The 69,294-nt window shown below is 36.6% G+C and overlaps 8 protein-coding genes and 1 pseudogene across 15 annotated transcripts; 4 read left to right on the top strand and 5 right to left on the bottom strand.

Moving 5' to 3' along the window:
• Positions 1–16,623: 16,623 nt before the first annotated feature.
• LOC140865207 (pentatricopeptide repeat-containing protein At1g80270, mitochondrial-like) lies at positions 16,624–18,976 on the top strand. Its single transcript, XM_073269770.1, is given in 3 exon segments — positions 16,624–16,917; positions 16,919–16,985; positions 17,545–18,976. Coding segments are annotated over 3 exon segments (1,476 nt in total). The 5' UTR covers positions 16,624–16,756; the 3' UTR covers positions 18,793–18,976.
• A 518-nt stretch (positions 18,977–19,494) lies between these two features.
• Positions 19,495–21,278, top strand: LOC140862777 (F-box protein At2g17036-like). The gene is made up of 2 exons (XM_073265810.1): positions 19,495–20,540; positions 20,584–21,278. The coding sequence occupies exons 1-2, from the start codon at positions 19,948–19,950 to the stop codon at positions 21,038–21,040; spliced, it is 1,050 nt and encodes a 349-aa protein (XP_073121911.1). The 5' UTR covers positions 19,495–19,947; the 3' UTR covers positions 21,041–21,278.
• Positions 21,279–21,670: 392 nt separating this feature from the next.
• Positions 21,671–30,314, bottom strand: LOC140862960 (DNA gyrase subunit B, chloroplastic/mitochondrial-like). Its single transcript, XM_073265998.1, has 21 exons — positions 30,113–30,314; positions 29,363–29,507; positions 29,198–29,278; positions 28,978–29,091; positions 28,838–28,894; positions 28,220–28,321; positions 26,797–26,947; positions 26,613–26,689; positions 26,134–26,244; positions 25,336–25,406; positions 25,002–25,143; positions 24,822–24,920; positions 24,563–24,690; positions 24,310–24,425; positions 23,995–24,062; positions 23,618–23,731; positions 23,381–23,497; positions 22,763–22,816; positions 22,535–22,640; positions 22,331–22,461; positions 21,671–22,097 (listed from the first exon to the last, which is right to left on the bottom strand). The coding sequence occupies exons 1-21, from the start codon at positions 30,265–30,267 to the stop codon at positions 22,029–22,031; spliced, it is 2,208 nt and encodes a 735-aa protein (XP_073122099.1). The 5' UTR covers positions 30,268–30,314; the 3' UTR covers positions 21,671–22,028.
• A 1,538-nt stretch (positions 30,315–31,852) lies between these two features.
• LOC140863670 (transcription factor-like protein DPB) lies at positions 31,853–38,308 on the top strand (annotated as a pseudogene).
• Positions 38,309–39,669: 1,361 nt separating this feature from the next.
• LOC140865605 (nudix hydrolase 16, mitochondrial-like) lies at positions 39,670–44,248 on the bottom strand. The gene is made up of 4 exons (XM_073270287.1): positions 43,850–44,248; positions 41,981–42,095; positions 40,968–41,051; positions 39,670–40,232 (listed from the first exon to the last, which is right to left on the bottom strand). Exons 1-4 carry the CDS (start codon positions 43,918–43,920, stop codon positions 39,960–39,962), a joined length of 543 nt encoding a protein of 180 aa, XP_073126388.1. The 5' UTR covers positions 43,921–44,248; the 3' UTR covers positions 39,670–39,959.
• A 518-nt stretch (positions 44,249–44,766) lies between these two features.
• On the bottom strand, positions 44,767–48,114 carry LOC140866230 (pentatricopeptide repeat-containing protein At3g14730-like). 2 transcript variants are annotated; one of them, XM_073271168.1, is made up of 3 exons: positions 45,999–48,114; positions 45,798–45,909; positions 44,767–44,953 (listed from the first exon to the last, which is right to left on the bottom strand). In XM_073271168.1, the coding sequence occupies exon 1, from the start codon at positions 48,011–48,013 to the stop codon at positions 46,130–46,132; it is 1,884 nt and encodes a 627-aa protein (XP_073127269.1). In that variant the 5' UTR covers positions 48,014–48,114; the 3' UTR covers positions 44,767–44,953; positions 45,798–45,909; positions 45,999–46,129. The 2 variants fall into 2 exon arrangements, with proteins under 2 accessions (XP_073127269.1, XP_073127268.1); XM_073271167.1 differs by having other exon boundaries at positions 46,024–48,114.
• A 644-nt stretch (positions 48,115–48,758) lies between these two features.
• On the bottom strand, positions 48,759–54,145 carry LOC140894788 (amino acid transporter AVT1A-like). Of its 3 annotated transcripts, XM_073303414.1 has the most exons (13): positions 53,863–54,145; positions 53,525–53,777; positions 51,621–51,901; positions 50,848–51,062; positions 50,643–50,666; positions 50,377–50,557; positions 50,077–50,296; positions 49,848–49,983; positions 49,737–49,756; positions 49,496–49,641; positions 49,335–49,378; positions 49,144–49,206; positions 48,759–48,999 (listed from the first exon to the last, which is right to left on the bottom strand). In XM_073303414.1, the coding sequence occupies exons 2-13, from the start codon at positions 53,737–53,739 to the stop codon at positions 48,907–48,909; spliced, it is 1,638 nt and encodes a 545-aa protein (XP_073159515.1). In that variant the 5' UTR covers positions 53,740–53,777; positions 53,863–54,145; the 3' UTR covers positions 48,759–48,906. The 3 variants fall into 3 exon arrangements, with proteins under 3 accessions (XP_073159515.1, XP_073159514.1, XP_073159516.1); XM_073303413.1 differs by having other exon boundaries at positions 53,525–54,145; XM_073303415.1 differs by lacking the exons at positions 53,525–53,777; positions 53,863–54,145 and adding an exon at positions 52,032–52,272.
• A 1,785-nt stretch (positions 54,146–55,930) lies between these two features.
• On the top strand, positions 55,931–59,266 carry LOC140894787 (phosphatidylinositol 4-phosphate 5-kinase 5-like). Its single transcript, XM_073303412.1, has 8 exons — positions 55,931–57,209; positions 57,344–57,511; positions 57,592–57,757; positions 57,844–57,960; positions 58,030–58,223; positions 58,444–58,571; positions 58,706–58,784; positions 58,874–59,266. The coding sequence occupies exons 1-8, from the start codon at positions 56,038–56,040 to the stop codon at positions 59,160–59,162; spliced, it is 2,313 nt and encodes a 770-aa protein (XP_073159513.1). The 5' UTR covers positions 55,931–56,037; the 3' UTR covers positions 59,163–59,266.
• Positions 59,267–59,843: 577 nt separating this feature from the next.
• Positions 59,844–66,606, bottom strand: LOC140863621 (nonsense-mediated mRNA decay factor SMG7-like). Of its 5 annotated transcripts, none has more exons than XM_073267164.1 (8): positions 66,426–66,606; positions 65,476–65,682; positions 64,657–65,268; positions 64,438–64,560; positions 63,742–63,974; positions 61,738–63,650; positions 61,473–61,603; positions 59,844–60,365 (listed from the first exon to the last, which is right to left on the bottom strand). In XM_073267164.1, the coding sequence occupies exons 2-6, from the start codon at positions 65,545–65,547 to the stop codon at positions 61,766–61,768; spliced, it is 2,925 nt and encodes a 974-aa protein (XP_073123265.1). In that variant the 5' UTR covers positions 65,548–65,682; positions 66,426–66,606; the 3' UTR covers positions 59,844–60,365; positions 61,473–61,603; positions 61,738–61,765. The 5 variants fall into 5 exon arrangements, with proteins under 5 accessions (XP_073123265.1, XP_073123266.1, XP_073123267.1 ...); XM_073267165.1 differs by having other exon boundaries at positions 61,453–61,603; positions 65,476–65,611; XM_073267166.1 differs by having other exon boundaries at positions 61,457–61,603; positions 65,476–65,611.
• Between the last annotated feature and the right edge of the window lie 2,688 nt (positions 66,607–69,294).

The raw sequence follows: 69,294 nt of genomic DNA, 5'->3' as shown, positions 1-69,294 counted from the left end.
TTGAAAATTTATTTGAATTACGTGACTTGGAGATTTAAATTTTTAAAGCATGATTTGATTGAGATATGAACTGTTTTCATGCATTGATCTGAGTTCCATCTATCGAATTGGTAAGACGATCAGAGGTTTCATGACACTGAACTGTAAGATGTGAATTGAATTATCCGTGTTCTAACCCCTGTCAATTTAGATGGGTACTCGAAGAAGGCTAGACATGAATACTCCACCGATTATTCCTACGACAGAAACTCCTCCGGTTATGACTCCTCCGGTGGTACAGATGGATGACACGATCACGCCTATGGAAGCCTTACTGAAGAGGTTCCAATCTTTTAGGCCGCCGTATTTGAATGGGAAGGAAAATCCAGTCGATTGCAAGAGTTGGTTGGAAGATATTGATCAGCTCTTTGAGTCTCTTGACTACTCGGATGACCGCAGAACGAGATTGGTAATTCATCAACTTCAAGGAGTGGCAAAGAGTTGGTGGATGACTATCAAAAGAGCCAAGGAGAATAAAGGTACGACAATTACTTGGGCACTTTTTAGAGCAGAGTTCTATAAGAGATTCTTTCCAGTTTCCTATAGAATGGATAAAGGTGCCGAGTTTTCAAATTTGAGGCAAGGTAATATGTGTATTGAGGACTATGTTGTGAAGTTTGACAATTTATTAAGGTTCACTCCGCATATTGCCGACAATGAGGAGGCAAAAGCAGACCAGTTCATTAACGGTTTGCACCCTGACATCTTTATTCTGGTGAATACTGGGATGCCAGATAACTTTTCTGATGCGATGGATCAGGCAAAGGGAGCAGAAGCGAGACTGATGAGGAATAGGGAGAATCAGTACCAGCCTAAACAGCAACAACAAAGGCAGTATCAGAATCAACCGCCGATGAATGAGGGTAGTAGCAGTGGTGGTAGCAAAAAGAACTATTTCCATCCCAAAGGGAAACAGTTCAAGAAGTCGGGAAGCAATTCTTCGAGCTCGAGTGGCTCGAGACAGTTCAGTTCTAGACAGGGTTAAGGTTCCTCGGGAGCTTCATGTAATAGGTGTGGAGGACGACACTCCAGCGACCAGTGTAGGGGAATCTTTGGGAACTGTTACATCTACCAGCAGACAGGGCATTATGCCAGACAGTGTCCACAGAAAGCTTCTGACCAGACTCAGAGTAGGAATACCTCTCGACAGTCATCTCAGCCTGGGAGACAGGCTACTGCAGTTCACTCGTTCCAACCTCAGTAGCAGAACCATCAGGGAGGTAACCAAAGTTCGAACCAACCTTCCCGACCGCAGGCTAAAGTGTTTGCTCTGAATGAGGATCAGGCTCAGGCAGCAACTGATGACGTGATTTCAGGTAACTGTAAGATTTTTGGATATTCTGCATACATTCTAATAGATACAGGTGCATCTCACTCGTTTATCTCAGAGAAATTTGTTTTGATGCATGCTTTACCTATTGAGCCTTTACCTTCTTTTGTTTCGATTACTTCACCTTTGGGTGGAGGAATTGTGTCGAAGAAATTGGTTAGAAACTGTGAGTTGAAGTTTGAAGAAAATTCGATCGAGTTTGACTGTATTGTACTTAGTGTGTCTGATTTTGATTGCATTGTTGGGATAGATGTTTTGACTGAGTACAGGGCTACAATGGACTGTTTTCAGAAAGTAGTTCGGTTCAGACCAGATATGGCAGATGGATGGAGATTCTTCGGTAAGGGTTCTCGTTCTAAGATTCCTTTGATATCTGTCTTATCTATGACTATATTATTACAGAGAGGAGCCGAAGGATTTCTTGTTTATGCGATCGATATTCTGAATTCTAGCCCTGAACTGAATGATATACCAGTGGTTAGGGAATTCCCTGATGTGTTTGCATATGAGATTCCGGGATTACCGCCTATTCGTGAAATTGAATTTGGCATCGAACTGACGTCAGGTACTCAGCTGATTTCTAAAGCTCCGTATAGAATGGCTCCGATCGAATTGAAAGAACTGAAGGAGCAATTGGAAGATTTTATTGCCAAGGGATACATTAGACCTAGTGTGTCACCTTGGGGTGCTCCTGTCCTGTTTGTTAGAAAGAAAGATGGCTCTATGCGTCTCTGCATTGACTACCGCCAACTGAATCAGGCGACAGTTAAGAACAGGTATCCTTTACCACGTATCGATGACCTTTTGGACCAGTTGCAGGGTTCTTGTATCTATTCTAAGATATATTTGAGGTCTGGGTATCATAAACTGAGAGTTTGGGAAGAAGATGTCCCTAAGACTGCGTTTCGAGCAAGGTATGGCCACTTTGAATTTCTTGTCATGCCGTTCAGTTTGACCAATGACCCAGCAATCTTTATGGGATTGATGAACCGAATCTTTCAGCGTTTTCTTGATGAGTTTGTGATTATTTTCATTGATGATATCTTAATTTATTCTAAGAGTTGTGCCGAGCATGCAGAGCATCTGAGAACAGTTTTACAAATTTTGAGGGCAGAACAGTTATTCGCCAAGCTTTTGAAGTGCGAGTTTTGGCTTGACAGAGTTGTCTTTCCGGGGCACATTATTTTAGGAGATGGGATTTCTATTGATCCCAGCAAGATAGAAGCAGTGATGAACTGGCGCAGGCCGACTTCTGTGCCAGAAATCCCAGTTTTATGGGGTTGGCGGGTTACTATCGCAGATTTATTCAGGGTTTCTCTTCTATTGCGAAGCCTATTACCCAGCTGACTCAGAAAAATGCTCCTTTTCTGTGGACAGATGATTGTAAAGCCAGTTTTGTTGAGTTGAAGAAGAGATTAACCAGTGCTCCGATTCTTTTTATTCCATCTGGTATCGGAGGTTTCACAGTTTATTGCGATGCTTCTCATCTTGGTCTCGGATGTATTCTTATGCAAAGGAAGCACGTGATAGCATATGCGTCAAGACAGTTGAAACCGCACGAGACTCGTTATCCAGTTCATGATCTTGAACTCGCTGCTATTGTTTTCGCCCTGAAGATATGGCGTCACTACTTGTACGGTGAGTCTTTTGAGATCTTTTCGGATCAGAAGAGTCTTAAGTACTTATTTTCACAGTCTGAGTTGAATATGAGGCAGAGGAGATGGCTAGATTTATTGAAGGACTTCAACTGCAAGATTAAGTATTACCCGGGGAAGTCGAATGCAGCTGCTGATGCTTTGAGTCGTAAGCTTTGATCTTTATCTCTTTCGACGGTTGGTGTTTCTCAATTGATCAACGACTGTTGCACTTCTGGGTTGGAGTTTGAGTCAGATAGAAATCTGATCAGAGTTTGTGCGATTTAGGCCGAGCCAGAGTTGTTTGTGTCGATCAGAGAAGCACAGAAATCAGATGAGAGTATTCAGAATTCGATAGAGAAGGTGAGATCTGGACACCAGTCTGAGTTTCAGGTCAGGGATGATGTTTTATTTGTGAATAGCCGTATTGTTGTGCCTGAGATTGATGAGTTAAGACAGCGTATTCTGAGAGAGGCGCATTGAAGTCGGTTCAGTGTTCATCCAGGAGGCCGAAAGATGTATAACGACTTGAAGAGTCAGTTCTGGTGGAAGAAGTAAAAGAAGGATGTAATGAGGTTTGTATCTCATTGTTTGAACTGTCAGCAGGTTAAAGCCGAGTGAAAGAGACCAGGTGGGCTTCTGCACAGTCTGTCTATTCTGGAATGGAAGTGGGATCATATTTCGATGGATTTTGTCACAAAACTACCCCGATCTGTTTGAGGATGCGATGCCATTTGGGTAGTGATTGACCGTTTGATGAAGTCTGCTTGTTTCATTCCGTATCGGATGACATACCGACACGATCAGATGGCAGAGTTGTATGTTATAGAGATTTTCAGATTGCACGGTGTGCCGAGATCGATTGTTTCAGACAGAGATCCTCGGTTTACTTCCCATTTCTGGCATAGTCTACAGGAAGCCCCTGGTACTAGATTGCACTTGAGTACAACATATCATCCTCAGACCGACGGTCAATCAGAGCGGACAATTCAGACTCTAGAGGATATGCTGTGAGCAGTGGTGCTTGAATTTGGCACTACTTGGCAAGATTCATTGCCTCTCGTTGAATTTTCGTACAACAACAGCTTCCAAACGAGTATAGGAATGACACCATTCGAAGCTTGGTATGGAAAGAAGTGCAGATCTCCTCTGTACTGGGATGAGATGTCTGAGTCCCCAGACTTGGGACCAGATATGATTCGTGATATGGCTGAGCAAGTGAAGATTATTCGATTGAGAATGAAGACTGCCCAGGACCGACAAGCTAAGTATGCAAATATCCGACGCAAACCTCTATCTTTTGATCAGGGTGACCGAGTATTCTTGAACATTTCTCCGTTTAGAGGTACTGTTAGATTTGGGAAGAGAGGGAAGTTGACACCGAGATTCATCGGTCCGTATGAGATTTTACAGAAGATAGGCGATCTAGCCTACCGTTTAGCACTTCCTCCTTCTTTTATCTGGTATTTACGACGTCTTTCACGTCTCGATGCTGAGGAAATACCATCCCGATCCTTCCCATGTGATTCAGCCAGACGAAGCCGAACTTGATGAAACTCTGAGTTACTTTGAGAGACCGATTCAGATCCTTGACAGAAAGGAGAAGCAGCTCAGAACCAAATCGATTCCTTTGGTAAAATTCAGTGGAGTCGTCACGGAGTCGAAGAAGTGACTTGAGAGACAGAATCTGACATGAGACAGAGATTTCCTGATTTATTCATCTGATGTGAGTTCTTAATTCTATTCTTGAATTATTAATTTTCTTCTTATGAGTTGATATCGATGATTTCGAGGACGAAATCTTTTATTAGAGGGGGAGAATTGTAACGCCCCGTTTTTATCTTAGTTGATGTTATTTGAGATAAACAGTGATTTCAGAATTCAAGAGCCGACTTTTTAGAGAATAGGGTCTAATTTGCTGTTTTCAAAATTTTCAGGGACTAAAATGCAAATATGGGATTTGTTATATTATTAGACTTTGACTAAGTCTTTCCCATCACTCCTTCATCCCATCCAACCGTGTTCCATCCATTGAAGGCGAGAAAGCTTTCCCCCAAGCTTTGTGATTTCGATTCTAGCTCAATCCGTCTGATAGAATTGATTTCTGACTTGATATCTATGATCACAGCGACGAGTGATCCGTTTGGAAGTAAGTTTATCTTAATTCTGAGAAGTTTGAATTTATCGATGTTGTCAGAATTTGTTTATATTCGGAGAGGATGATTATGAGTTAGTAGTGATCGTATATCTAAGACGGTTCGAAGATCTAACGACGATCGGAATTGTTATGATTTTTCTTGTCATTTTTGAAAATCTTGATTTTGAGATGTGTTGATATTGTGTTGGGTTTGATGTTTGAGGATTGGAATGAGTTTGTTGAGTTGTTGTTTTGCTGTCTGCATTTTTGGTTTGGTCAGTTTACAGCCGTTATGCCGTCAGTTTGAGTTTTGGTTATCGTTTCGATGTTTTGAGTTATACCGAGCTTAAGTATGAGTTTTGATATCGATTTTGATCACTATGACTTCTTCTGATAGATTGAATTGAAGTTCTTGGAGATTGTGAGCCTTGCAGTCTTGATCAGTTTGGAAGAGTTGAGCCGGTATAGTATCGATGTCCTTTTTTATCGATTGATTTAACTTGACTTGGATATTGATTGAGGAATTGATGTTTTTAGATTGAAGTTTTGGAACGTCAAAGAAGAGGTATAAGATGACTTTGGAATGGGGACGATTAACTCGAATCCGGATTGATTCGAGTGTCCTAGAAGAAATCACATACTGCATGTTTTAACTGCTTATTTGATTATATGATTGAATTTATATTGAGTGCATGAGATTACATATTCATATTGAGCCTTGATTTATTCAGATTGAACTAGACGATCTAGGGATTGTAGTCGAGTAGCTTGGTAGGCGATTTACTACCTTGTCGAGTAGCTCACTATAATGCTCTTGAGTCTAGAGGATTAAAGCATGCCACGTCCTCCTCGAGAGGGAAGTCGGTGTGATTGTAGGATGTTTTAACCTCGGGATCCCAAACCAAAGAAAGAAAGAAGAATTCGAATTGATTATCTAAGTCTGATAATCCAGAAGTTTTAAAGACATGCATATCATTTTAATTCAGTACTTGAATGGATTAATTGATAATATGAGGAATGAATTCATAGTATGATTTGATATGTTTATTTGATTGCATGTTAGTCTCTTTTACTGGGAATATTATTCTCACCGGATTATCCGGCTGTTGTCTTTGTTTGTATGTGTACTTAGCAACAGGTGGGGCAGGACCAAGTCAGAGGCAGCATGGCTAGATGATTGAGAGAATAGATGAGGCCCTTGGGTTTAGGAGTTGAACTGAAGTCAAACTCTTATGTATTTTGGTATTGTAAAACTAGAATTAAAGCATGTTCTATTAGTTTCAGATGAATGTATAAACTCTAGAACTACGTTGTTTGGATTATGCATGTGGACCTAGTGTATGCATGTGATGGTTATGTTTTTAAGTTGAGTTGGAAATTGAAGAGGAAAACCAGAAATTTCTGGTGCAGAGTGTCTCGCTCGATCGGCAGACTCTTACCGATTGAGCGAGCACCCTTTCAGCGAGGCAGAGTCTGGGACATTTTGTGCCCGCTCGATCGGTAAGATTTTACAGATCGAGCGGGGGTCCTGAATTTTGGGCAGAGAGTTGGATTGTTTTGGCCCGCTCAATCGGTAAGATTTTACAGATCGAGCGAGCACCCCCTTTTTTTTAAAAAAAAAAAAAAACTTTGTTATGCCTTAATCCTTTTAATTAGATTGTGTTGATCTATTGCCTTATTTTAAGAATAGAAGATTAGAATCTAGGCCTCACACCATTCCCTTCTGGTTGAGATCTCATTTTCCTCGAAAGTGGACACCAAGGGTATTTCTTCAGTTTTAGGATCCTTGATAAATTTATGACTATTTATATCAGGTCTCCTCAGCTTGATGAAATGAAAGGTTCGTGTGATTCCTTTCACTGTTGGTTCTGGAGCTGTACTGTAAAAGTATAACTCAAACACATCTCCTCTGGACAAATGATCATTATTTGCCCATGTTTCTTGGACTGCTTCCTGATCCATTTTGGTAACTGTGATATCTTCGGAAAGCTTGGTGACCGTTGTATAAACTGAGGCCGAAGCCCCAAATTCATCCCAGAGTTTTACATCTTTAGGATTGACATTGTTTTTTAGCCAAACCCTTGGGTATATTCCTGCAACATCAACCCTGCAAGTGTTCGGGTTGATTTCACTCCTTGTATTCAATGCTAACTGGTTGAACTCGTTTTGAAGCAACCCAAGGTATTCCCTGAGATGCCTCTGCATTTTCACGATGGAATCCACGTCACTGCCTTCCATCTCTTGTTAAGAAATCTGCAAGAATATTTTCATGAGATTTAATAATAACAATATCAAAAATATAATTTTGACATAATGTTTGCCATCTTAATAACCTAGCTTTCTCAGGTTTAGATTCAATCTAATTTTTTAGGAAAGCTTTTACCTGGGTGTTATCAACCTTCAGCGTGAATTTTTTAGCAAGTAAAAATAATGACCATTTTTCGAAAGCCCTTTTAACTGCATAAAATTCCTTCTCGTTGATATGACATCTAATGGCCTCAGATTCTGAAAAAAAATACCGCTACAGTATCTGCATGGTATTTCTCCATCCGGGTGATCTTGGTAAGGACTGGTGCCCGCCATTCCGTCACTGAATCCGTAAATAACACCAGATCATCTTCATCTACGGGTATAGCCATTTTTTGGGAGATTCTTACATATCTCCTTTAATTGGTTTACCCCTTTAGTATGGTCATCGGTCCATATAAACCTGGCATCCTTTTTTAACAAAGGACTGAACACCTTTCTGTATATTGCTAGGTTGTTTATGAACATCCCTGCAAAATTAACTACTCCAAGAAAACTCTGGAGTTGTTTTACATCTTTGAGTTTATCTGGAAAATTCTTAACCTTTTCCACAATATGGGGTTGTAGAGTTATTTCAGTTTCATCAATCTCAATACCAATGAATTCAATTTTCCTTATTGTTATGACTGCTTTCTTTTCAGATAAAACCAGTCCTTCTTGTTTACAAATTTTAGAGAAAATCTCTAAGTGTTTAACGTGTTAGTCTATGTTATTTGATGCTATAAGAATATCATCAATATAAACAAACATAAAGTTGAAATAATCTTTAAAAAGGTTATCCATTTTTTTTTTGAAATATCTGGGGTGCATTAGCCAATCCCATAGGCAAAACTTCCCAAATATAGTGTCCTTGTGGAGTAGAGAAGGCTGTGAATTTTTTACTACCTTCTTCCATTAGAATATGGTAAAATCCAGACTTACAATCAAATTTTGAGAACACTCTAGCATTTCATACACAGCTAATTAGGTTTTCTCTACTCGGTATGAAGTACCCATCAAACTTCATGATTTTATTAATACCTTGGTAGTTAATAACTGTAAGGCCCGTAAATATTAAGTTCTTAACGACGGGATTTAAGATTTAAATTCCGGATATGAGAAAATATTTATTTGAAGAAGTTAAGAAATGTGGAATTGCAATTTCGGTGTCAGAAATATTTAATTTGAGGATTTTCGGATTTTAAGAAGTTTATTATCCGGAATTCTTAAATTAAAAGATTAAAAATATTTTCAATTGATATTTATGGAAGTTAAGATGTGAATTCCAAGATGATAAATATCAAGGATTTAATTTGAGGATGAAATCCGAGCAAGGACCCATTTGCAAATATTGAGTAGTTCAAGGACTAAAATGCGATAAAGTCCAAAATGATTTAATTTTAATTCGAGAATATTTAATTTAAGAATATTTAGAGTTGAGAATTAAATTCTAATATTCTTAAATTATTTAGGATTGAAATTGAATTAAAAGATTGGTCGAGGATCAAATTGCAATTATTGAAAAATTCAGGGACTAAACTGCAAATAGGCCAATATATATATAATATTCACTCTTTTCAGAAGAATTCACGGGGGATTCATAAGGGAAACAGAAGAAACCGTGAGAAAAGAAAAAAAGAAGGGTTAAGCCATTTTTACCTTTTCAAACTCCGATATCTTTTGATCCGTCCGGTAGAATTTCCGATTGAATATATATTTGCGATCACAGCTCCAAATGCTACGTTTTGACGTAAGTTTTATGAAGTTCTACCATGTTTGAATTTTATGATGTTGTTAGAATTAAGATTTGATTGTATAAACATGTTCTAGCATATACGATGATAGCATATCTAAGACGGATCGAGAAAAGATCGTCGTTTGGACATGTTTTGGAATATTGAAAGAATTATCGAAATTCTGAATTTTGAGGGCTGCAATTCACGTGATTAGGCTGCTGAATTATGGATGTTCTGATACTTATAAGATTGTCTAATTGATGTTTAAGCTTTTAGAATTTCCGGTTTTAATCCGTTACGCCGCCGGTTCAAGATTTTGAATTGTTATTCATTCTATATGTCTAGAGCTCATATTCAAGTGTTTAGTGGATGAATTGAATATTTGGTTATATTTATAATGAAGGTATAATGATATTTGAATCGAAATATTTAATCGAATTCGAATAGTTGTGACGTCGGTTTGAATTCCGATTGTGTTAGTCATGTTTTGAAATGTATCAGCTTTAAAGAAACATCGATTCAGATTGGAAATTGATGTTTAGATATGTTATACATTATTTCAGATTTGACTTGAAGGATTATCGAAGTTGAATTGATGAGTTCGAGTTCGAATGACTTAAAGTGTTTGAAGTTTGAATCAAGAATACCTTTCAAGTAGCACTGATTGAAATAAGCAGGAATTTGATGTCAGATTTGGACAGCTTGTAGTTGATCAAGAATTGACAGAGTGTCAGCTATTTGAATCAAGAAATGCAGGTATGAATAGACATTAATAAGATGGGCAGAATAACTCGAGATTGTTTTGCTTATCGAGTTGCCTAAAATCACATACTTGCCTGTTTTTATATATGTTATGGTTTACGTTTACATAAATGGGATAGATTATTCAGGATAGCTATTTTCTTGAATTTCCCAGAACATTTATGTAAATGTTTACCTGTGTAAGCTGATTTGTATTATTTGCTGTATTGAACATTGTTTTACATGTTTTATGAGATGCTTGCAGATTTATTGCTATCTTTATGTGATTAGCTGCTTTGTTTTGCTTAGTTGGTTATTGAGCAAGTGTTCAAAGTGTTTTATAGCTTTTAATGCATACAGCTTATGTTGCATTCATCTTGAACTCCAGCCTTAATAGCACAGAGGGCAGTCATCGCCTAGAGTGCAGATGATGTTTGGAGAGCTGTAAGTGAGTGGCATGGAATGTAGATTTATTTCTAGAGTCAACTTGACTCATGGCACAGAATATGGATTTATGTTCAGAGCCAGAAGACTCACTTTTAGTTGCACCAAAGTCAGAGGAGTAAAATACTTGATGCTGCCTCGAATGGGAGTGTCGGTAGTTTGAGAGCTATTTTATTCCTCGGGATCCCAAAGAACCAAGCTTTATTGGTATCAGCTTTGCTAGCCTATTCCTTGGCACATGCATTGCATTTATGCATTAACCTAGAGACTTCTATGGTTTAGATTATGCGTTTATAAATGTAGCATGTTATGTTAATTCAAGATGTGAATTAGTTATATGTTTAGATGATGTATATGCATGCTATTTATACTGAGATTTATTCTCACCGGAGCTATCCGGCTGTTGCTTTTGTTTGTATGTGTGCATTGCATCAGGTTTGGGGCATGAGCGAGGTCAAATGTGGCTTGGAATAGCTCAAGATTGAGAAAGATTAGCATGTGGTGACTTCGGGCTAAGAATAGATTACTGTCAAATGCATGTTAGAAAGTGTTGATTTAGTTTGAGCTTAGAAAACTTAGAATTGAGTTTATTGTATTGCATCTTAGAAACATGTATGGCGATTATTGTTATGTCTAGATATGCATGTGTTTATGCTTCGGACATATTGAGATTATGTATGCAATTTTTCAGATTTGAAATAGCCCTAGCAACTTTGATCTTTGTTGTAGCCTTTGATAAGTTTTGTAAATTTTCTGCACCGACCCTTCTTGGTAGAATAAGCATAACTTTTTACTGAAAACTCTGATTAGGGTGAGGTTGGTGGACATTAAAAAGCTAAGACAAAGATCTACAACTTTTATGTTTATCATTTTACCAGATTCTGTCGAAACCTATGCGCGGGCGCGCCTGAAGTGGGGCACGGGCGCGCGTGGGGTTCTGGAAAAAAAAAATTTGGTTTGAATATTCTTCATTATATGATTAATTGTTGATTAATCGTTTATTGTCTTAAGATGAGATTAGCAACCCGAGGTCCCCACAATAAACTAACCTGGGTTTCTTCCTTTTTATTTCACCGTGATTTCTGACCAGAAAACCTGGGCTGCTATATGGTGAAACTCCTTCTTTGATTAGACCAAGGTCCAAATGTTCCTTGATAATCATTCTCATATTCCTTTGATCTATTATGTTAATCGGGATAGGCTTATATCTGACGAATTCATACTCTTTGCCTTCTTTTAGAGTAAGACTGGCTTTGAGTTGATTTTTATCCCACCATGCCAAAGAATGCTCGTTTGTAACTTTCTTTGAGCCTTTTTTTGACATCTTCAAGGGATACCTTATTTTCTAAACTCTATATCTCTGTGATTTAGAGTTACCTTGAGAAGCTCCATATCCTCTATTTGGAGTTCTTGTTATGTTGTTATTTTTAACATGGTTTCTCCAAACCTTCTTGGATCTTTCATTTTTGGGTGAAAAGTTGTCATTTATTCACCAACGCTGGCTGCGAAATATTATCGGCAATTGTCGATAAAAAGCAATCTTGAGTCTTTGAATGATAATTTTATGTTCACATAGATTGTAGTGAACATAAGTCTTCTTGAATCATTGTCTTGTGTGTACTTCTTAAACATTTGTAAGAAGTTATTTCCTAACAGGATATCAGCTCCTGTATCATGGAAATAGATTGGTGGTGTCTTTACCTTGTACCAAGGTGTTTGACCTGCTCCTCCCATCAGGATCTCTGATTGTTTTATTCCGTTGTAAAGAATTAAAATTCTTCGAGATAAATCTCGTCCAGCTATTTTAGGCAATTCTTCTTCACATTCTTCAGGAAAGACTCCTTTTTTTGCTGTACAAATTCCTGCTTCCGAGTCAATATAAGCTGCAAAGTATTCAACCTTATATTGTTCATACAGCATCCCTATCGTAATGTATATGGAGAATGGACTTGTTGTCATTTAAAGGGATTACTAAATGGCCCTGCCATTTTAACAGAGTGTGTTGTAACTCATTAATCCGATTAAGACTATTCACCTTTAGTTTTTCTAAGGCCTCACAGAAGGTAGAGTATGGTTACTCCTTTCTACTTCTTTAATGCGATCTAGTAAATCATGTTCATGACTTACTAATTTCAACAGTTGCTTCTTTAGGGTTTAGGGTTTAGGGTTTTTTTTTTTTTTTAAAAAAAAAACACCGCTGGGAGCGGGGGTTAGGGTTTAGGGGTTAGGGTTTAGGGTTTAGGGTTTAGGGGTTAGGGTTTTAGGGTTTAGGGTTTTTTTTTTTAAAAAAAGAAAAGGTGGCAGCGCCACTTATATTTATAAATACAGCAGAACAAACAACCAACTAGAGAGGGGGACTAGGCCAAGACCTCTCCAAAGGAAACAAAAGAACATCAGAGCATAAAACATAAAAGACTACAAGAGTCCAAAATACAAAATATAACATCAGTGGGCAAATATAAACCTGCAGAAATCACCCACCTAATAAAACCAACATAAAAACAGCTACTCAAGGAGGACGCCCTGAGGGAGCACGCTGTTTTTTTTTTTGTTTTTTTTTTAAAAAGGAAACACCGCCGGAAGCGGGGGGGTTAGGCAGACCCCTACCTGTATATAAAAACAAAAAAAGCGAGACAAATAAAACCTAACGGGGGAGGGGGACTAGGCCAAGACCTCCCCAAAAGGCTATACAGAGGAAATAATAACACCAGAGCAGCTAGGGTATCGGCAAAAAATACAACCAACATAACCCTAGGAAATAAGTAAGTACAAACAAGAAACCTAGACAACTAACTAAGTCATCACAGCAGCCATCCTGAGCAGCAAAAAGCCAGCAGAATAACCACAGCCCGAACTCAGCAAAATCCAAATCCGACACTGAGGCGCGAAAGAGTGGCTGGCGGTCATCCAGGACCTGGACTAAAAGATCTGATCTACGCTAGAAATATGTCCAGAAGTCACGATCAGCTGGGGAGTTCGGGTTTAGGGTTCAGGGTTCAGGGTTCAAGGTTCAGGGTTCAGGGTTTAGGATTTAGGGTTTAGGGTTTGCCATGAACTCTATTCCTTTTTCAAGGCGTTCCATGGTTTATGGTCCTCTAAAAACTCTAGGCCAAACGAGAGTGGTAACCTTCCTCTTGTATTTTTTTTTCTAGAACCAGAAGTGTGTTCTAGATTTATGATTTTGAGTTTGAAGATCCTTTAGTGTTCCAAGAATTTTTTCTTTGTTTTTTAAGGATTTCTTCAATTTGCCGAGGTATTTCATACAACTGTTTGCTGTAATATTGTACCGTCTTTTGAATTTCTCTAAGATCTCCGGAGAATTTAGAGGAATCTGGGGTAATCTCTAAAAATTGAGAGTTTGAAATCATTTTCTCGTTATCTCTTCAAAATTGAGAACATTTATCACAACCTATTGTAAGTAATCTATTGTGAATAGATTTACTTGTTTATAGGATTTCATATGAATAAAATCCTCTTGATTCAAACCTTCGTTTGAAGTCATCTTTTGTTAAAAAATCTTCTCCTCAACAAAGAAAAGTTTGAATTAACGAATAATATTACGTCTGAATAATTAACCTAAGACTCTGATACCATTTTTTACGGATAATTCTTTGTACCATAATTAAGCTACAAAATCTTCAGATTTAGCATAAAGTCTTTAGATTTTAAGCACAAATAAACATAAATCAAGTACAAGAATTAAACATTTTAATTATTCAAGTTTGGTGGTCCTAGGGAGCTATTGCAAAAAAATCTTATGGGTAGGGAGCTAGGTTAAAGTCAAGTTTAGGTTTGAAGATTTATCACCGATTTGCTCTTTAAATAATGCCATATTTGTGAATAGTATTACTGTTTTATTTTAAAAAAATAACACAAAAATACTTTTTAGACCGTCTTCAATTTTTATAAAAAAATATTTTTTTAATTTACAAATTGGTGGGAGTTTTTTTTTATTTTACTATCTTCTATTTAAAAAGATTTATGTCATTACATCATAAGAACGTTTCGCGATAATTTTCTGCATTTTAAATTTACTATCCTTTTAAAAAATAATAGCATAAATTTAAATTTTTATATATTTAATAACCATGCATGCTTTTCCNTATATTAGGTGAGAGCTCTTATAATTCTTGTCAATAGATCTCTCTTTTTTTTTTTTTGAAACGATCAATAGATCTCTCTTAATAGTTTTAGAATTGCATATTATTCTCTCCGTCCCATATATAATGTCTTCTTTGGATTTTCACACAGATTAAGAAAAATGTATTGGGAAAGCAAATTTTATATAAATTTATTATTTTATCCCTATTTAATGTATTAAAAAATGATTGCACAATTTTCAAAGTGTAGTTAATAGGGTATATTAGTAAAAAAGTGTAAAAAAATATACTAAATATGGTATATGAATATATATTTGGGACAAATAAAAAAGAAAACATGAACAATATAATTGGGATGGAGGGAGTAATTTAATGGGCTTGATTTATTTTTATTAGGTCATCTTATAATTTTACAAACAATAGGGACCACTGTGGCATTATCAACATATCAAAGGAGCAATTTGAAATTACAGTAATTTGGTCAAGCGGCCCCCGAAGGGTTTAGCTAGGGCTTATCGATAGGGGTTCTTGCCTGCACTTTCATTTCAACCTAGCTAGCTCACTCTCACTCTTTCATATTTCTAGAATTGACATTGAGAGATTGATCAAGCAATTCGATAATCGGCCATGTGGACACTCGCAGAGCTTCTATTTATCTCAAGTAATCGTTCTTTATCTGCTTCACTGTGGCTTTGGATCGCAGTTTTTTTTTTTTTTAATTTTGGGTTTACGGTAATGTGTTTTGATTGTTCATGGGCACTCGAAATCTTGAGTGAAGGAAAAATTCATGCATACCTACTTATTTTTTTTTATTTTTATGTTTATGATATGCTTGCATCTATGCTATTTATGTGGTGTGTGTTATGTGTGGGAATTGGGTTTTTGCGTTTGAGCTGAAAACATTTCAGCAACTTTCAGTCGGTGATTGAAAGAAAACGGTGAGAAAATAGTTTTTTTTTAAAAAAAAAATTATTCTGGGATAAATGTTTAGTGTTCCTTTTATGTACATACTGGTGATGATAATGGATCTGTGCTGGAGATTGGTTATAATCAGCCCCACATTTCGTGATATGTGTGCAAGCTTTAAGCTTTTCTGTGTCATTGTTTGTGTGGATGCGGTGCGTTTTGAGTAATTATATTGGAAAGCTTACTTTTGGTAATTGTGGGGAAAAATAAAGCTGTCTTAGCTTTCTTTACTCAGGAGATTATCTAGATTTTGTGGCATGCCATAATGCAAGCATTTCATCAATTTTCTGTGGAAGTGCGTACTTAAAAAGCAACTAGGTGTCAAATTGACGTGATCAAGTGTTTCTATACTATTAAGCTCATGCAGTTGAACCTAAAAAAAATGTTTTTCCACCAGTATTTTATTCCTCATATTCCGTGAATTCTGATCTGGTGGTCTTTGGATGATGGTCTTGACTCTTGACTAATCCAGTGTTTGTGTTATGGTTAATCTGCAGAGACATTAGAATAGAATAATGTATTTATAAAGAGAGTTGACTTTTTTTTTAATGAGGAATTCTTTGGAATGATCTCAATTAGATGTTACTTGTTGGTTATCTTTTATTCTTTTTGTTATTCCTCCTATCAGAATTTTAATTTACTTTACCCTTTTGTGTATTCCAAATGGTTTTTGTCTTTGCCAATGGGTATTAGGGATTGTTCTTTGGATAACTGTAATCAATAATATAGATGAAGAACCATCTATTATCTGAACCGCTTCTCTGTTTTATTCTTAAAGCGAAAGTTTTTGGCTCCCAAAGAGGGTTTTTAATGTTTAGTGAACTTCTGGAAACTGTGGTGGTGAACATTTAAGATCAATGGAATATATTTTGTCTACGTGTTTGTTACACTTAAGGAAACCGTAGTGATGTTAGTAGTTTTTTCATGGTGAAATGGCTCGTATTGTTTCTGACGTCTTTTTATTAATATATATGTTTTTGCTATAGAAATCGGGGATTACGTTATGGAGTTTCTCAGATTTGCTGTGTGACATCAGAAATCTCAAACCCGACATTTGGAAAATTGTTATGCTGGTTTTACGGAACCTCGAGAAAAGTTATTAGATGGATTTCTGTCTACTGCAAGATTCTACAACACTTCTACTTCTAAGTCGTTTACAGAAATTCGGACATTTTCTTCTCAAGCTGGTCCAAACAGTAGTAGAGGATGATGATGACTTGGAAGATGGTTTTTCTGATCTCGAAACTCCTCATGGTCTGGTTCAAGAAACTGTATCTGGAAATGAGAACGGTGATGGGTCAATCTCTGAGTCGGAGCTGTCGGAAGAGGTAGATGCAGATGACATGCAAAAGGAGTTGGAGGTTTTAGGTGATGAGACTGGTGTTGGAGAAAGAAAATCTACCAAAAGGAGAGCTACTTCAGCAATGACTAGAGTTATCCTAGCTGCTTCCTCATCGATAAGTTATATTTTGGATAAATGGATTGAAGAAGGAAATAAAGTGACCCAAGCAGATGTCCTCGATATGCATGCTTGAACTTCGGAAACGGCGACTGTTCGTCAGGGCCCTGCAGGTTGTTTTTATAATATTTCATTGCAACTTTGTCATGCTCATTATATTTATTCTTCATTTATCCTTCTATGCAGTCTTGTTATCTAACAATAGCAGCAATTATTGGTGGCACCATTCTAATAGTGTTGTATAGCAGATTATTTTTTATTAAAGGGAAGAAGGAATCCATCATTTGTAGTAGGGATATAAGGTGACTATAGGCTACAGCTGGCGCTTCTCGAGCTTAGGATTTTTCGAGCTCAACCTCAATTTATTATCACATAAGAAAACTATGTAAAGATCATGAAAGTATACATGAGCTCAACTTCTGTGTGGTCTGAGTTTGTGAATATGTTTATTAAAGATTTTGTGAACCCAAGCTAAGCTTGTGTACCTACCCGAGCTCAAGTTTGAGGTCCTTTGTTTTCTGCTCAACAACCTTAAACATGAGATCGATTGATTTACAACCCTTAATCATTGTCTGTTAGTATACAAGGGCATGAAAGATGCATATATGCATATGAACTCATTGGAGTACAGAAAATTCAGTATGGCACTCATTTTATTTTCCTACGCTGCAGCTGTCAGAATGGTTGGAGACGTCTAAGCATATTGATTTTATTGAGAGCAATTATGCTTCTCGTGTTGATCTAATTGCCAAAGTACGCGGTTTTCAAAAGGCAGAGGCATACATTGAGCAGATTCCAGACTCTTATCGAGGTGAATTGGTCTATCGTACTCTGCTGGCGAACTCTGTTTTTCTGCTGAATACAAAGAAAACTGAGGATTTATTCAATAAAATGAAGAGTTTAGGATTACCTGTTACAAGCTTTTCTTGCAATCAATTGCTTCTTCTATACAAGAAAACTAATAAGAAGAAAATCGCCGATGTTCTACTGTTGATGGAGAAAGAAAACATCAAGCCATCCCATTTTACTTACCAGATTTTGATTGATGTGAAAGGGCAGTCTAGGGATATTTCTGGAATGGAACAAATTGTTCAGACGATGAATGCTGAAGGCGTGAAACCTAGTACTCAACTTTTGGCATCCATTGCACGATACTATGTCACTGCAGGGTTAAAAGATAAGGCTGAGACGGTATTAAAAGAAATTGAAGGAGATGCTATAAAGAAAAATCCATGGGTTTGTCGATGGTTGCTCCCGATTTACGCTTCCCTCGGAAGGGAGGACGAAGTTGGGAGAATCTGGAAAGTTTGTGAATCCAATCCGAATATTGAAGAGTGTATAGCAGCCATTGAAGCTTGGGGACAGCTCAAGAAAATTGATAATGCTGAAGCAGCTTTTGATAAAATGTTGGAAAAATCCAAGAGACCCAACTCAAAGCATTTTTCTGCTCTCCTAAGGGTGTATGCAAATCATAAGATGCTGACGAAGGGGAAGGAACTAGTGAAGCGAATGGGAGAAACTGGTTGCACAGTTGGGCCGCTCACTTGGGACGCTCTCGTGAAGCTTTATGCTGGAGCTGGAGAAGTTGAGAAAGCAGACTCTATACTTGAAAAGGTTGTTAGCCAGAAAAAGGGAAGGCCCCTCTTTACTTCCTATTTCGCGATCATGGATGGGTATGCAAAGAAAGGGGACGTACACAATGCCGAGAAGCTCTTCCTAAAGATTAAACAGGCTGGGTATGTTCCGGGGCTCTCTCAATATTATTCACTTCTTCAGGCTTACACAAAAGCCAAGGTTCCAGCTTATGGATTCCGCGAGAGGATGAAAGCCGATAATGTTTTCCCAAACAAAGCATTGATCATGCAATTGGACCGAGTTAGCACAGTTCAAAAGTCGACGCTATCCGCGTTGCTTGAGTAAAGGATATGTTACCGTTTTGTGATTCTTGTGGGTCTGTACTGGCTTGTAGACTACTGTGAGTAGTTAATTTTTGGATTGAAAGTTCTATTTTTTTTTTCTGGTTTGTTTCTTATTTTACTGTGTGTTTGAAGATGATGATTGTCTTCAATGCAATTATATACGTAAATCAATGGAACATGATAAATTTGCTGACGAAGTTGAACTAGGAAAATACCACACCGATATTTGATGGGATTTGGAAATGAGAGGATTTCATGGAAATGTATAAATTATTCATAATTTTGGAATTTTGCCTAAGATAAATAATTTTTGATATTATTTATAAATAACTTACTTATAAATTTTTAATCTTTATTTTAATCTTGATAAATATACAATCATATTTACAAAATATGATTAAGAAACTAGGTATTTTAAAATAAGTAATAATAATAATATCATCAAATATATGTCAAATCAAATTCTTAAATAACAATTTGAATTTTCATCCAACAAAAAAAATTTTAAACACGTATTTAAAATCCATTTTCAATTTCAAAATCGTAACACAATGAGGCTTTTGTTTTTATTTATTTATACACAACAAAATTTCATGAGATTATTTCGTCATTTCTTCGACGACCCGATGAATTAATGAAAAATTATTAACTTTTTATTTCAAAAATATTATATTTTCCAGACCCATGATTTTTCCTGCGCAGACGAGATCCATGTGCGTATATAGGGGTGATCAAACTCGTATTTCTGCTCTCACCCAATTCACACGCTTGTTTCAGTAGTTGTGGATTTTGCTCCTGATTGAAGGGCTCATTCTATGGTGGTCGTGTTCTGTAATGCTACGAACAGTTCGGCGAAAAATTGAAGCTTAAACTTTTTTTTACCGCAGGTTTGCGTTTTATACATTATTTTTAGCAAATGGGCAAGAATTACCTGTTTGATTTGTGTGGAAGAAAGTGCCGCATGGGACCAATCGTACCGCAGAGTGGCTTCATTTATTCGTGATGAAAACTGTGTGTGTGAAATATTTCACAAATCTTTCTATCTGCGGTCGATTTTTGAGATGTTGCTCATCATTTGCCACTTGACTTGACACTTTTTTCGCCCCCAAACCTTTCAAAATCTAAACTTGGTTTTTTTTTAATTGAGAGGGCAAATATGGCTGATTGGTCTAAACTTCCTTATGATATCATTCACATGGTTGCTAAATACCTAGAGGCTATTGAGGACTTCGTTGCATTTTCTGCTGTTTGTCATTCCTGGAGATCAGTGTATTTGGCGAGACAATGGTTTCCTGGTCGTCAAGTTCCCTGGTTAATGCTCTCCGACATTGAGAATAGTGAGAGAATTTTTGTGAGCTTATCTAGAAATAAAGTTCATAGCTTTGAGCTACCTGAGGCTCATTGTAAGCAGTGCTTTGGATCTTCTTCAATTTGGCTTCTCACCATAGGAAATGACTTTAAAATGCATCTTTTGAATGCGTTTACTCGTGTTCGTTTGGACCTCCCAACGAAGTCCTCACTTCAGGTTCACTTCGATAACATTCAACCCTGGTATCATTGCATAGACAAGGTTCTTGTTGTGAACAAGCCATTTACTTCATTTGAAAATGAAGACGACTTGTTGGTTGTGATAATTTATGGCCCTCTGAATCAGTTGGCATTCTCTAGACCTGGTTTCAGTTCTTGGATAACTGTTAATGCTACCTCTCCTGGTGGTGGGTTTAGGGATATTGCGTACGTGAACAATCAGTTCTTCGCTCATCCGTGACTTGGGACATTTAGTGATTGTTGACATTGATGGTCCACATCCTCCCAAGATAATTTGGGTTGCGATGTCACCTTGGTGGAGTCTGAGTCCTCCATTTTTGGTCGAATCATGTGGAGATCTGTTGTTGGTTTACCAATGCAAGATTCACAATGATCGGAAGTCTTCGATGAAGTCAGTAAGTTTTGTTATCTACTCTTTTGATTTTAGTAAGAGGCAGTGGATTCGGATACACAACTTGAAGAATCGTGTGATATTCGTTGGTGATAATTGCTGTACGTCTATTTGTACATCTGAGCTTGTTTACTGCAAACACGACAGTATTTACTTTGTAGCAGATCGAGACAAACGATGGAGAACAGATAGTGCGCATTGTGTGGATCTTTTTGTGTATAACATGGACAACGGAATTGTGGAACCCCTTTCCTTCGATATCCCGAAGCATTATTCTTGTTCGCTTTGGGTCATGCCTACCCTGTTCTAGATCGAGTTTCCATCTTGCACATCCTGTTTGATCTTTGCTCAGGTTCTAATGGACGGAAAGAAAGGAGAGAGGGATCTTACATAAATATCATGCATGCCTGATACTGCTGTAGATATCTAAACTTGACGTCTATTTTGGAGCAGATGTATTGTAATGTACCTGGAACGATTATACAGTGTTAAGGTCGTTATATTTGCTTCTGATTTCACCTTATTTTCATCGTAAAGCATATTTCTGGTTTCCGTGCTCCTTTTCGCTATTCAATTGATTTAAACAGGTCTTTCCATGTGATCAAGACATCAAGTACATCAGACAACTGGTCTCTAGCTCCCAAGCAAAGGCAAAACCAGGGAAACACACAGGCATACGCTTTTCAATAGTGTAGTAGCCTCCCACTTGACGTGCATGAGACTCGAAACCTGACCCAAATGCAAACCCATAAGCAGCTTGTGCATCTCTAGAATTTGAGGATGATTGCACAGAATCATATGCACTCGTACACATCCTTGATATATTTGTCCATTTTGGTGTCCAATGCCTGATTGCGATTGTTTCTTTTTAGTGCTAGTGTTGACTGATGTTTGGATGATACCCGATACTATTTGTAAAACTAAAAGTTAAATGTTGAAGTCATCACTCATTGCCAAAACAGAGTCAGAGAGTTGAAAAAGAAAAAGAAATATATCACTAACATTTAAAACATTCAAGGTACAATTTTGATTGAAGGAGCATTTCTGAATCCTACAGTGATTTGCACAAGATGCATCCAAGTAAGAGCAACTATGCTACACGTCTTTAGAACACCAACCTCCTCGGCACGAGCATTAGTTTCCAAAACGAACGAAGCTTTTTTAATAGATCTCCTTTTGTATATAACACCAATCTTATCAGCTCGTGAAAGGTCTGGCTCATTAACTTGTACGTGCCAAAAAAACCCCATGAATTAATTGTCTTAGTCGCACTGAATTCCAGCTTTGATGAATCAGGTTCATATATCGAGTTGATCAAGGTTAACAATTCTTGCAGATTTCTGAATAAGTTCCTTTCTGGTATCCACCTGAAACAAGTCACAAAGTCATTAAGTACACATGTTAAGGATTATTCACTTGTCTTTTGAACTTGTGGGAAGTTGACTAGCTTTCCTGTTTCTATTAGATCTTCAGACATGTTTGCAGTACAAATTTCAGCATCAACGTATACTTAAAATACACAACGAATCGTAACACTGTTGAAATGGAAACAAAAAAGAAATGGACACCAGAAAAAGAAACGAAGTTACTGTTAACTTACTCGGGCTCCCATGAGAGAAGAGAAGACAATGTTGGCTTCAGCTGCATCTTCTACTCTTAATTGCTTCAGAAGCCGAGTTTCAGGATCCAGCGTTGTTTCCCAAAGCTGTAAAGGCATCATCTCTCCCAACCCTGCATTGTACAAGTCACACTTATCATCACAAATTCATTTGCAGACACCATTATTCCAAAAGGAAAGCTTTACCTTTGAACCGCTGTATGCTATATGATGCATTTGCCGGAAAAGAACCCTGAAGTTCTTTAAGTTCGGCATCATCGTAACAGTAGTGTGCATGCTTGCCCCTCTCGACCTGAACAAGTCATTCAACAAAGAAGATTGAAATCTGACTGAAATTAGTAAACTTGAAACTCGATCCACTCGACTGACATATCACTAGCAACAAAGTTAACGAGAAAATGTCTTGAAAGATACCTTATACAGAGGAGGAACACCAACATAAATGCAACCCTCGTCGAATAAAGCTCTCTGCAAAGCAGTTAAACCCGACATGTAAATTAAACTTCCCCGCAAAATTTATGAAAAGCAAGACCAAGTTCATTATTTTCTCGTTCTCTGGAGTGCAATAGTATACCACCGTCCACAGGGCAGCCATCAGCATGTCCCCCAAAATATCTCCCATTTTCATAAGCAAAATTTGGAACCATTTTTTCCCAAACATCGTAAGCTTAGGAAACAACCCAAAAATAGTTATAAATTATTGCGCACGCCTTATATATAAGCCAGACACCAGTGAATATCCAAAACATGCATGTACATGTTGCTTACACCATAGTTAGGCAACAAAAACATTGACATAACTTAAGACCAACTTAATCAAATAAATTGGGTATGAGTATTGAAGCATTAACCTTGCTGGGTCAGATACTTATCCGACACAAATTTTCTCATACGTTGGAGTTTTTGGTAGGAGGTCTAGTAATAGTCAATATTTTTGCAACTGGTACTCGCTAATCATTAAGATGATAATAATAATCGAGAAAACAAGAAAAATGACAACTCACTCATAGGTTTGAGTTCCGCTTGGCATACCTGGTATCTAAAGAAGAAAGTTAACAACAGTGTCCTAATGTGAGCACCATCAACATCAGCATCTGTTAAAATTATGATTTTGTGGTAACGGAGGGCATCCTTCTTAAATTCTTCACCCTGTAAATAACAAAAACACCCACTTGAGCAGAAACCAAAAGGCAAAAGATATTCACTGGAAACTATTTAGCCAACAACAGTAATAAAACAAACAAAAAAATTTGTATGAAAGAATGACACCTTTACTCCAAGTCCCAGGGCAAGAATAAGATTTTGAATCTCTTCGCTTTTGTACATGGCAGCTTCGTCCTTTCGTTCAATGTTCAAAATTTTACCCCTTAAAGGAAGCACAGCCTGTAACACGTTGACATATTGCACTTTCTTCATATCACAGTAAGAATTTATCAATTTTGGAGAACATGATTTTTCAGTTCTGGGAAACAGTTGGCACAATTTGAGGCTTTTTGCACGAAAATTATCAGTTCAATATTCCAAACAACGATAATGAAGAAAAGATTTGTTTGGAAATTCTTAATATAGATTTCTAGGTTCTTCATTTTTGCAGGATGCAAACAACGTTGTGGAATACGTACATTAATATCAACCAAAATTTTCACCTGAAACCGTCGATCGCGACCTTGTTTAGCACTCCCACCAGCTGAATCTCCCTCCACGATGAATATTTCTGTCAATTAAAGGAACCAGACAGTATTCACATTAGTATATTTATTGCCTCTATTCAGATGGAAAATTAGTAAGAAACATCAGAAATGCCCTTCAGGGGTATTCTAAAGAGAAGGGGAGGAACAGGGAAAAGAGACTGAAAGGACATAGAGAAATTATTCAAATGCTATTCAGAATGCAGAGAAGAATTTCTTCTTCGATCTGTTTTTCGGAGTTTGTTAGTTTATAACAAGGAGAAGTAATCACACCAGATTCTTCAGGATTAGTAGCTGAACAATCAGCAAGCTTTCCAGGAAGGGAGGATGATTTCAACACACTTTTTTGCCTCACCAATTCCCTTGCCCTCTTTGCTGCTTGAGCTGCTATACATAAAAATTATATGGGAATCATATGAAGCATTTAAAAACATATACAAACAAAATGGAGATCACTCGAGCAAGAAAAATCAAAACTATGGAGCATATAAATGCATAAAACATCACAAGTGATGCTCAATGTACCTTAAGAGCATTGAGGGACTTTGAGAGAATCGCATCAAGGACATCTGGATGTAACTCCAAGTACTCGGTAAGATATTCTTGAATTAAATAATCAACAACTCTCCTCACTTCTGGGTTTCCCAATCTCGTCTTTTAAAATCAAAGAGAGATATCGCCAAAGAAATAGTTAGCATATTGCATTCAACAAGAGACTCATAACATCCTTGGGTTCTTCCCCAAAAACTATTTAACCATTGATATACACTACATAACACTTGTACCTTAGTTTGTCCTTCGAATTCAGGATTTGGAACTTTGATGGAGATCACACAAGTCAGTCCCTCTCTTACGTGTTCACCACTTAGATTAATCTCTTTGTCCTGGAGAGTGAAAGGTTTTCAGGAAAGTTTTAAGAACATAGGAGTATAAAAGAATTTTTTAAAAAAGACTTTCAGTGGTACCTTGATGACTTTTGACTTCTTCCCTAGGTTGTTGAGAGTTCTTGTCAATGAAGCTTTCACTCCATCGATGTGGGTACCACCATCCACAGTCCTTATGCTGTTAGCATATCCTAACACTGTGTCTGAATACGAATCTGAACACCTGCGTAAATCAAGATATCCAACAACTTTCTGTTTCAGGAATATACACGCATCTCACATTACTTCCTTATATTATGGTATTTATCCCAAATAACATATATTGCATTAAGGTAGCATGTGTACATCCAATGATCCAACAAAGGAAAAGAAAAGGAGGCAACACAACAGGAACCGACATATTACGATCTCATACCATTGAAGAGCCACGTTGATTGAGATTCCATCTGCTTCTTTCTTGAATCCCACAACATCATGAAGAGGTTTCTGAAAAACAATGAAGACTAGGTCATTTTCCGCGAGAAAATAATGTGGTTGAATTATAGAGGCAAGGAGGTTGATAAAGTAAAATGACTTTTAACATCTAACAATTCTCAGAAATTGTATAATAATGACTTCTGATTGTCAAAGTTGTATGCACGGGTGTTGGTTAGTCACGATGCCTAGGAATAAGACACTGATATACTTATTTTATCTCAATGAATCCATGAAGATTTCTTCCCAACCATGAAATTTAAATTCCATGACAAAATTAGTGGTTCACGTGCTTATTGGCAGCGGATTAGTCACAATCTACTAAATATGTACACAAGTGAAAACAACACAAAGATGAAAAAACCACCCAAATCTCTAAGCCCCAACATAGCTGAAAGCCTGAAACCTACCTTTTTAAACAAAAGTATACATGTCATGTATTACAGAAAATAATTTCATCATTTTGTTTCAGCAAGATATAGTGCAAAGAATAAGAATAAACTTGATTATCTTCTTGGAGGAAACTGAAATAAACACAATAATTCAGTAAGAGTGTATTAGTTGAGGAAGAGACAACAATTTCGCAACTTTTCTGTCTCTTTTTGTGAAAAAATGAGACTTCACTGAAAGGCGCCTAGAGAAAAAAGGTAATATGTAGCACAGAAGCATCATTTTGAGACTTTATTATTGCTAAGCTGCCACTAATAAAAACAAAGAGCTATAGAAACACCAATCATACCTTATCAGCATTAAGCCACTGTACATACTCAGTTAATCCTCCAGTATAGCTGTACTCACTATACAGTCTCTTATCATGGTTTGCATCCTCCTTCTCGAGTGTTATTTTAACCTTCAGGTCCAAAATAAAATCAGATATCTACTCACCCATTCTAGGATCACCATGTTCTCAGCAAATAGAAGTTATCAAAGAGTTTTATTTACCATGGCAACCACAAGGATAATGAGTGTTAAAAGAAACAGGTAAAATATTCCTCAAAACAACAAAAGCAAATTCAGTCCTCCATTTCATATTTTAAAACTAGACTAACATGGATCACAAATAAACAGCACAGACTCTACCTACAGAAGGTAACCATGAAAAGCTACAAGAGGGCTCTGTAACTAAAGGCTACAGGAAATATAGAAAACTGGTGATTGTAAATTTCAATAACAATGACAGAAGTTAAGCACAGCCACCAACCAATGCTAGTGTTCTACCTCAGGATTAAGAAAAGCAAGCTCCCTGATTCTTCCAGATATTGTGTTGTGGTCGAATTCAATTGTGGTTGTGAATACTGAATAGAAAAATGCACTAGTTGAGGTTAATTTTTGAAATGCGACAGCATTTATAAACGAGTTATCAGTCATACCGAATGAATTGACTCAAAGAAAGAAAAATGACCTTCTTTGTCAGGCCAAAAATGGATGCACGTCCCTTGGAGGTCCTTTGAATCAGCAGGGAGTTCACGCGAGATTACTTTTGTCAAAGGCCTTCCATGGGAATATTTCTGCTTGTACTCCTTTCCATTTCGCCAGACTGTAACTTCAAGTTTCTGTCATAGGCATAAGTCAGAAAAGGAAAACCGAATTAGACTAAGTTCAAGGCCAATATCATCCTCCATAGGTGTCTCCAACACTGAAGAACCTATCCGCTGGAGTTAGTCTGTTCAAGAGATGAAAATAAGATTATTTTTTGAATAGATAGAAGTTAGACACAGTTCAAAGGTCACTTCATCTTTGAGTTGATTGCTTTTTACCTTTCACTAAATATGGATGAAGAGGCATGAACTACATTCAATATGTAAAAAATGTTAGAACTAGCTTCAGTTCTTTACCCTTTTCTGGAAGCTTTAAATTTTTTATTACTGAAAAACACCATACATGGAGGACTTGAGGCTATTGAAGCGAAGCTCTGCATGATCCATGTTTTGCTCGTGGGGGAACAACATTTAATTTCTTAAAATTCAGATGTTTTTCAAATGAACAAAAACGTTAGCACTTAAGATTTAGTTAATTTACCACCAAACCATTGATGATGGCTAACCCTACACTACAGCAAATTTTCAAGAATTATGTTATGAAGATTACATGGTAAGCCAAAATCACCTGGGTAGCTGAATAGAGAATAGCATCTAAATGCATCAGTCAATTCATTGTCTGGGCGTTAAATTAAGAAAAAATATAGCCAAAACTGGGGAATGCATCAGTCAATTCACAAACCAAGTAATCTCAAACTGGGGAATGTATTCTATAAAATAAAAAAAATAAAAAAAACTGCGGAATGCAGAAGAGTCTGGCAATACTAGTGAGTATTGGTGTACACCCCTGCAGAATCTAACATTTTATGATAATATAACTAAAGGCAAAGCGACTATGCTGTAGCGCAATGTAAAAGAGAATCATTTCATAGAGATCATTATTTACTTTCCAAGAAATAGCCCACATGCTGCGAATATGGTTCCATCCTTCACAAATTTTGAGAAGTAGACAGTGTGGGTCACCGAAAATTCTCATCATTCCTATTTTTGATTTTTCTCAGTGATATTTTAGTCCTTCTACCTTTTCCTCTCATATATCTTTTCAGCAAACAAGTCCAACCAACTCATTCATTCCATTCTGCTGGTGCACTTATTTAGCAAAAATGAAAAGCAGATAACTGGTGACTCATCACCTACGTAGCACAATTCAGGTTAATCTAAGTGTCAGAAACACTTCAAGATTACTGGAAAAATAAAAGATTCCAAATATCACGCACAACCAGATCCATCATCTGACTGAAGCAAAATTTCCACAATGTTGAGATCTAATGAATCCAAGATGAATACCTCTGACAATGCATTAACAACTGATAAACCCACACCATGCAGTCCACCGGAAACACTGTAACCACTACTTGAACCACCAAACTTGCCACCAGCATGTAAAACCTGTAGTGATAATTTTTCAAGCATGAATGAGTTACAATCTATGGCAAAGATGCTATTCCATTGTTTTATATTTCAGTAAGCATTGTCATCAATTTAAATACAATAATTAAACCACTAATAAGCAAGGTTCAGAAGATGACCCCTGAAACAATCGCATGTACAGATAACTCGACATAGTATTCATTCCTATGCACTTCAACAAAAAAATTTTGCAAGGCAAATCAATGTGAAGGTGAAAGTATTGGGGGGAAACCGAAAACCTACTTCCTTCTTGGTACCATAGGTTACAAAATACACAAAGAAATATATTACAGGAGAATTACAGAAACTGGCATTGTCAAGTACGGATGATTCACTCACCTCCACAGTGAAACAAGAATAACACTTTATTATGAAATTCTGAAACTTGGACAGGAGTACAACCCAAACCCTATAATCTTTTATTCTATTATCAGCTGTTGATAGATAACCTGAAGCAGTTACTCAGAACTGATATCACAAGAGATTGGAGAATACCGTCAAGACCGTCTCCAAAGAAGATTTTCTTGTGGCTGGATGCAAGTCGGTTGGAATCTGTAATGCACAAGTAAGAAGGTAAAGATAAGTTCAAAACCCAAACAGAGTTACAATTTTCAAAAAATTGCAAGGCAACTCACCCCACGCCCATTATCAGTGATCCTCACTGAATTGTCTGCCAGTAGAACAACATCAACCTTTGAAGCAAATCCTGCTTGAGCCTCATCAATGGCATTATCCAAGATTTCGTAAACCTTAAAAATAAATAAGATCAACAAATTAACTGACATAAATCTGGCATTCATTTGCTTAACACACCACAAGAATATACATCACAGGAAAAAAAGAGAGAAAATAAACCAAATGATGCAACCCACGAAATCCCGTGCTTCCAATGTACATGCCAGGTCGTTTCCTCACAGGGTCCAACCCTTCCAATACCTTCAAAGAAAAGTGTAATCAGAAGCAATGATTCTGTATAGACACACTCGACAGCAGGAATACATATTCATCTACGTAATTCACCTGAATCTGCTCTGACCCATATTCTTTTGAAACTTTACTCTCGTGAAAAGCCTCGGTGCTGATACTTGATGACATGAATGATCTGGGAGACACTGCATTCCATGGCAAATATGTACTCGAAACACCTCTAAGTTGATCACTTACCCTGAAACACACAAGACCGTAAACAAAGGTAACAATCAATAATACATGAACTAGAATCGAGAAATAATTAAAAAGAAAACTTTTCCACAGCCTGATGTTTAAGGTTACACCATCAGTCTTTGATAAAAATGTGTACTAGCACACAGTTGATTGAAATTGGGTTACGGTTCAGTATCTGAGTCCAGTTCACAAAAACCAAAACGAGAACAACTCAACTCGTAGATGGAAAGCCACTAATCCTGATAAATTTCTGAAACTTACATAAAATTGACAACTGAAGAACCAAACCCAATCACTCTGACATTGTCCCACGATTTTTTTCAAGGATAAATATTAGTAAAACTTAAGCTTACTATTTCCATCGTTCTTGAAGATCATTACCATCTTTTCGCTAGAAAGCGCTCCCTTAAGTAAGTGGAACTTGAAATACGTAAACAGCCATCAAAGAAAATTTCTTTACAGCACCTAACAATAATGAACAGGCACACACACGCGGCACACAATCCAACAGATATTTCGTTTCTCCAGTATTTTCCAGGGAAACCCATAAAAGAAACTAGCTCAAAATACACACACATGATATTCAAGAAAAGGAAAACGATTCACCTGCTGATATGAAGTGCAGAGGGTCGTGCAAGGGTTGAAGAAACAGTGATGCTACATTTACCATCGAAGTTTAAAGTGTGAATGAGAGAAGAATAATAGAAGAAACGTGAGGCCATGCGTTTCGCAGATAAGTTTGGCCTCAGCAGAAGAGCCATTAACGTAAACCCTTTCACCTTTTTTCCTTCCCTCGGGAGAAAATGGTTTCTTGGATTTGAGGTATAAAAGAAAGAGCGGGCTAAGATAGAGGTGTGCAAACCTCACTATCACGGGCAACGGGCACTGCCCGAAAATGAGCCCTTAGTTTTAATTTTCATGTTTTTAAGCCCCAATACAAATACCTCTGTTTCAAAAATAATTACAAATTAACCCCTAGAAATGGAGATGTTTGTTGGGTAGCTCAACGTTTCCGATTTAAAAAATAAAATAAAATCAAAGTTCTTATATTAAAACTAGAGGGCTAATTGCATCCACACCCTCTGTGAAAAGTCTAAAAGGCATAAAATTCTCTATTTAAAATTAATAGCATGTTAGACCCTATGTTTTAAAAAAATTAGCATAAAAACCCCTATGAGAGGGTATAAATGTGTCCGAGTTTGTATAACATAGGAGTGAAATGCGCTACATTTTAAAAAACTGAGGGATGCATTAACCTATTAATATTTTTTAAGGGGTTTTATGTCTTTTAAACTTTTTACAGGGGGTGTGGATGCAATTAATCCTAAAACTAGAACTAGAATTTAGTAAGATAGATGAACAAAATTATAATATATATATATATATATATATATTTTCAGTGAGAGAAGAGTGTCAAATTATTTAGTATTTTTGGTATATTTTTTATATGATAGTGAGTATAATATAAAATAATTTATAAAAAATAATGATTATATTAAAAGACAACAAAAATATGAACATACATTTTTTAAAAAACAAAAGTTGATAATTTATTCAAAAAAACCCAAAAAAAAAAAAAGTTGTATGTTTTTATCTAAAATTCATGAACATATTTCTCCTTGAAAAGTTAAGTAATTCTAATTTTCAGTTATACATACAAGTTTTTTTTTCTAGCGAAGTTATTCATACAATTTAAAGTAAGATAGTCTAGTCGACGAGACCTTAGTCCAATATCCAATATTGGAGTTCTCAGACCAACTGATTTCAGGTTCGATTTTTGTTAATTACATGTAGTTTTTTTTTTTAAATTTATTTAAGTAAATTTATAAATTTATTTGTAATTTCTCTGCTAAATTTTTAAAAATAAAATAATATTTTGTCGTTTGGAAAAAATGTTTTTATTTTTAAATATAAATAGAAGCAAAAAATACAGAAATTCGATTATTTGAAAATTTCTTTTGTAGCCAAATATTATAATTTATAAGAAAAGGTTTTTTTTAAAAAAAGTAGTTTTCGAAATTAGGAATGAATAAATTTTTTAGTATTTATAAGTTATTAATAATTATTTAAGCTGCCAAAAAAAGTTGGGCAATTTGCTCAAAAATTTCCAAATGCAAATATGTTTTGCTTTGGGGTCCCTAGTCATAAAATGTGGTACAAAATAATACAAGATGTGGTATAAAATCATACAAGATGTGGTACAAATTAATAAAAAATGTGATACAAAAAAGTAGCTAAGAAGTACAGAGCAAAACATGTTTGTATTGATGATTTTTACAATTAATTATTTATATTTAATGAAGGGAAAAAGAAAAGAATGATTTCCCTCCCTTATTCGTGCCTGTGAACGCACGCTTTCTCCACTTTCTTCCACAGATCAAGAATCACGCCCCTCTTCCTTCTCATTTCGCTCTTTGATCCATAAACCTAACCAAAAGTTTCACAAATTCCAGGCTCAGTGCTTTTGATTTGTGGTTGTACGTTGAAATAAAGTTATGGGGAAAGAGGAGTTTGTGGAGTGACTGAGCTAACATTGAAAACTGACCCCCTTTTTTTTTGCGTGGTAGCAGTTGCAATTTACAGTTGTAAGTTACTGGAGGAGAACCCATAATGTGTTGATGTTTAATATGGGTAAATTTGATCGCCCCTTGAAATAATTTTACCTTTTGGCGTGGTGCTGACCTGGGTTTGTCTTTGGATTTATTTTGTTTTTTCTCTTTGTGGGTTTTCGGATAAAATCCTCAAGCACAGATTTGTTTTGGCGGCTTCTTATATTTCTTGATTCTTTGCTGGGCGGTGCTTCTGAAATCTCCTAGGTTTTTGCTGGTTCTTCTGTATAATCTAGTTTGTGGATTGTTGTTCTCTAAACCAAGATCTTCTTGGATTCCTAGGATTTTTATTTTCACTAGATTTACTCGCAATTTTCATAAATTGCGAGTTATCATTTCTGGTCGTTGCATTTTGAATCTCTGCATGCTTATCTGGGGAAATGGTGAATCGTAGCACCAACAGCAACAATAGTAATCCAGCCGACGGGAATAGGAACCAATCAACCACTTCTTTAGGTGCGGGTGGAGGAGCTACCAGGTCATGGGGAACCACTGTTTCTGGTCAATCTAGAACGACAAGCGGTAGTGTGGGTTCTCCCTCAAGCCGAAGTGAGTCTGCGGTGGCAACTCCAGTCAGTGAGAGCACTTGCCTTCGGTTGAACAATCTTGATATCCAAGGAGATGATGCTGGATCTCAGGGGACATCTGGGTGAGACGTTGAGTCTTTCATTTTACTTCATTGTGCTGCAGACCAGAGGCGTTTAAAGCTAGCATAATTTGGTTTAGAAAATCACTCGAGTCTTGCTGATTAGTTCTGTGGATTTATGGTTTCAATTTTTAACGAAAAAGGTCAAAGAGTAAACATTACAGAATTGTGGCAGCGAGTAGAAAACCTTGTTGATATGCAATGAATGTTGTAAACCATATACATCCGAGGAGTTTAGGAAAAGGACATTATAGGTTGTGGGTTAATGCACCACATTATCCTAGATTTAGGGGTCCGGGAAACAAATGTGGTCTCTGGTCTCATTTTATCTGGTTTAGGTGCATTGGGATCACTATATTTCATACTGCTGCATAAAAAAATTAAACAGAAAAGGTGTTTTTTAAACATTGTTTGTGCCAATGATTGAGCTATGGTAGTCCATGTGACTAACAAAGAAAAAGTTGAATTAGTTGTGTGTAACCGTGCTGATCACCACTTACAAAATTAAAAGAATCTTTGGAAGGTTTACAATGTGAACGCCTCCTCCAACAGTGAGAATCTTCTAATCGATCATACCTTTTTTAAACAGCAAAGGGAAGAAGAAGAGGGTCAACGTGCTGTTGGTGGCGATAAGAGTGGTCGAGGGCTTCGCCAGTTTAGCATGAAAGGTTTTTGTTCATCATATTTTCTTATACAATATCATTCTTTCTCAAAATCGTTACCTATGCAGCATGTTAGACTGAACATTTCTAAGTTTATTCTTTGTAAGTTGTCTGGTGTGATTGCATTCAAGAGATGGTGTATATTACTAAAATAGTCACCTCCTTTTAAGATTACATAAACTGATTAACAAGACAAAGAATGAGTCAAATTCAGGAAGCCAATGCAGAATTTAACATAAAACCATATCTTTGTGAAACTTATATGCTTAATGCTTTAATTTGTGCACTATAATTTATCCTTTTGTTCTTCACACCTGTATGATTATGGATTGTTGTAACTACTATATATTTATTATTTACACCATCTACTTGTGCATATATCTTTTTCACCCAATCACAGAATACATGAAAGTGGCATCATATTGCATACAACAAAATCATTATTTTTCGGGTACATTCCAATTGTCACGAGTAGTCTGGACTCTGGCGGGGAATGACAGAACTATGGTGACTTCGGTCACTGAGTAATTTTGTTTTCAGAGGTCTGTTGTGGGTGGGGCATGACCATATTTGGTTTAAAAAGGATTAACAAACTAATGATCAGAATTCATATGTTATTTGGCAGTGGCACATTTTCTTACTCGGGTTTCTGTTAGGCTTGCATCAGGTGCTGTCTACATTTTTGAGTTAGAGCTACTATAAAAATAACTAACCAATGGGAATAAAAGCAAGTTAAGGAATTCACGTGGTTTGGTCATCAAGCTTTAATTTTGTGGGCAGGTTACTGTTCTGTTGTAATAGAAAGAATTTGGAATGTGGTTGATACCATTATGCAAATCCTCAAGGATAAACCCATAAGTAATAAACCAATTCCTTTTAACTATAATCTTGACATTCACTCAAATTTACCATGTTGACGGCCTACAAATATTTGTCCATCCTTATCTTGTGGGGTAGATTATTCTTGGACTTCTTGAACTAGTTGGTCCTGAACAGTAAACTTGTAGCCTTCCAGAAATACATCCTACTCATGCTTAGAAAAAAAAATTGTTCATTGCACCTAATCAGAAATGTGAAGTCTCAGGGCTGTTAAGTAATAAAACATCAAGCTGCAGTATTAAGCAATCTAAACATAACTTACAGATGTGGTAGAAGTGGTGCATTGATTTTTGGCAGATTTTTTGTGTGCCATATGAGGCAATTAAATTCCTAACTACGTTATCCCTTGCAGACACGAGAACAAGCGGTAACTAGGCAACTACAAAGTTCCTATCAAAAAAAACTAGGCAACTACAAAGTGTAACAAGCTATCCATGAGGTCTTGATTAGTCGTCATGTTAGCCAGAGCCAAAATATAAAGCATACAATGGCTAATATTTTGTTTTGTTGGTTGCCTAACGTCATAGACTAATGCTTACCTTACCTCCTACCTATCAGAGATCAAACCTTCTATGTGGAGGCAATGATTGCCTTCTATCACTTTGTTGAGATGGAAAAGGTGGAAAAGGACTTTGTAAAAATACAGAATTATAACGAGATACTACATGACTTTTTTACGGGATTCGAATTGTTAATTTACTTGCCTTCGTCAAATTGATACTTTGTATGATGTAGGACTAGAGAACCAATGGGATATTGATGCTAATATGTATCTTACTTTCTCTAAAATGATTACAAAGGAACAATTAATTCATTCCATGCATTATGGGCTCTAACTGCCTTGTGAATTATCTTGCATGACCGTTAAACTGGTATTATTAATCTTCCATTTATGCTTATCCCAACGCACGATATGTAGTACAAAATCTGGCATGGTCACGCCGACTTAAGGGTGTGTAACTGAGAAGTTTGTGTTTTGTTGTGTTTCACTCTTAAGAAATCTTAAAAAATAATTATGTCATTATCACCACTTTGTGGTTCTTAGGAGTAGACTATATCAGGGAATTGTTATAACTGTAGGAAATAACAGTTGAACTAAAAACACAAATCAAGTGGTGGCTATTACTGTGGCTTATCAGTTATCAAAATTTTTATTTTATGGCTCTTTATTTGGGCTGAGTAAAGGTTAATCTTTGTTTTCGTTGTGGATAGTGTGCGAGAAAGTGGAAAGCAAAGGGAGAACTACATATAATGAGGTCAGATGGCTACGTGAATTCGCTCTGTTTCCCCTTTAGTTAAAATTAATTGCAAAATTTCTCTTACCTGCCTCTGATTCACTCAATTTGCGCATTGCTCATTAATCATGATGTCCTATCGTCATGATGGTCTGATATTTAGAGGAAATGTTATAGGTTTGGATTCATGCTATTTGTTTGTTTTTCTACTTAGGATTTACCAATTTGCGGTGTCGTATGGTGGTTTAGGCCTGCTAGTTGCACCATTTCCATCACTGTACTGATGTCTTCATCCTTTTCTATCTGAATCTGACAAATATTATGTCTCCTCAGGTTGCTGATGAACTTGTTGCTGAATTTGCTGATCCTAGCAATTGTGTAACATCTCCAGATCAGGTTTGTTCCTGTTTTGGACCTTTGGTTTTTATATCATGTTTGCTGCAAAACTTCTTGTCCAAACTTTAAATTTTGACCGTGTGGCAGCAACAATATGATGAGAAAAACATACGTCGAAGGGTATATGATGCTTTAAATGTGTTAATGGCAATGGATATAATTTCTAAAGATAAAAAGGAAATTCAATGGAAGGGTCTACCTCGGACTAGTCTGAATGACATCAAAGAACTTAAGGTTAAATTTTCATTCCTTCTTTTTACAATGTTTTTTATCTTTTCCATTTCATCACATGAATGGGCCATTTGCTTCAGATTCACTCCCACTGAGAAATAAATTTTATTTACATTAGCCTTCTAAAGCTAATTCATCTCAACGGAATAAACTGACTGCAGACTGAAAGTCTTGGACTTAGAAACCGAATTGAAAATAAAGCAGCGTATTTGGAAGAGCTCGAGGAACAAGTGAGATTTCTTTCTTTTGTATAGTGCATAATGACTGCTTTGCTGAGGTTTTTTGGAATTTGGTTTAAGATTTATTTATTGTGTATACTGACTGTTTCGCTGAGGTTCATTGGAATTTGTTTCTCGACCTGTAGCTTATTATGATTTTGTTCCATAGTATCACTTCTTTTGATTTCCTCCATTCCAATTCTTTGATGCAGTATGTCGGCCTTCAAAATCTGATACGGAGAAATGAAAAACTATATAGCTCAGGAAACACTCCTAGTGGCGGAGTGGCATTGCCTTTTATTTTGGTTCAGGTAGTGTTGATTGCAATTTCTTTGTCAACATTGGCTCTTGCTTTTTCAAAAGAATTTTGTGATGTTTGTTATATATGCACGTCTGCGCTCCTGAATTTCAAAAGGTTGAGTTCAAGCTCATCAAGCTCAAAAAATTTGTTCGGCTCATGAGCCAGCTCATGTTCTCAAATTGGGTTTATGAAATATGTTCATAAATATGTTCACATCTGAATCAAGAGGTTGGCTCGCACTCAAGCTCGGAACTCTTTCACGAGCTCTATATAAAACTAATACTTGTATGTGAAAACCACACATACATAATATTTGAAATATCAATTTTATTATTTATTATTTTAAATATAAAATTATGTTTGAGCTTGTGAGCTCGTGAAACAACATTTCAGCTCAAATTAGTGTTTACGCCTTTATGGGGACTTCCCATCAACAACCTTGACATTCATTCACATATGGTGAATTAGGAAATTCAAACAGTGCATGGAAAGAACATCATCTAAATTTATTTTGATAATTGGTTTCTTCTGTATTTGCGATAAATGGACTTTTTAAAACGGCATGCTACATTTGGAGAAGCTTTTGACCATGTCCGTTGCACTTACATGAAGAGAAACCATGATTGTGATATCTCATGTAAGTACACATGGTTCTTATTCTTCATTGGGTTTGTTTTCATGATTGTTGACATACACCCTGTTGATAATTAATTAATCATGATTGTTTGTGTTTGAAATAGAGCTAAGATGCACTTTTGGATAACATTCTCATATATGCTTTTTAATATTATAGACTCGTCCTCATGCCACAGTGGAGGTAGAAATATCAGAAGATATGCAGTTGGTGCATTTTGATTTTAATAGGTAAGGGAATTATTCTAGGCATTTGCCCTGAGTATGTAATTAGCTGAAGGAAAGTTAATGTTGCATGCCATGCACTGACTTTTAAATGAATGTTTTGAGCGACCAGGGAAGACATGATGATATGCATGTATAATTGTATATTATTATAACATATTTTTTTACCCCCAAGCCATTTTAGTGCATTTTTCTTCTGGATTCTTTACAATCTTGGATTGCATTAACCGTGTAAATTTTATTGTGGCCCCACCATGTACATGCTTTTAATTGGGGATCAAAATTTTCAAGGAAATGATAGATTCCAATGTCTCTAACACAAGAGATTCTTTCATTTCTTTGCAGCACTCCTTTTGAGCTACATGATGATTATTACATTCTCAAAGCAATGAAATTTTGCGAAAAACCAAGAGATGGAGGGGAGAGCTCCCATGTGCCCAGTTACCAACCTCAAATCCCTCATCCTTCAACATCAAACATTCCGGCCATACCTCCTGCCTCGCCTCCCGTTCCTGGAATATTGAAGGCACGTGTTAAACATGAGCATTAGTTTCTCACACCATCTGTATATCATGTAAAAATATGAAATTGAATCAGGTGCTCATTTGTAGCTTTTCACCACCTTAAGAAATTTTCACTCAACCATAGGAATGGAAGGTTTTAGGATTTCCTTTTTGCTTCTCTGACCATCTAGCATTTTGATTAGTTCATAGAATTATATCCAGGTTTTACATTTCGGTTCTTGGCATATATAACTATATATATTGTTTCAAATTTCTCTTTTATGTAGTAGAATATATATATTTCCTTCTCGATTCTGCCAATAGACGGGATACCCGCATAATCCGTGTTTTGTACAGATGAAGTGTGCATGCATATAAGAACTTATACCAATGACATAGACGAGTCAAATTTAACCTTTCTTTATAAATGTGGATCATCCAACAAGTATTGACATGCTTTGGGTGTATGAAATGCATGTTTTGAATACATTTGTGGTATTTAATTATTTATGGCGGTGTTTCAAGGCCAACATCCTTGATGTTTTTTGCGCCTCAGCCTCAGAGAAAAAGCTTTATTTAGGTACGTTTGTCCACGGTGAATGTTGAATGTGTCTTCAGCCTTAAAGCTTGTACCCGTATGTTCCGTAGGATGAATCTAAGTATCTATTCTTACATTCCATGGTTTGCTGGTTATATATATAGTTACTTTTACTACCAAAAAATATATATAACCTTGGAAAATATCACATTTATAATTGCTATTTTCAGAATTTGTTCGTATAGAAGATTAAGCTCGACCCTCCCACTACTAATTGAGCATCTCCTTTATGTATACAAGGATATATACCACAAATGATGATGCACCGCATGATTCTTCTAAAAATATTAGAGAACATCACAGGGTGATTTATGAATATTCAAATACCGAAAACAACGCGATAGAGAAGTAAAAAGTATTTTAAAATGTTTGAAGCGTACGACAAAATAGTTAATGAGATGGTATTATTTTAGATAGTGTTCTAAAAGGCAGCGTCTAGGTGGTAGGTGCGTTTTCTTGCTAAGAGGCGTTGCCCGCCTAATCTCCCGGGCGTCGCTTAGGCGGTTATTATTTTTTATTTAAAAAAATTTAAAAATAAAAAACTAAAAAAGAGAGATGCGAGAAACAAACACAGAAGAAAAGAAGAAGCGCAGAAAAGAAAGTCAAGCAAAAAATTAAATCTCATATTATATATGAAGAGTTGATATCTATTAATATTTATATTGTTGTTATTATTATTATTATTATTATTATTATTATTAAAATTTTATAAGAATTTCGTACAAAAACTAAAAAACATAAGCATAAAAATTATATTTTATAGTAAACATGAATATCTCAAGTTATTTATTATTTAAGTTTTTTAAAAAATCGCCTAGATCCCGCTTAGGCGGCTAGACGCTAAGCGGTGGGTCGCCGTCTGCCTAGTGCTTTTTATATCATTGCTTTAGGATAATAAACGAATCGCGTATTTTAAAGGTTCATAAACACGTATAATATTAATGTTATTTAAAGGTTCACAAACACAAATAATATTAATATTGATGGTACTAATGTGATTAAACATGAGTCAATAAATCAATACTAGGATAAAATACCCCTTGAGACAGCTCGAACTTGTCTCCAAACCTACTTTCCAAAATTGGAATGAACCAGCTAACCAAAAAGTTTTGCCATAATCAGGCATCATCAATTAGTAAAGTTGTTAAACAAACATTGCCGTAAAGTATGGCAAATTTGTAATTTCATCCTCCCTATTCTCAACTAATATATGAACCCAAAAAAAGTTTATCAAAGCATTCTGAACACCTAAATAACATCAATATTTGCATCTCACATCCACTTTGCAGAGGCTTCAATGCTCGAATAATCGTCAAATTAGGAATTACTTTTTTCTGGCAATGTTCTAACCATGCCATCGGCAAACCACTTTGAGAAACCTTCTTCTACGGCCTCTCGCATCCAAGCATGTCGGCAGCATGCAACGGCTTCAGGAATGGTTAGCCAACTTCTTTCTCTCTGGCTTTTTTCTGGCCAGGACTCGAGTTCCTCCTCCACATACAAAGCATACATGGAAGCTCTACACAAACCTTCTGGACTGTATTCATCCTGCAGCGTTTTACTCTTGAAACTGTAGCATCCTAGATAATGCTGAAATAAAACAATGCATATCTTAAAGCCCTGATTTTTTCAGAGAAACATCATGCTATCCACATTGCAGAACGGGAAAAGAAAAAACATAAAAAAATACATGATGATCATAGAGTTCTTCATGGTTATTAGAGGTGTAAACAAGTGCAGATGTCGCATTGTCTAAGTTCAATAAGCAATCCAAGGTGTGGGCCTTACCGAAGTGAGGTGCACTAATTTAGATGTACTATGAGAAGTTTGTCACAAGACAATCAAGATCCAAAATACAGAAACAATTAACAGCAATCCACAAAAAGAATACTTAAAAGAATGTTTGGAAAAGATTGAGGCTTTTTAGGCCAGGAAATCCCATCAACACCCTAATTGTAGTAGAACTTTGATGCCTGAACAATTATGGGAAAAGCAATAAAATGAGTACAATCAGGCACTAATTGGCTTTAATTTAGAAATTGTTTTGCTTCCCCGAGAATGTACTTTATGTACTAAACACCTGAATCCACCAACAAAGAAACTACTGGGTCGAACTCAAAATCAAGAGTTGATTATGTTCATATAAGTGGGTTACTTCATTGTCATATAGAGCATGTCACCTTATAGCAAATACTGAGGCATTGCTTTAGTAAAACACTAAAACTAAAATCGAATATTATTAATAATCATGCAGATATAATCTTTGATCAGGAAACATAAATTAAACAAACATGATTGGGAAATCAACTTCACATAATATGTCACCATTAAATCCCCTCGAACTCCCGCCTCCTCTACGGCTTCCCTGACTGCTGCCTCCTCAGCTGTTTCGTCATTCTCCCACCCACCCTGTAAAGAAAAACAGAAGACGCACAATGATGGTAGCATTGTCACTATCATATTCATTATGAATTTAATCTCGCATAGTTAAGAGGCACATGTAAAAATTAAAGAAGCATGTCTCAATCATATATTCGTATTAATTCATAGGTTTCCAAAGTTTTTGGAGGTAGACATACTTAAAAAAATCTCATATTTATCAAATTCTCAGTTAAAATGATTTACATTTTCTTCGTGACCATCAACAAAAATTCTTATCATTAATTCAACATATAAATCCATGATATCATAGAATACTTGGCATGGATACACAGCAAATTTGCATCTAAGCAAAATCAAACAAACGTGCGTATATAAGCAAAAATATTATCAGTATAATATTCAATAATCGCTATTGTAGTATTTTAACCATTTTCATTTCAAGAATTAATCCTCCAAATCGCACAATATGATTGTGTTCAATGAATGGTTTATCTATGAACATAAATATACTGTAATGACAAGAGAAAATGGTATTTGGTTTGAACTCAAGGAAAATAAAGCCAGATTGAGATTTTATAAGATGACCAGTCAAAACCATACACAAAGGCACTCACTCAAGGCTTGCGCCAAGGAAGGGCCACATCTATCAACTTAAATAAACAAAGCAAAGTCAATACAAGAAAAAGAAACTTAAATTTAGATCGTCAAAGAAAAGGTTCATAAGATGCTTTCACTGTCCCTCGGTGTTTACATCCAGTTACAAGTCAAAAAAGTCTGAGATTTCTTTCAATCTTCTTGTCTAGAGCATTTTCTAGGATACTATCAATAAAGGATAAAAATATGGGACCAGTATAAATTTATCACCAACAAAAGAATGTCATAAACCATAAAAATAAATGAAAATGATTCATGTTTCCGCTTCCAACTATTTAGATGTGCATGCCCACAACTCACACCTTGGGAAATAGAAGACCAGGTCCACTAGTAGAATTGATCATTAGTACTTCAACTATCATCTCAGATGAATCACCTCCATTGTTTTCTGCATTTATGTATTTGAATGGAATACACCTGAGAAAGAATGTGCTAGTCAGAAACAAGAAACTACGGTGCATGTTTACACATATGAACAAAGTTATCAGGTCAAACCCAGTAAAGTTTTCAGGACAAACTACACATAAATAACTGAAATATTGCATGGTTATGTTGATTGTCATAATCTCTGATTAAGGGAAACTTTTGAAACTTCTTTTGCGAAGCTTCTTATCCATTATTAATAATAGCAAAAAAGCACACACGTTGTCCGTGAAAATTACATAAAATACAACAATGGAAGAAAAAAATTGAATGATAAAGAACGTGTATTGTTAATTGTTCTATGTTTTTTTACGAGGTAAAAATTATTTTTCGGAGAGAAAGTAAAACAAAATATTACGATAGTAGAGATGAAACCTGGGAGGGAGGATGAGAAAGTGGGATAGTGAAAATGAGACATTAATTTTTACCCTTCTTCAATTGGCTTTTTAAAAAAATTTCAATTAGTAAAATTAGGGCAGTTTAGGATGCTAACTTAATATACCAAAGACAGTTTTTATGAGACCCTCTCCCATTATAATATAGTAAAGAATAGTAAAGATATTCACAACACAAGTACAGGTAAGACAAAGTGCAGGGAATATCTAAGGAAGTTCACCCCTTAAGGCTCATCTTTCTAAGTAAATTCATGCACAAAACAAGACATACTAGATTAACATCGATGAAAATATCATACACCCTGATCAAATTGATTAAAAGTACAAACATAGGTGGAAACCGTCCAAACTTAGGATCCATCCACAAAAGATGATCAATCAAAATAGCAGCGAGCAATTTGCAAATTCACTCTTAGCTTAAAATGTAGCAAATTGTAAACTGAGTCTAAGATCACATACACAGTCAAATATGCCAGATAGTATCACCAACAGTTGATTCTGCATGTAAGCACACTCTAACCATGTAACATGGACATTCACATTCTCTTCATGATTCATCTTGCATGTCAGAGAGAGAAAGCAAGTTCTAAAAAAACAAATTTTAAAATGGTCATACACATTGAAGAAAGTCCAGAGAGAGCTTCTTTCACCCTAGCAGATCTCTAAGGTTGAGAAGAAATTAACCATTTTATTTACTTAGCATATGGCCTATTAATCATATCAAACAAAACTTGAGACCTGTGGAGCTGGTCCCTGGGTGACAAAATGGCATGTACATATGAAAAAAAAACTCCGTATCCTTTTTCTCTAACTTACCGTTTGCTCAACAACCAAAAAGGAATTCAAATTGCAAAATCATCAAGAAACATCTAAATTAAGGAACAAGATTATAGTAATCTTAACATAGTAGAGAGTGAACATAAGATGGATTAACAAAATAAATAATAAATAAAGCACTGACAACAAAAGCCATCAGCCAAAACAAGAGGATAGAAATATCTTAGGTTCTATGACACATGCATTTTCCCATCTATGTTCACTTGCATACATATGCATGAAGTTAAAGACTCCGACAATTTAATGAACATTGTCTCCCAACTAAACAAAACCCAGCAGCAAACAATACCTCGAGAATCAAAGGAACGAAATATAAAACCCAAAAGTCACACATTTCTTTAATCAAACAAAAACCCAAATTTATAATCGAATCAATAAAATTCCCAGGAAACGTCCAAAACCAATCCCTAGCTGGGAAAAAAAAATTTGAAGCGAAACTCACATGCAATCAAACACACGTCAAAGTATGCATGCATGAATATATACACACGAAATGGCGAGCGAAGAGAAAAATACCCAGCAATGAGGCGGTAACCATCCTCGTAACGCTGCTGATGTCGACCAGTTCGAGCCACCAATTCAGACATCTATTCAACAATGATAATTTAAAAAAAAAATTAACAAAAGAAACGAAAAACGTGAACGAAGTTCGAATCTGCCCCTCTGCCTGTATATATACAAGAATCAAAATCTGCCTTTTATCAATAAAAAGGAATCAAAAAAAAAATCACAATGGGCATTAAGAACCCCGCATTACTCCTCGATTTCTAGCCTAATTTCTCCAAAAACGAACCGAAAATTTTCCCATTGCTTTCTGAAAACCTATTTTTAGGAAAAAGGGGAGAAAATTAACGTGAGTTAATGGGGGAGAGTGCAGCGAATTAATCGGAGCATGTTTTTTTGGGAAATTTTGGAGTCCTCAGTCAATTTTCGGTGCTTCGAATTTGGGAGGTCGGTTATATATATTATAATAAAATACTCCATCTACATTACTTTCAAATTCTTTTCTTTTATTTCGTCCCCTGCGTGAAATGACGGTTATGCCCTTCACCCATTAGGGAGGCAATGTAGATTCTCTCCAAGGACAGTTTTGTACTTTCTCATGACAAGAAGCTTTCATGATTTGAGCCGTTAGTGCCACGTCATTCCAGCTTGGAGAATTTCTTTTTTTAATCACAAAAAATGGAAAAATATCCCATGGAGTAAAATGTTCCACTTATATTTCCAAACATATACTTCTTAATGTCGAAATAACATTTAACCACTCAATTCCGTTGTATATTTCTCTTTTCAGTTCTCTTCCGTCGTTTCAATTTTAAAAATCAATATTTTTCATTTGTTTTTACAGCGCGTATAAACAAAAATTCTTGATGAATATTTAAGAAAAAGAAGGGGGCTGCCTAGTGATGGAATAAATATGTGCACATAAAGAGTTGGTGTAATGGTGGATCATATAGAGATATTAAAGTCAAGTGTACAAATTCAAACATTCATTGGAAATAATTTTACATGCATCTGACTCATTCACCACTTGCATGCCTTCACTCCATAAAAATGTAGCACACCAACTTTTACCATGAGGCAGGCATGCTTTCAACCCCATATAATTGCCAACTTGTGCTGAAAAATAAAAATAAAAATCTCCATTATCATAGAGTAGAGTTTCCAGAAAAGAAAAAGGAATATATGAAACAGGAACGATTTTTAAATAATATTTATCTACAATAGCATCACTGACAGTAAATTGAATAAAATGACACTACTGTAAAAACAGAAAATTTGAAACAACTGTATCTCATGAACTGCCCCTACAAGAAGCGAAAACTTGAGAGCGTGATAAGGAATGCACAAGACTTGAGAGTATGTTGTCACAAAGAATGAGGAGTAATTCTAGAGCAAAACGGCAAGACAAAGTGAAGTGGTGGAGGCTAGAATTCACTTGATGAATCATGCTCAAGATTTATGTTAGCAATTTTAATGATTCCATCAATGGGAATAAGTGGTTGTTATATAAAGCTTGTTTTAGGTAGTGTTTGGGAGAGCTTCTAGGAAGCACTTCTAATATTTTCTTTGATAAAAGTGCTTCCTAGAAGCTCTCCCAAACACTACCTAAACCTTGCCAACGTCCAGATTTATATTCTTGTTCGCAGGTTCATGACTTGGTCGGCACCGCATGTTCCTTGAACAAAATTCGCCATTTGGAACTTATCAAACCTGGTTATTGATGCATGGATCTTGTCATAAAACAGGCCATAAAAGCTACCAGTTATTAAATATCTATCATGAGGTGGGACTAACATTCAAACGAATTGTGTGTGCGCCCAACACAAGGAGCATTTCCAATGCTCCAAGTAAAAAGTTAAGATTCCAACTAAAAGAGAACAAATGAGCCAGCCATGTATATCTTTACACAGGAACCTGGCACTAATGAATGAATGAACCAGCAATGGATACTATATCTAACCTATAAAAAGTGGTGTGGGGGAGCGGGTCGGCTGTGGAAAATTCTCCTCAACACCCAGTCCAACTGTAAGCATTTTGTTGTTCCATCTCTCACTTTCGTAAGATGAACCCAACTGTCAATTCACAAAAGCCGCCAGATAATATCAAATTAGCCCAGTAATAACTAAGAATATGGTACAATATTGATTTGTAAATAATCTACCAGTTTAATGAATTCAAACGCTCACTTTAGTGTGCTCCTTCACGTTTGAGTTAATAACCGACAAGGTGAACCATTAGGTGTGACAATTTCAGGAATTAGTATCTTCAATACCACCAGTCACTTGTTAACTTCTAAATACAACTTTCCATGGCATCCGTCATGCAGCCTCGCTCACTTAAACATGCTGTTAGTAAATCTAATCCTTCATAAACAATAGATTCTTCAGGATGGGTTCTATCACCAGTAAAAAACACATGCATGCCACTTCCAAGTTCGATCCAGCTGCAACCAGGTGACTTCTTCACATCATGTTGCTTCATTGTATTTCTCAAGTTTGCCACCTCTTCATATCTTCCAGCCTCTCCATAAATATTTGACATCAAAATGTAATTTCCACAATGTTCTGGGTCAAGCTCAAGCACATGTTGGACAGCAACCTCAGCCAAATTAGCATTTCCATAGAGGCGGCATGCACCCAAAAATGTCCTCCACACCACTTGATTGGGTTTGATTGGCATATTCAACAACAACTTAAAGGCCCCCTCAAGCAGCCCAGCTCGACCAAGCATGTCAATCACACATGCATAATGCTCAATAGCCGGAGAAACACCATACTGAGGCAGCATTTCTGCGAGAAGCTCTTGGCCATGGCTCACAAATCCAGCATGGCTGCAGGCTGCTAATACCCCAATGAATGATATCTCATCGGGCTTCAACCCAAACTCACACATGCGGTAAAAAAGATCCAATGCCTTATTTCCATAACCAAGCAAACCATATCCCATTACCATAATGTTCCATGATGCCACATCCTTAACTTTTATCTTGTCGAAAACCAAGTGTGCCTCTCTCATACTCCCACATTTTGCATACATATCCATAACTGCATTTTCAATGTATGTACCACTACCAGCCTTGACCAATCCACGTATAATCATGTAGCCATGAATCTCTCTACCATGCGTTAGTGCTGCTAAATGTGCGCAAGCGGGAAGCACAGCAGTGACAGTCACTAAATCTGGCTGAAACTTAGAGCTTAACATACCCTTCAAAAGCCTCAAAGCTCCATCATGATCGCCGCATTGCTCATAAACACTTATAATGGAGTTCCACGAATACATATCCTTCTCAATCCCGCTCTCAAAAACTTTCAATGCATCCGCAAGCTGCCTGCATTTTCCATACATATCAATCAATGCGTTTGAAACGGCAATACCCAAATCATACCCCATTTTAATTGCAAGTGTGTGAATTACCTTCCCATTATCAACATCTCCAGCCAATGCAAGAGCAGATAGTACACCAGTAATGGTGAATTTATTAGTCTTGACCCGAATGTCGGCCATCCTCCTAAAAGTCATCAAGGCGTTACCAAACTCCCCGATATGCACGTACCCATTAATCATAGCATTCCAAAGCACAACATCATCTCTCTCAGGCAATCTATCGAACACTTCAACTGCCTCATTAATCAATCCAAACTTCAAATAACTATGCACCAGTGCACTCCCTATAAACAAGTCGAACTTCAGCCCGTGTTTAAACAACAACCCATGAATATTTCTCAAACCCAAAAAATCTGGGCAAGCCTTGATTACACAAGGGAAAGTGAACTTATCAGGAGCTACACCTAACAGTCGCATCTTACAGTACAAGTGAAAAGCTTCAGTTGGCATGTCATTGATGGTTAAGCCAGCTATAATAGAATTATAAACGAATACGTTGTGAACATGGGTAGACTCATAAAAAACAGATAACGCATCATCAATGGAACTACACTTAGCGTACATATTTATAAGGCTAGTAGAAGAAAGAGCAGAATTAAGATGACCACAAGAGAACATCTGTGCGTGGATTTTTCTTCCTTGCCAGAGTTCTTGATTCTGTGCACATGATTGAAGCGATGCAATGCAGGTTGATAGTTCTAGAGCTGGAATTGAGTTGGAAGAGAAGTGGCGGGAGAATTGGTCACGCGTTCTGCGTAACTGACATGCCAAGATCGCTCCTTTATTCATTCAGAATGCAATCTAGTACGATTTTATACGCATTCAAGCAAAAATGACTAGCGACGCCGACGGCGATGGACGGATGCAGGAATTGGTGGCTCCGGCGAGAGGGCACGGGGAGGATGATGGGACGAAAATATTTTCAAGTAGGCCTTTGGGCTTTTTGGTCCTTTTATAGCTCAAAGATTGGGCCTGAATTTCAAAGGTCCATTTGCAATAGTAAAACCTAATTTCATCCAAATTGGGGAAATTTCAATTTCAGAATTTCATGAAACAGATCATCTCCAAGTTTAGATTCAGAGGGACCGATGTTCATAATCATCTGAGTTTACAGTTTACAATTCAAGAACTGAAGTGATAATTGGTTTGCCATAAAATTTAAATCAAAAATAATTTTACTACTTTACTCGATTTTGTAAAAAGAAACGTTCAAAAATATTTTGTACCATAACCAGACTTTTTTTTGGAAAATTATTTTCTCTATATATTTATTTTTTTGCAATTTTGATCTCAATGTTATCAAATTTCAGTTTTAGTACAAAATAATAAACTTTTTTAACCTTTTTTTACTTTTTTTTTTTTAAAAAAAAGGATTAATTGTTTGGATCTTAATATAACATTAACCTAAAAAAAAGGATTAATTGTTTGGATCTTGATATAACATTAACCTATGAATAAATATTGAAGAAAGTTGGAAAATTAAGCTGAAAACCTAAAACCACAAGGATATATATATATATTAGTATGGCCGATCAACAACAAATGAAACCCACAATTCAGGTTTCACACTTTCAAGATTGGACAACTTCTGGAATGAGATATGGTTGTTTCTTACAGCTTTAAATATGGTGTTTTACAAGATTGAAGGCCAAATGAACTTGTTCAAACCTTCCAAAAATCTATCAGTACTGCTCTACGAGTTCTAACAGCGACTTGTAAGTTCCCAAACCCGCGCTGAAGATGCCCAAAGCCGCAATACCAACACTGAGCACAACCTGAGAAAGGAAAATAATCGAGGCAAACAAGAATCATCAATCAACAGAAGGAAACGAGTGATCTATGAGATTCGCGTCAATATTTCAACTCTAAAAGAATACACAATACGAGTATCTAAGATTCTTGGAATTAAGGGACATAACCTGAGTTTTTGTGGCTTTCCTCCCCTGGATTTTCAAGAAGCACAAAGCTGGCATTATTATTGCCTGCATCAAAGCCACATGACGAGTTCGTGTTAGGAATTCTATATTGATAAACTCTGTATGAAGTTTGCCATGCAAATAGAGGAAAAAACGCTCAGCATCCGTAAAATTGACAGAAGTAGCATGTTTACCATAAGAACACTAAAAAGAGAACCGATTAGAGACATCACAGTACCTGCAAAAGAAAAGCGAGAAATAATGTTCATCGGTTCATACACTGTTCGGAACAACAAGACACATAAAATGTCAAAGTAGAAGAAATTGAAAAAGCAATAACATGACAGTCACCTACCAAAAAAGGGAATAAGAAATGCGACGATTAGGGAAGATATGACAAGAGCTGTTCGTAGAAGAACAAAACACCAATAACTACTGGACAAGCTATCAGGCAGCAACTCCTCCAGACTTCTGGCCAGAGGGTTCATCAACAGGGAATACGTATTTACTGCTAAGGAATTAAGAGCTATTTCCACAAAAATATAAAGTATAGCATCACGATATATTATTTTAGCAGAGATTTTCTGAAAGGATATTTGGTGAGTGGATTAATAACCTGCACAAAAAGAAACAAGAAGTAAATCAGCAATGTCAATAGAGCACTTCAACAAGCACTATCATAGTGTTCATCATCCATCAGGACTCACCGTTGTCCATAATGCGATTTTAGTACCAACTGAATTTGGTGGTAAATTCAAAGTTATCTGTGACTGTGTGTCTTGACCAAACATAAGAAATCCCATAGTAGCAGCACCACCGTAGATGATAACACATAGAATGAAACTGCACAGCGACCAAACAGAACAGTCATGGTGCTTAGAACAGATAAAGTCTACTACTGCATGATGAAGGTTCCAAATATCAGTTGTTCAGTACCATATTACTATTGCTTTAGTGAATTTGGTTTTATCAGCCATTGATTGGTAAATATTTGGAAACACTGAGTGTCCGGAGTAGCAATAGCCGTAGACACCAATGGCGAAAGGCATGCCACTCCAGCTCACCGCTTTACTGCTTTGATGAAATCCAACTCCATCCACTGTCCCAATAAGAAATAAACACAGAACCACCAGAACTGTTGCAATGACCCCACCGGCTGCCAAGAGAATAAGATTACTCAAAATTCCACGCATTGATAAATGTGATAAGAGAAAGAAGTAGAATTCTCAAAGTTACCAGAAAGGTAAGAAATTAATCGCAGATCTTTCAACCAAACAGTTGGTAAGATAACAAGAACAGCAAGAATAGCAAACAAATGCATGGAATCCAGCTCCAAGCCCGGTAAGTTCATAGATGTTCTGGGAAATAGTCTTGTGAGATTATCCCCTTCAAGGATAATAAATTCCACACAAGATGTCTGCACTCACAGGAAGTGTTAGAATCAAGTCAAGTTTTTCAAATCACCCAAATCCGAAAACAGTGGCGTAAAGCACTTGGCTTACATATAGCTCCGCGTACAATATTATCTGCAAAAACAAAGATAAAGTACCATCACTGTAGATAAATTAACAAAAGCAATACATCAATTAGATAATTTTGACATTTTCAATCTTTTGGTTCATGCCTTCCCTCCTTAGAGGAGAGTTTGATTATAGATAGTCTACTTGCAACGAACACAAATATAAACTAACCGTAATAACAACTTACGGATACAAAAATGCGTCCATGTATCCCAAATGCAGCGGCTCCCATATCAGGAAATGTCATAATTCCTTCTGAACTTTCAAAGCAGTATTTCATTAGAGTAGCAGTATAACAACAGATCAATGCAAAGAGAACAAGCACCAGCAGACTGGCCCAGCCAGATTCTTTCACCGTATATGGTGTAGAAAGAAGTCCAACTCCAGCCATTACATTAATACCTGTGCCATAGCAAGAAGGTGAACATCCAAATAATAATAATAAAGATGACTATTTAAACTATCAAATTCAAACCAGAATTAGACAAAATATTTTTTATAGCTAGAAAGCCACTCACTAATCACAATAGATTCATGACTTTTTATAAATGTATTTAATGTCAAATGAAACTCACAAGTTCAAGCTATTTGAGTCTTACTTAATAGAATTGGATAATCAAGTTTGAAAAGAATGAATCTAGCATTAAATGATATATTTGAACTTAATTTGATCAAAACTTTGGCCCAGTACAGTCTAATTTTCGAACTGCGAGCTATAGCAAAAATAATTTGAACTCGAACTTTCACATATCAATTTGAATAGTATTCGACTCAATTCAGTTGATAGACTCCCCTGCTCTCATACCATAAGTTTGAATACCCACGATCCTATCTGAAAATCCTGTAAAGTCGGTGGAGAATCCATTGCACAGAGCAAGACAAAGTTCGCAGAGTTGTAAACTGATACTCGGTTAGCCAAAAATATAAGAAATTTACAGATTTGTGGATCATGTAGCTTACAGTTGAAGATGGTCTGAACTAAGCTACATCCATGCTTTAAAGGGAATTCTCCTGTCAGCTGTTTGTACATCGAAGCTTTGTCGGACAATGAGGAATGGGTTCTCAAGTCCGTGGCAAGATCCTCAGTTTGACCCTTATAATCACTAAGCAGGGATGCCTTTATATTTGAGTCCCAGATATTTTGACTGTTGATGTCCATGCTTGCATAACCAGCACCAGATATACCTCGAAGTGTCCCAAAGTTTGGCGATGCAGCTATTGAATATATGTCAGTTGTTTCTCTGGAGAAAAAAACAAACAAGCTGTAAAATTCATGGCCGTTTTAAAATAGGCAATAACTCTTTGAGCTTCATGCATTTGATCCACCGAACCAAAAGATTGAAACTGAAAATATAAGTTTGATTGCTGTACCTCGATAGTTATCATCAGTCAATCAGTTGCAGCAAAGATGAAGGATGAATGCCAACATTTTATACAAACAGAAACTTTAAAAGAGTTGATAAATTAAATTAGCAAGAAACATGTAATTGAGAGAGAGATATGGCTGCCAAACCGACGAGGCTCCACAGACTAAAATATTAATGCTGCAAAAAACTTGAAATTGGACATAAACAAAAAGAAAAAGTCAAAAAGAGAAAGAAAAAAAAAATTAAAAGTCAAAAAGGGGGGGGGGGGGGGGGGGGGGGGGGGGGGGGGGGGAAAAACAAGAATAGCAACATTGTTATTCTATCATAAGCCACACCAAATGTGTTGGTCTACTATACGCACGCTTAAATATAGGTATAGATATGCAGGACCAAAACATTCATATAGCAATTTTTGTGAACCATCTTAGCTCCAAATTTTTTAATAAGAAATCAGTTCATTAATACACCAAAAAGATACAATCAAAGGATAAAGCATTGTTCTAACCAATCTTCCGATTTTATCTCCAGTATAATTAGTCTTCTTTTCCAAATCATGTCGTGAGTAGCATGTCAAGGCACATCTTACATGCATGAAACACAACCCAAGCTGGTTCAAAATACATAGCGACAAAATAAGGTAACAGATTCCCTTGCGTGGATGAAATTCAACCTTACTGCCACAAGGTAACAAATACTTGTTCCGTGCATTCGACTTTCTTGTTTCTTTCCTTGGTAATTCGTAGTTCATTTTGATGTGCTTCTTCTGTGTTTTCCATCTTTTCCTTTGGTTTATATGTTGAATCTAATTTGAAAATGGGGAGAAGAGTTGAAAGCGTTGCACGAGACATCATACGGAAAGGACGTCAAGAGAGTGACACACTATCAGGATTTTTTAAGTAGTTTGATAGAGTCTATATTAATGGTGATTGTCAAAAACTAATGTCACTACCAAGGTTATAGCAACAAATCCCAACAACGATCAGGTGTCACAAAATCTCTAAGAACTATCGTTCATGGTTGCAATTTGATAATCAAAGAATCACATCGAACATGTCAATACTTAAACACCAAAGAATGGTTTAACGATCAAGTACCGAATTAAATTTCCAAGTTAATTCAAGTCTCTTTGGAAACAGGTGAAATTTTCTCTACAGCAAGTTGTCTGCTAAACCTTCCATTTGCATATATTTACTCATTTCACTTTCTCTATCCCAGTCAGGGCCGAGGCTAGGGGATGCAATGGATCGTGTTTCAAATTTTACTGGTAATTTCCAAAGAGCGTAACTTTCAATTGTAAAATGCATCAACTCGTCCCTGGATACTCTATGGTACCCGCCAAACTTTTCTTAAGAATGTGACTGATGGATAAAATTCAAGGTTTTGTGTGAGCATAAGCCACTAAATCATATAGTTTCGCAATAAAAAAATCCAAGAGAAAATAACAAGTCCAAAATTGATTTATAAATCAAACAAGTATTTGTTTAAATTCATCAGCACCTGTAACTCTGTGGCCATTGCTGAGAATAGAGGGAAGAATAGCGGGATACTCCGCCGCCTTCATTATCAAGAACCCACTCATCTTCACATTCTTCTCCGCCTTCCTCTATACTTCCCTCCTCCTCCTCCTCCTCCTCCTCCTCCACTCCACTTTCACTGCCATCATACTCACCATCTTCCAAAAATAGCTCCAACGAATCCTTCTTCTCCGCCATCACAAGATTCCCCTCCAACTAGTCTCCGTCGCAGAACCCTTTAAGCAAACACATTCATGGGATTATCCGTGCCGGACCCACGAAAATATGATGCGAAAGGAATGCACAGGAGCGATATTTCACCTCGAGAAGACAAAGCCGACCGCGGGAGTATTTAACACCGTTGCCTGTGCGCATGCACGCCAGAAAGGGTTTGTGCAAGAGATGGAGCGAGAAAGGAATAGAGATTCCTGCCGATTTTGCGCCGAAAATCCCACGTTGTTTGGTATGGGTGGCTGACATTTATGGAAGAAATCACGAGATTTTGCTGAGAAGAAGACAGCTAAATGATGACATGAAATTCATCGCTATCCAATGTTTAATTCGTTTTCCATCGCTTCTTCATTCGATCCTTTTCTCTCCGTAAATACGATTTTGGCGCCCCCAACTTTTGCAAAATTGGATTTATAAAATACATGTTGAAATATATATCATGGTTTCATGTTCAAAAAATATTTTTATTTTATTTTTGTCAATTTGTTCTTTTGTAAATTATAAGTTCAAATTTTATTATCATCATTGTTATTGTTGTTGTTATTATCATCAATTCATCATACAAGATGCACGTAATTCCTAGAAAAATGGATAATAAATTATGTAAAAAACTTATATGTAGGTTTATCAAAATTTTGATTTTATTTTATTTATTGAATTGATTTTTGGAAATTAAAATGATAGAAGAAAGTACGATAGAAATTAGAAAAATGAGGAATGTAAATTATATTATTAAATGATATTTGTAAAATTATATAAAAAGAAAATTCGCGAACATGCTAGCTAGAGTCGAATAGTCGATTGATCTAGAGATATGTATCCCCAAATCCCAACCCCATGCATCTTTGTGTTTGACCATTTCAAAGAAATATGAAAAGTTAAGTGTCAAGTAATAAGGCACTATTTTCTTCTTTCCTAATTACTATGTTTAATCATGGAAAATCAGTGACAAACGATGTTAATCGTTGATAATTATTTTTTCTCAAAGCTAATTAAGTTTTATACCATCCATAAATGACAAAAATGAATTTTAAACGAAACGGAGGTCTTTACAAAGACGAATAAGTCTTTTGTGTGACGGTCTCACAAATCTTTTCTGTGAGACAGATCAATCGTAACCATATTTAGAATAAGAAGAAATATTTTTTGACATAAAAAATACTATTTTTTTTATAAATAACCCAAATTTTAGGAATCGCCATCACACAAAATAATATGTGAAATTCATCCCTCTCATATGTGCTTGACGAATTAAGATGGACGATTGTGTTTCCGAAGAGTAATATTTTTCAATGGAAATCGGACCCTAGATTTACACCTCAAGTGGTGCTAGAGGACAAATTGTAGGAAACGAACTATCAATTTGATTTACTGTTTAATTTATTTTTATCGCTGAAATTTTACATGCATTTTAAAAAAAAATTAAATTAAATTTCACGCATGCAATGCATTTAATTGGTTTCGATATAGTTGGTGACGTTAGCCTAAAATATTATAAAGTTGAATCTAACAGTACATACAAATTGAAAGAATAAATATATGTACTCAAAAAAAAAGAATAAATATATAAAATGGCCACAAATTGGGATATGTTGCAATTAAAAAAAAAATTGTTAATAAAAATAAGTGGAAAACAAAGTTTTAAAAAGCTATATGTATTGCTATTTTTAGACACAAAAATTGGCTTAACTTGCCAAATGTAAGGTAGGCATCAGGTCATAATTAGCGATGTTAACGTTTGATGAACAAGTCTTCTTCTTAAGATAATGTGCATGAAATTTCTACGTTGCTGGCTGTCACAGAACAATAATCCATGTCTAAACATAGTACACTGAGATTTTGTGTCATTTTAACCACTTAAATATTTTGACATATGTCCAAGTAAGACAACGATCAAAGGGTCTTTCTTTTTTTAATGTATATATTATTTCAAAAGAAAACAAATTAACAAACAAACTGATGCAAATGTAGCAAGAAAAGGGGACATATTATATATATATATATATGTAATATGTAAGGTCAAGAATTTTTTTTTCGTTTCTTTTTGTTTGGCTTAGATTGTTTCCATTTTCTCTCCACAAAGGGAGGAAAAAGAAAGGAGAGGTAATGAAAGAGAAGGAAAGATTGTTTGTTTGCCAATCTTAGTCTTTCTGTCCTTAGCTTGCATGACAAATTCTTCAACTAGGGATGAAGATTATATTTCAATTGTTTTGTTCAAATCAATGAATATATTATATGTCATTGTGAGAGATTATTAGCCTAGCCATGAAGGCGTGGGAGGCGACAGTGCGTAAAACTCAGGCTGCAGCCAAGAAACGTGCCAACACCATATTCGGCACGTCCTATGCAGTAGAAAATGTTGAGGAAGAGAATGAGGAGCAAGAAGAAGCGCATGCAAGTGGAGAAGTGTATCATGCAGAAAGATTTCTACCGAACGGCGACTATTACAATGGTTATTGGGCTGATAATTTCCCGCATGGATACGGGAAATACTGGTGGACGGATGGATGTATGTATGTGGGAGAATGGTTTCGAGGAAAATCAATGGGGAAAGGCACGTTTAGTTGGCCATCTGGCGCGTCATACGAAGGAAATTTCAAGAGTGGTTTTATGGATGGAGAGGGGACGTACACTGGGGCCAATGGGGGAATGTACAGGGGTTCATGGGTGATGAATCTGAAGCATGGTTTTGGTTTGAAGGAGTATGCTAATGGTGACAGTTATGAAGGCGACTGGAGCCGTGGTGCGCAAGAAGGAAATGGTAAATATCAATGGAAGAGTGGGATTTATTATGTTGGAGAATGGAAAAATGGGAAGATCAGTGGGAAGGGGACAATTTATTGGACTAATGAGAATCTGTATGAAGGGAACTGGGAGGATGGATTTCCGAAAGGAAACGGGACGTTTAGATGGCCAGACGGAAGTTTTTACACAGGATATTGGAGCAAGGATGCAAAAGAACAGAATGGGACTTACTATCCCTCAGGATCAGTAGTGGTGGGAAATCTTGAATGGGATCCTCAAGATGTATTCAATAATGATTTGAAGGATTGTACGGTTTGTCCTGCAGAAAAGGTCCCGATATGGCCATCACAAAAGAAGCTCGCGGTTTGGAGGTCTGCTAAGGGTGCGGAATCAAGTGTTAGGCCAAGAAGGATGTCTGTTGATGGTAGATTAGATGCGGGAGTAGATAAGGATATGGCTAGGATGCGTTTGTCGGATGGAGCCTCACCTTATCATTGCAGTGCCGGTGTTCTTGACAGGGGCGCAGTAGCAGGAAATGACAGTGATGACACTTTCTCAGGTTTACCAGTTGAAGGTACGAGTACTCGAGGCAGTCCACTCCGGATACCAAAAGTCGTGAAGAGACAAGGGGAGACAATATGTAAAGGGCATAGGAATTATGATCTTATGCTTAATCTGCAGCTAGGAATTAGGTAATTAACAATATCCAGGGGCTGATTCAGAAAATAACTCGCCCCTGGTTAGGCCTGCCTCGGCTTATAGTCATTGTTGTCGACATTTCTTCTTGAAAGATACAATCATTCTTTTTATGAATGGTGATGTGCAGGCATTCGGTTGGAAGACCTGGTCCACCTCCGTCATTGGATTTGAAGCCGTCTGCTTTTGACCCGAAGGAAAAATATTGGACAAAGTTTCCTTCGGAAGGTTCCAAGAGTACTCCTCCACACCAGTCCTGTGAGTTCAGATGGAAGGATTATTGCCCAAAAGTGTTCAGGTAAAGACACAATTTATAGCTAAGAATAAATAGCAATCTTGGATTCTAAACACAGAATGTTAATTGTTATATTCATGCAGGACTTTGAGGATGTTGTTCAAGGTGGATGCAGCAGATTACATGTTATCAATATGTGGGGACGATGCACTACGAGAACTTTCCTCTCCGGGAAAAAGCGGGAGCTTCTTTTACTTAACAAACGATGATCGCTACATGATCAAAACCATGAAAAAGGCAGAAGTAAAAGTGAGACTTCTACTTGTTTCCCTGAAGTCTGATCCAATCCAGCACGAAAAATGTGTTCTTATTTGTGCATGTGTCATATGTTTCAGGTTCTTCTGAGGATGTTAAATGCGTATTATAATCATGTTCGAGCATTTGAGAACACCTTAGTGACAAAATATTTTGGCCTGCACTGTGTCAAGTTGAATGGACCTGCACAGAAGAAGGTAAGATTGAAAACACCTCACATTAAGCTTTATAATATATCTTGAGATCTAACATGACTTATGGTTTAGGTAAGGTTCATCATCATGGGAAATCTCTTCTGTTCCGAATATATGATCCATAGAAGATATGACTTAAAAGGCTCGACTTTTGGGAGATTGACCGATAAACCAGAATCAGAGATTGATGCAACTACAACACTCAAGGATCTTGATCTCAACTTCATCTTCCGTCTCCAAAAGACATGGTTCCAAGAATTTAGAAGGTGGTTTCCCTATTTAAGCCGTTTCAGTTTCAGTTCTGTGTTGTCAACTAGGCTACTAGCCTATGTTAGAAAAGGACGAGACGAGCCCTTCTCTTCGCTCCTCTTCTTTTGGAAGAAGGAAAAGTGAACAAGTGTCTATGAAAATGTGGCCATCAACTACAACTTTTAGCACGAAGAACATAGCAAGACCTATAATTTTCATCTATTTTTTTCGCTGCAGGCAAGCCGACAAGGACTGTGAGTTTCTTGAACAGGAGAGAATTATGGACTATAGCCTCCTGGTTGGACTTCATTTCATAGAAGCATCAAATGATGATCATACTCCTCCTGGTGCAAGAACACCTGTTGGTAATTACTAAACTTGTCTATGAATTATGATATACATGGCCATTGTAATATTCCTTTTCTCTTGATTATTTACAATTGAACTCGAGATATGATATTTCAAGAACCAAGAGATAAAGTTTTCTCCTCTGATGCAGATAACGGAGGTTCAGAAACCGAATCAGTTCCACGTTTATCGAGAGCCGATGTAGATCAGTTGCTTCTAGACCCTGAAGGGTAACAGATTATGGCAATGCTTTCCATTGTCAATACCACATTACTAGTTTCAAATGCCGGTAACTTAAAAAAAACACTTTGTCTCCCAGGTGGGCTAGCATAAAACTAGGAATTAACATGCCTGCAAGAGTGGAAAGAACTGAAAGAAAGAACGAGGGTGAAGTTCAGCTGGTAGGAGAACCAACTGGAGAATACTATGATGTAATAATGTTCTTCGGGATCATAGACATTCTTCAAGATTACGATATTACCAAGAAACTTGAGCACGCTTATAAGTCCATCCAATACGACCCCAACTCAATATCAGCCGTTGATCCGAGACAGTACTCTAGGCGTTTTCGTGATTATATTTTTAAAGTTTTTGCTGAAGACACGTGAGAGATAATCGACCCAATCTTTTGTAATCTTTTCGTTGTTTATGCATATATTATTTTATTTATTTGTTTTTTGTGTATATTTTGAACCTCGTTGGAGCTGAGTAAAGTAGAGGAAACACAGCAGCCACAAAATGTTATGACTGTAAAAGATGTTGCCACAGTGAGTTTTAAGGGATGTATTCTAGGATTGCCTTCTTGGGCCAAATTTACTCGGAGTTGAGTTTAAGACTTGAAGGAATGAAAGGCTTTTCACCAATGGAATGACAATACGACTATTTCGTGACGGCTCACCAAATCAAATAATATTTGTGCTTAAAATTATTTTGAATTAATTTAATCTATAACATTCGAACTCTTGCTAGAACCATGCTTACATCAAAATACTATACTTTTTCACCCAGAAGCAAAAACTGAACCCATGGTATAGAATATGATATTCCACAGCGCAACACAAATTTCCTCATTTTTCCTCCAAAATAAAGCCACTCAAATCTATTTACTTTCAAACTCTTTCACGCAGATATTAGTTTTTCAGCTTAAGTTTCCAAAAGACACGAGAAGGTTCCATAAATTTCATCCAATTCAATTCAACTGGTTATAGTTACTTGAACGCTTTGGATTAAAGCTCTAACAATGTAAATTCAAGTATAAAAGCTTAGCGTACCAGCAAACTGAAATCCCATTATAAGAAACACCCGTGCAAATTCCAATAACACCACACAAATCGCTAGCAATGTCTTAGAAGTAAACAATCAACATAAGGGGGGTGGGGGAGACACTATAAAAGTTGGAAGTAACTTTGACGCTTATACACTTGTTCAAACCTAACATCCATGGAATAAACTAATTCAAATACGACACGCACGGAATACTCCCATTACCATAGAACATTTCAATATAGAACTTCAAGGCAAGCAGATAACTGACAGCTAAGAAGACACCAGAGAATTTGAGCATTCCAACTGCAACTCCCGGTGCGCAAGTACAAGCCCTTCATATCAATAATCTTCACTGGCTAAATGACGTTTAATGGCAAAATTTCCTTAATTCCATCCAAACACCAACTATGTTGACGAAATTTGATATCCTTTGAGGCTTACTTACCCTGAACTTATCCAACAAGACAAGGCAATCAAGCTTACCCATGACTTGAACGTTTTGACACCAGAACTTCCGCTCAACCAACCTGGAAAGTGGGCACAAGCTGCATATAAACCGAACAAGATATATTTTAAGAGAACCATAAGGAAGACGTAAAGTATAAAGAGCAACTAGAGACAAAAGCAACAAAATATAATTGAACCAACAGAAGTAACATGGGCATAAACTATACACATGCAGATTCCCGAACCTCAACAACTAGCAGCTTTATATATGTTTGTACATATGCCATTTTGATCCTGGCATCAATCCAATGATCTTTAGATGCGCATTTATATTTCAATGGCACATAGGATATTCATCCAAGTGAAAGTCTCATCGAATAATCTAATCAACAACTGATTTCCTTCTCGAAATATTCAAAAAACCATAGCACTTTCCAGAGACAGCTATATAGTGAGCGGTGGTGTGCCATTCATCAATGAATTACTTCAATAATAAAATTTAAAAAAAAAACTAAAATCATTGCCCAAAACATCGTCAAATTTTTAGAGCACACATGCCAATGACATGCAACAAGAGGGATGGACACACAAACCAGTGTTTTAAAAAGCGCGCTATAGCGCAATTTTCACGCCGAGCGCTACACATTGTGCACGTTATTTGCCGGCGAAGCGGGCCTTAGCGCAAATGGCGCGCTATCACGCTTTTTTCCAAATAGCCAACGCTATTTTGGCCCATAAATAAAAGCCCAAAATTGATTTATTTGACCTACAATTCATCGCACAAGCCGATTCACAAATCCCAAGCCCTACAGATTCAGAACTCCTCAAGCAAATAAACATAGAGCCGATTCAGAATTCAAACTGCAACTTCCATTTTCCAGATTCACAAATTCCAACCCTAGATAATCTTGATAATGATAGCTACGTAGAGTTGGATGATAGTGATTATTTTCAGATTATGTCGTTTTAATGGTAAGACTTTCTAAATTATATAGTTTCATAACTAATTATCTCACTTATTTGCTTATATAGGTATATTTCTATTTTTTTTAATTAAATAATAAATAATTGGCATGCACAAATAGCTCAGGCTATGCGCTGCGATATTTACGCTACGCTATCGCAGGACAAAAACACTACAGGCCAACGCTACGCCTTTTAAAACACTAAGACAAACAAACTCACGCACAGATAAGCCGAAAAACCTGTTCAACAGCAGGTGCCTGCTAGACTCTAAGACCAGCCATGCTCTCAGAAGAACTTAACAATGGCCAATCTGCAAAGGCAGCAAGGACGAAATAATTTCACCAGGCAATGGACATTCCCTGCAAGCAAACTGGTGGCAACCTCAATTAATAAAAATCAACAGCTTCCTTATCATTACCTTAGCAAAAACCACTTGATAAGTGTAGAAGAAAAAGGAAAAACTATCCGTGTACGAAAATATTGACAAAGAACAGAAGAAATCACCTTTATCATCTATGTTTGCACAATCATCTCACACAAAGAAGCGACCATCCCAGAGAGACTGTCCTTGATACTGCTGTGGAGGCCTTGCTTGTTGACTTCCTTTTTGAAATTGTTGCTGCTGTTCCGCTAAAGCCTTCAAAGTTTCCGAAAACTGATAATCACGATGACCATTCTGGTTTTCATGCTGCACTTGGAAGTTAGCTATCCCAATCATACTGTTGTTCTTTCCCACAGAGTTGACTGTAGGTCCCACTTCATTAATGGAATTGCTAAATCCAGCTTTATGATTAGATAATGGCAATTGATAACCATCCAGCCAGCTATAATCATCCATTTGTGTGGATGGAGGACTTTCATTTCTCACAGCCATGTTAACTGGCTCATCCACGACTTTTGAAGGGGCAGAACCAAAACCAGGAGGTGGACCAAGGTGCCTGACAGGCCTACTCACTGACATTTTCTTTTGTACTGCTGAAGATACTGAAGGTTGTTTTACTGCCATACTGTTGGTATCTATTCCGGAGGAAAATATGGAGTCAAGCTTTGACCGCAGAGCAGCTTGGGAAATCTGTGGTGGGTAATTATGGCTTGTGACAGCACTAACAAACTTCGGGTACGGAACAGAAAGAGCAGCGGATTGAGAAACCCCAAACTGACCTTCCACCAGCTCAGAATTGCAAGAATTTTCATTTTCCATCAAATGCAAGTGAGCCAATGCATTCACCATTTGATCTTGTGCTACCAGCCACTTTGTGCTGGGTGGGACTGGCTGAAGATACTGGGAAGTACCACTAGGAAAGGTTGTAGAAGGTTTCATTATCGTACTTGTTCCATTCTGCAACAGAAAACCATCATGACCAACGTACGAGGACACATTTTCATTCCTAAAATCAATAGTTCCAGCCCCACCAACAGGAGCAAGACCCTCTGAAGAATTAAATTTTGAAGAGAATCCATCCAAATTCTTCTCCAAGGTGGAGGGCTTAAAAACGATCACCTCCTCCTCATCATCATCTTGTATGCTATCCTCAAGCTTTGGCACAGCACAGAGAACCATTTGGCCCTCCAGTGAATTGTCTAAAGTGCTACCATTTGACTCCGATTCAAGAGGCATTTGGTGTAAATAGTCATCCAAAATCTGAGGTTCAACACCAATCACAAATTTCTTCGATTTCATGTCAAAAAAGAATCCATCATGGCCACTCCGGACTACACCAGCAATAGCCTTTACAGCTGCAATAATTCTTTGAGCACGAGCAACTTTTCCTTTAATGCCTACATCATCACCAATTGAATTTTTCCTTGAAAAATCAAGGATGGTCTGGGCAGGAATAAGAGGAAGAAATCCCTTCAATTCAAAGTCCTCAGGCAATGCAAGACGATTTGTAGTTTCACTCTCATCATACTTGCTCATATTAGAAAAACATGTTTCATCTCTATCTTCATTCCCAAGCATATATTCACTTGATAAGAGCTTGTTTAACAAGGAAATACATTTTTTCCAGAAAAATGACCTTACAGTCACTGGTTTCTCCTCCAGTTCACTGCAAATGGCAACATCCTGATGACTGGCCAACCACTCCACAAAAACCATAATCCCAGGCATTAAATAGCTTGACAAGGGATCATTTAACTGGTGACACCTTTCAAGTACGCAGCCCATAAATTCAAATGTAGCAGTATAAGCATTTTGAAGCAAGACTGAACGCTGTAGGATATCAGCATATGATTGGTTTTCATTTTCCTTGCTCAAATTGTGCACGGAAAATATTAAAATGACTACCAGCCTGACAATTATAAGAATACACTCATTGACATCCGCACCAAAGCTGAACTCCTCGTTCGGGCCAGAAGAAAGGAGTTCTATGAAATCATTCTTGACCACTGAGAACACTTCAGCAAAAGTTTCCAAGCTGGAACGACAAAAACAAATAAAAATTAAAAAGCAAATAATGATTTTTGCAGTAAAAAAAAGCCTTATTTTCTAAACATTCATTAGCAGACCTTGTGCGGGTAAAGAGAATTCCATTCAGTCTGATAAATCTTGTGATGAAGGCTTTGAAAAGTTCAAAGTTGTTTGACGCTCTCTCCTTAACTGAACTAGTTGCTGCCATATTATCTTTAAAATTTCTCCTTGTTTCCCCTTTACCTCTTCCTTTCCCTGGCATCTTCGAAGGTGCCGTCTTCTCCAAAGCAGCTTTAGAATTTCCAAGTAGTTGGTTATAATTCTGACGATTCTGCAAAATAACAGGAAAAGGGATTGTTAAATGTTCTGATGGCATCATCTTACTGAATGTGTGCGCATTGTGTTCGTCGGAAATCCAATTAATCAAAGTAGACAAAACTGCAAACAAGGCCTGTATTTTTACTGAAAAAAGAAGATAAAGCTATAGCCAATTTTGAAAAACAATTTGCATAACATTACTTTTGGCCCAAAACGATCTAAATGGGCCACAAAGGAACACACATGATATTAGTAGAAAGATGCATGACATGAGAACTAGCATGTGGCACGTCGGTGGAAAAGACCACATTCAGGATGAATGGAATAACTTGTGCGCTCATGCTGGCTTAATACTAATCAAAACTTTAACTAGAAAGAGATAATCGCTATCACCGGAAACCGCATAGATACAAAAACAAAGGCTTGCCCAGTTTATAAAGTCAAATTTGTTCGCAGCAGAGAGCACAGGATTTTACCTTCTCAAATGCGATGATCAAGTTGTCTCTTGCAGTAACGAAAGGATTATCAGCAGCTAGACTTCGAAAATAGCGATATATAGACAGCAATTCATCATTCGCATAACCAGCTAGTATAGCAAGCTGAAAACGAAAATGGACAATGTTAACCTACATAAATAACAAATCATATTTCAATGAAATTCCTTCAAATCGACAGAAACGCAAACAGGAATCCACCTGATGTTGTGGATTACCACTTGACGGCCAGAGCAAAGAAGCTTGGATATAGTAACTAGATGCAGCAATGAAATCTCGAGCCTTAGAATCTCCTTCACCATATAATCCTTTGTACCGAGCAAGGTCCCCGAGATAAATCAGACAACGATGGCATGAAATCAAACCTTTTTTAACCTCGGAAAATTTATTTCCGTCTTTTGACATGGTCATCTGATTGTCAGGATCATCAGAAAAATATCCCAACGGCATACCATATTTTGATCTTATCTTCAACATCAAATCATGGTAAAACCCAGTTGCCTCAGAGAGAAATGTCTTAACCTGCGAACGAATCTTTGTAAGCCGATCAGGTCCAACACGAACTTGAACTTTCCCATTTAGGGACGAGGTTGATCCAGCTGAAGCTAGAGCTGCACTGAAGAGTGCCCTTAGCTCCTCAATCCTCCTATAATGTAATTGCCACAGAGAATATTCGATGTCATGTTGTTCAGAAAAAGCATGATCCTCAAGAATAATTGCTTCATAATTTTCACGCATTTGTTGCCATGTGTTGGGATCAGAGGGGATTTTGGCCTCCGCTGCTTTCCTTCGCTTTTTATCCAGCTCAATATTCTAAAAATGAAACAACAGCTAAGTTACGATAGCCATGCAATCAGATGGAACAAAGAAAGACACCACCCTTTGACCTATGTTGAAGATAATAATATCTAGTTTTAATCATTTCAGACTTATCCTGTATATGATAGGTCCATGCATACATAGTCAAACCATGGAATAACCAACACAAAATTACAACTCTAAGTTAACACAAGAGAATACCTTGTTGAAGAGACGCTGAACACCCTCTCTTGAAGAACTTTCTTTGTTGTTATCCATCGGAATGGTCATCATTCATTAAAACTTTCAGCTTCAGATTTCAGAAGAAACATGCAACATCCAATCCACAAGAAACAACCTGCAATATGATTTCCTTAGGGAATAGGCGATGTGATGACAATGCCAAAACTTTTAACAGTCATTCTGCACCTGTATCGAAACAACATGAAGCATTTTCTTGAGATCCTACATGTTTTAAATTTACATTGGCAGAATGTAGCCAACCCTCTGGCTCAAGTTCCGCTCTAAAAGTCCATGGTATTTCCAACATTATGAACGTGACCAGAACATCATATTATCAGTCCATGCATCGTTAGATTTTATACTTGTTCGTCTTCTTTTGACTGCCAAATTCAATTTTCTCAAGAACAAGCCTACTATTCCAAATAGCAACTTAAGCGCCATTGAACCCACTCTTATCCTCAAAACCAACATCCACCCACCCACCCAACAAGAAGAAAATACACAGGCCACGGGTAAGCTTACTCAACAAGAAGATTATTCAGATTTTAGATATGAGTAACAGAAGTTCAAGCAGAAACGAGAAAGAAAATTACCAAACCGATTGACCTACAAGCTACGCCACACAAACCCTAAAGCCGATAGGACTTTACATATGCATAAAATGTAAAGATATATTAAACTACACATGAATGTAAAAATGAACAAAGAAAAACAACAAATTCTTAAAGCAAATTCAATCAAATGATAGACCCCCAAATCACAATTTAAACCCTAAACAAACAATCAACTGCATAAATTGACAAACAGAATAAATGACATCGGCAAACTGTTGAAAAAAACTATGCCAGATTTAAAGAAAACCCAAAATCAATTTCGGGGGAAAAAACGTGAAACGTCAAATCATAAAATCAGATAAAAAAAATACTCACCCTAAAGCAGAACAGCACCGGATCTGTCCCTCCAAGGCTGCACTTGATTCAACGAATACCAAGAAATCTCCTTTTATGTACAAGAACGCAGAGAGCAAAAGTTATAGGTAATGACTTCAATTTGGGGACTATTAAGGGTTTTTTTCTCCGATGATTTTTTTTTTTTTTTTAGTAAAAGAGATGAAAGGAACGGAGGGGAGACGAAGACGTGAATATATATATTAAAATATTTCGTTTTGTTGATTTTTTTATGAAATAAATATATTTCCTTATTTTATTGAGATATGATTATATGAATATATATAAGATATAATTTTATAACGAGATCGTTTGAATTTCGAGATAAAATTAAGATAATTTGAAGAAAAAATTCGGAAAAAAAATTGAGAATTGTACGAAAATTACTTTACTAAGAAGCTTAAATCAAAAATAATATTATGAGTTGTGAAACTGTACTTTGATGTCATATTCACAAAAAAAAAAATTTAATTTGTACGAAATATTTAGTTTAAATATTATATCATCATATATATACTATATATTACGTCTGATTTCTACTTTTCTATTTTTTAATTTTAATAATTTTGATTTATTACAATATATTTATTAAAAAAATTCTTTATTTCATCTTTAGTTTAGATAGCAATAATGTTAGATAATAATAATAATAATAATAATTTTATTATTAATATTATTATTATCTAACATTATTGTATAATTATGTATGACGTATCTTCATAATATGAGATCTATAGTGTGTGTATAATCGAATATTTTTTTATTATTATATAAAATGTAGCACAATTTATTTTCCAAATATTTTTCGAAAGGATTAAAAATAATTTTACTATATAAATTATTGATAAATATCAAATTGATAGATGAATTATTCTAAAAAAAAAAACTAAAAATCTAAACATTATTCAGATAAAAGAAACGATTTTACCATTGAATTGAATTTATTTTTTTAACTCTAATTTTACCATTAAAAATCATATTTCTTGTGTTAAAATCGACCGTGAACCGGTCACTGATCCTGTAACACTCGGTATTTTAAATACGTAAATCCGCATGCATAATTAGGATATTTAATTATTTAAATTTTAGATTTATGGGTTAAATAATTATGTGAATTATTTTTGCATGATTTAGTTTATTTTTAAGCATTTAACCCATAATTAGTGATTTTTCATGATTTATGGAAATTTAATTATTTTATCGCATTGACGGGACCGTGGACGGACGAGATGACAACTTTCTATCCAGATTATTTTATGAGTCTTTTAGGAGCCCAAAAATATTATTTTGAGTTTTATTTCCTCAAAATTTTCAGTATTTGATTTTAAATAATTTTAGGAGTCCGTTTTTATCCAAATTAAGTCATTTTAATGACTTTTTATTATCTTTAAAATTCCCTTAATTCTTTATTTCGGGATTTAATTATTTTATTAAGTTAGCTAGTATTTGAATTAGTTGGGAGATCTTTTTTAAGTTGGTATTATCTCCTAATTAGTTATTAAAAATCTTATCTACTTAAAATAATCCCCAAACCCACGCCTAGACTCAAAATCACACGTTCAATCTCCTTTGCCTCACCCTAGCCGCCTCCATCACTTCTCCCTTTCCCCTCCATCGACGCAAACAGTAGGAGAAAAACCATAGAAGATTTTTGAAGTTTTTTCGAAGGTTGCTTGTCGTAGTCGTCCCGAAAACGTTCTACGCACTTTGTTCTATTAATTCTTCGGTGAAAGGCATGAGCCTATCAGATAGTATAGTGTGTGTATTGTGTATGCATAAAATAACTTTGAAGAATATTCAGAAAAAGTCTCGGCTTTCATGGAATTTGTGACTTGTAGTGTGTTTTTTATTGTCATGCTCACGTTTTTGGGGCATGGGTTGTGCATGGCTGCTGTCCACGGTTCAGAGGGGGTCCAAGGGTCCCTAGGATTGGGTTTGGTCAGATTTGTGGGGCTGGAATGGGCTGGAGTCGAAGCCATGTCTTCTGGAGCCAAGTAATTCGCGCGCAGGTTTTTGGCTTCTGGTAGCATGGTTCGTTCTCCATCCTCAGGGCAAGGTTTTGGGTAAGGTTTGTTGCATTAGAACCCCCTTGATGTTGTCTAAGATTGAGAATTGGTTTCACAAAAAAATATGGTCGGAGTAGGGAGAACGATCGAATTTACGGTAGCCGCTCAGGGCTGGGCGCGAGCTTGGGGACAGCCTGTTGCAAGGCTTCGTTCTCCTTCCTCGGACCACCGTTTGGGCTGGTTCTTAGCTTGTTGGAAAGGTCTAGAGGTGGGCTAGCTAGTGGGGTTGTTTCTCCGGCCAGGGAGTGACCGGAGCCGGCCGGCAACAGGCCACAAAGCCTGCTGCCCGCACAGCCGAGAAGAGAAAGGGAGGGAAGGAGGGGCTACGGGTTTGGGGTTTTGGAGATTGGATCCGGGTCGGGTCTGCGGATCCGGGTCGGGGCAGTAAGTCATGGGTTATGTTAGTTGGTCCGGGTCCGGGTCAAGTTAGTCGGGCTCGGGTATTTTTTTATTTTTAAGTTTTAAGTTTAATTAAGTGTTTAATGGGCCTAATTAAATCTCAAAATTTATTTGGGCTCCATTTAATTATTTTGGGTTGAGTTTAATTTATTTGGGCTTTTAAAATTTTAATTTAATTAAGTTAGTCCAATAATTTTATGGGCTTTTGAGCCCATAAAAGTTATTGGGCCAGTCTTTGGGCTTTCGGGCCCATTGGGCCAGATTAAGTTATTTTGGGCCTAGGATGTTTTAATGGGCTTTAATTATTTAATTGGGCTTAGAATAATTTTTATTGGGCTTAAGTATGTTATTGGGCCAGTCTCAGTGTTAATGGGCCAGATTTAAGT

The sequence above is a fragment of the Henckelia pumila genome, chromosome 4 (genome assembly GCF_033568475.1).
Source record: "Henckelia pumila isolate YLH828 chromosome 4, ASM3356847v2, whole genome shotgun sequence".
NCBI classification, from domain to species: Eukaryota; Viridiplantae; Streptophyta; class Magnoliopsida; order Lamiales; family Gesneriaceae; genus Henckelia; species Henckelia pumila.
This window is presented reverse-complemented; position numbering and strand designations above follow the sequence as displayed.

What these genes read in the sequence shown, in the direction of transcription:
- LOC140894788 (XM_073303413.1), bottom strand. Translation starts at nt 53,739, where the DNA reads ATGGCGGAGAAGAAGGATTCGTTGGAGCTATTTTTGGAAGATGGTGAG. An exon ending in CAATGGCCACAGAGTTACAG is followed by an intron (nt 51,902 to 53,524) that starts GTGCTGATGAAT and finishes TTTTTTCTCCAG; the next exon opens with AGAAACAACTGACATATATT. An exon ending in AGTTCAGACCATCTTCAACT is followed by an intron (nt 51,063 to 51,620) that starts GTAAGCTACATG and finishes GCTATGGCACAG; the next exon opens with GTATTAATGTAATGGCTGGA.
- LOC140863621 (XM_073267164.1), bottom strand. Translation starts at nt 65,547, where the DNA reads ATGATGACCATTCCGATGGATAACAACAAAGAAAGTTCTTCAAGAGAG. An exon ending in TGATCATCGCATTTGAGAAG is followed by an intron (nt 63,975 to 64,437) that starts GTAAAATCCTGT and finishes GTTATTTTGCAG; the next exon opens with AATCGTCAGAATTATAACCA. An exon ending in ATTCTCTTTACCCGCACAAG is followed by an intron (nt 63,651 to 63,741) that starts GTCTGCTAATGA and finishes TTGTCGTTCCAG; the next exon opens with CTTGGAAACTTTTGCTGAAG.
- LOC140894787 (XM_073303412.1), top strand. Translation starts at nt 56,038, where the DNA reads ATGAAGGCGTGGGAGGCGACAGTGCGTAAAACTCAGGCTGCAGCCAAG. An exon ending in ATGGACCTGCACAGAAGAAG is followed by an intron (nt 57,961 to 58,029) that starts GTAAGATTGAAA and finishes CTTATGGTTTAG; the next exon opens with GTAAGGTTCATCATCATGGG. An exon ending in TGGTGCAAGAACACCTGTTG is followed by an intron (nt 58,572 to 58,705) that starts GTAATTACTAAA and finishes CCTCTGATGCAG; the next exon opens with ATAACGGAGGTTCAGAAACC.
- LOC140862960 (XM_073265998.1), bottom strand. Translation starts at nt 30,267, where the DNA reads ATGGCTCTTCTGCTGAGGCCAAACTTATCTGCGAAACGCATGGCCTCA. An exon ending in TTGTTAATGCATTGTCAGAG is followed by an intron (nt 26,948 to 28,219) that starts GTATTCATCTTG and finishes TGCCTATGACAG; the next exon opens with AAACTTGAAGTTACAGTCTG. An exon ending in CTTTCTTCTTTAGATACCAG is followed by an intron (nt 22,817 to 23,380) that starts GTATGCCAAGCG and finishes ACTGCTTTGCAG; the next exon opens with AGAGCTTTATTCGACGAGGG.
- LOC140866230 (XM_073271168.1), bottom strand. Translation starts at nt 48,013, where the DNA reads ATGAATAAAGGAGCGATCTTGGCATGTCAGTTACGCAGAACGCGTGAC.
- LOC140862777 (XM_073265810.1), top strand. Translation starts at nt 19,948, where the DNA reads ATGGCTGATTGGTCTAAACTTCCTTATGATATCATTCACATGGTTGCT. An exon ending in ATTGCGTACGTGAACAATCA is followed by an intron (nt 20,541 to 20,583) that starts GTTCTTCGCTCA and finishes AGTGATTGTTGA; the next exon opens with CATTGATGGTCCACATCCTC.
- LOC140865605 (XM_073270287.1), bottom strand. Translation starts at nt 43,920, where the DNA reads ATGTCTGAATTGGTGGCTCGAACTGGTCGACATCAGCAGCGTTACGAG. An exon ending in GGTTACCGCCTCATTGCTGG is followed by an intron (nt 42,096 to 43,849) that starts GTATTTTTCTCT and finishes ATTCTTTCTCAG; the next exon opens with GTGTATTCCATTCAAATACA. An exon ending in GAGTTCGAGGGGATTTAATG is followed by an intron (nt 40,233 to 40,967) that starts GTGACATATTAT and finishes GTTTTATTTCAG; the next exon opens with CATTATCTAGGATGCTACAG.